Source organism: Pleurodeles waltl, chromosome 3_1 (assembly GCF_031143425.1).
Source record: "Pleurodeles waltl isolate 20211129_DDA chromosome 3_1, aPleWal1.hap1.20221129, whole genome shotgun sequence".
Classification (NCBI taxonomy): domain Eukaryota; kingdom Metazoa; phylum Chordata; class Amphibia; order Caudata; family Salamandridae; genus Pleurodeles; species Pleurodeles waltl.
In genome coordinates, this window is record NC_090440.1 from 881,233,166 (window position 1) to 881,305,254 (window position 72,089).

Genomic DNA, 72,089 nt, shown 5'->3' on the forward strand with positions numbered 1-72,089 from the left:
GTAAAAGGTATTACCCAGACCATGATATAGTGATTAGAATAGGTGTTTAATGACATATGGTAAGACAGTGGTGATGGTGACTATAGTTAAAAGAAGTTTTGGACTATGTGTTGTCTCCGACGCAATCCTGCAGCTGTGTTTGGATGGTCCCCCTCAGGTTGATGGACAACGTCCTCCTCTTCAGCCATTTGTGGGTTCATCCTTACACAAATGTTGTGCAGGATGCCACAGGTCAAAATGATCTTGCAGACCATTTCTGGGGAGTATAGGAGGCTGCCCCCGGTGATGTCGAAGCACCTGAATCTTGACTTCAGGGTGCCAAAAGTCCTCTCAACTATGGTGAGTGTCCTCCGATGTGCCTCATTATAGGCGCGCTCAGATGCTGTGCTTGGGTTTGCAAACAGTGTCATGATCCATGGCTGGATCCCATACCCCTGATCAGCTGAAAGAGAAAATGAGTGAGAAAATGTTGATGTTGCTAGCACCATGATTATCACTTTGCATGGCAGTTGTTCTCTTGTGTTGTCTGTGACTCATCTGTGTTTGTGTTATTGTGTGAAATCCTGGGCTGTACCATCAGCATTGGGTAGTTTCACTATCCAAACTGGTGTTTGGCTGATTGACCGGATGTCAGCGGTATTTTTGTAGAGTTGCAGTACATTGTGTACTCCCTTGCATTATGTCATGTGAAAGAGGTGTCCATGTGCCTTAACTGGGGGTGACATGATACTTCCAAACACAGAATCAATTCCACAGTGGTGGTAACCCGGATGCATCTATATGGCCTGGATATCCCATTGAATTTAACATATGAAATAGAATTTGTTAAACATCAGTGAGGCCTTTTGATTTGGCTAGGTGACAATGTACAACACATCTCCATAAGTTGTCAGCACTGATGTGTTGACTATTGACAAATCACAAATATCTCATGTGTGACAAGTTCTCTGCAGACCTATTTCACTGCCCTTGCTGAGTTGACTCATGTTCAAACGTGTACCTATACTACTGAACCTGTTCCAGTTCAGCTGGCTAACTTGGTTGTGAGGTTGTCGTTTTCAGTGTCAGAAGGTCTATATGCCTGTACATCTGTTGTGTGTGTGAAATTGTCTCAATCTGTATGTGTAGGAATGTGTACTTTAAATATTGTCACACCAATATATGTTCTTAGCACAGTCCACTTGCTTATTGGTAGTGGGCAATGTCAGAGCAGGAGTGATGTGAAATATTGGTACAGACTCAATGATTCCATGTCACCTTCATTGTAGTCATCATTATCATGCTATGTGTCTCATGGTGTCTGACCTGCAGCAAAACACATTGCACACACCTTACACAGTACTTATTGCTTGGAAGGGTGTTTGATTGCGTGCTATTGATGTGATATTGAAAGATTCATCTTCAAAGTTGTACTGCCAGTTAAGGCCATGTCATTGTCAATGTGTTGTTTTAAAATTGTTCCCTTGTGTCTGTGGAGTGGCATCTGTTGTTATTTGGAACTGTCATTTGTCCATAGGTGTGTATCCCATTGGGTGAGGATATCACACATGACTAGCAGTGTCACAACCTCAGTGTCTTCCTGGTCACGTGTCAATGTAGTGGTGTATGTGTTGTGTGTCCTACAGGCTTGCTGTTCAGTGTGTATATAACTGGGTTTCTGTACTTACCAACAAGTATGTCATTTCTATATCGTCCATCCTGGAAGGGTTGATTGATGGTGCAGTGACGGAAGATTAATGAGTCATGTACAATCCCAGGATACTTTGCCACGATGTTGGCGATCAATCCCCGGTGATCCACAATGTCCTGCACATTGATGCAGTGTGTGTGCTTCCTGTTGCAGTATAGATGTTCGGTTGCAGCAGGTGGCACAATGCGTACATGTGTGCAGTCAATGGCACCAAGCATGTGTGGGAAGCCGTTGATTTGGTAGAAGCCCTGTTTGGTCTCCTGCTGCTTCTGCTGTATGTTGGGGAAGCTGATGTGGCGGGTGTGAGGGAGATGATGGCATCTAATACCTTGGGTAGGAAGGCAGAGAATGAGAGCTGTGAGATTCCGGCAACCAGGGCACCAGTGGTTTGAAAGGAGACACTTGCCAGCATGTGGAGGACAGCTAGCAGCTTGGTTTCTAGTGGAATGGTGTGGGGTGTCTGCAAGCTGGGTGCCAACTGTGGCTCAATGTTGCGCAGCAGCTGCTGAATGGCTTGCCAGTTGAGTCTGTACCTCTGGATAATTTCTTGTTGCCGAAGTCCCAGACGGGTTGTACTGGTGCAGAATATCCTTTCCTGCCTTCTGCGTTGCCTTTGGGATCCCTGCTGGTGTTGTGGAAGCTGCTGTTGTTGGTCTTGTGCTCTGGATCTGTGTGCATGCTGGATGAAAAGCACCTCCATTTCTTCCTTTTGGAGCTCTGCTGTTGCTTCTGTGTGTTTTCCTTAAGTACTGGTGTGTTTGCCCCATTTTAACGCCTGCCCTGACCCAGGCGTTATTTTTTTACGCAAATTGGGTTGTGCGTCATTTTCTGACTCCGCCTCCCAGCCATGCAGGATTTTTGCGCAGTAGCATAAATATGGAGCACAGGTGTTTAAGTAATTTTTTGGATGGGAACCCCTACCTTGCATGTCATTAATGCAAGGCGGTTTGCCGGATCCAGAAAATGACACACACAGCAGACTTTTGGCGTTCGCGGGCATGACTGTATAAATATGGTGCAATGTTTGCACCGAATGTGTGTCAAAATGTTTGACGCACGTTCAGCGCAGACAGAGTATAAATATGCCCCTTGGTATTTAAAAGTTGGACATTTAGAAATTGAAGTGACTAGTACCTGAAAGCTATTTTCACTGTAGGAAGGCTGACACCCAACAAGAAGCAATATGAAGCAATATTAAATACTAATCCTGTATCTCAGGAATGGGACCAGCTAAAAAATAAATAAAATGATAAACTAGGTCATATTTTAAATAAATATTTCAGAAAAGTAACTTTTAGAATGCTATCTGTTCTCTGTCTGAGGTTCGTAGAGGTCAATTTGCATTAGCTCTCCAGCAATGCCCCACCTAGTGATTAGACTTGAATAGTGGTGAAAAAGGTTTGAAATGCTTCCCAGATTATAGACTGACCTGAATGGGCAGAGATGACTTTGTGCTTTTTTGTGCTATTTCTACATAAAACATTAAAAGCTAATATTTCCCCATTCGATGTGTGTCATTTTGGTGTATTTCCGTTTATCAAATTTTACTCTATTTTGAAATTCAGTTTGGGATTTTTATTGTTTTGCATTACCCCACGTAAAGCCTTTTTGATGTGTGTTGCAGAAATTAGGGTGGTGAGCTCATGCTAATTTAGTGACATTGCTAATTCACACTGACAAGGGTTGCAATTCTTCCTTGAGGCGAGTAGTCACCCGCCCAAAATAATTATCCCTTTTTTGGGATTTTTAATTGGCTTTTGGTTTTAATTGGGTATTGTTTTTTAATTTTTTGCCTAAATTCATTCCTGCACTCAATTTTCTGTACCCTACATTTTTGGGAACATGGATCTGGCTAATGTGGAGAGCCTTAGCATGACTGAACTGAGAATCATATGCTAGTTAAGGGAAATGAAGCTGAACAAGCAGCCCAAGAAGGAGGATTATCACATTGCCCGAAGACCCTGGGAGGAAGTACATTAACTAGAGTGCACAATCAGTGGAGCATAAGGGTTACTTTGAGGAGGAAAATGAGGATAGCATGGAGAAAATCCCAATGCCAGGGAAATATTATCCCCAAGGAGCACGTCACTTATATTGTCCAGAGCAGAGAGCAGTGTGTCTTCTTGCAGCCTCTCCTCTGTCAGAGCTGGAAGACAGGCAGGCAAGAGGGCCTTGAGGTTTCAGCTGGCTACACTTGCCTTTGAGGAGAAAAAGTTGGCTGTCGCCTCTAAGGAGAAGATAGCTGTTTCAAACCTTGCAATGGAGAATTTATTTTTACCTTGAAGTTAGAAAAAACATAGGCCCTGCTGGTGCATGTATGAGCCAATGCAAAATGGACTTTAGGTACCAGTGGCAGTGTTACTCAAGTGCCCTGGAGTGGTAAACAAAGGGACCACATCTTGAGAGACCTGTTATGTGGTAGGGGATTATATTGATAATTGCATCTTATAAAGAGGGTTTGCAGATGCACAGAGTCCATGAGGAGGTCTGGGAGGAGAGGTTGTCTGTGGAAGTATATAACCATTAACTGTATGTGCAGCTAACCGGGTTATCTATGGCTCCATGAAATGAGCCCTGATAGCAAATGTGACATAGCCTCAGCAGAGTATTGCCTGAAGTTCAGGGATAGCCAACTAAAGTCACACCAGTTTTGGGTGGATTTTGTAGAGTCATCTGGCAAGGCAACTGATGGTTGGGTGAAAGACAATAGGGCAAAGGATTATATTGGGCCGCATAGCTTGATTATGCAGTAGCTCATCTTTACAGAGTTATGCCAGCACCTTATGGATTCCAGGGTCACTGTGGCCAAAGACCTCAGGAAAGAGGCTAATCTCTAGCTCCAAAAGGCATGATTTCCAAGAAGGTAACCAGGTGTGACCAAAAGAAAGGGGATTCAGATTTGCCTCTGCAGAAGGAGGCAAATACCTGTATAATACAGAGAAGTTCTTCAAATGACCCCAAAAGAGTTTTGAGGGAAGGAATTCCCAGGTCACTTTTGAGCAGAAGAAGGGCATTGTATGTACCAAGAAGTTATCCACACCTGGGAGCTCCACAGAGGTGACTATTATAGCCCTATGGGAAGATTATTCCCAGAAAAAGAAGGTAGAGCATGCCCTAGCATTCCTTAGCTGAGAGATGGACAAAAAAGGTAAAGTAATAATCTTTGAGAGTAGTAGACATCACTTCTAGGAGGTTGGGGAGAATGGGATGCCTGTCACTGCTCTGCAGGTTACATGCACCAGCCAGACCATGGTGGTATCAAGGCTGATTTCCACAGAACAGCCTCTACCAAGATAGGTCTGTAGGATAATGCAGGCCAATGGGCAGGAGTATGTCCATTACATGGCCATGGTATCCTTAGAATGGAAAAGGGTACTTGCCTAGAGGAGAGTCATTGCAAGTCTCAGATACCCATTGATTATATCCTAGGCCATGAGTTCACTGTGACAAGAAAAATGCAAGGAAAGGCTGCCACTTGGGTGTCTCAAAAAGAGTGTCCCTCAGTGGAGGGTATGGAGGCCCAGATGAAACGGCAGGAGTGGGAGGTGAATTCCAAACACAGTGAAAGGACCAGAAGGTCAGGAGTTACCTGCTCTGAGAGGAGAGCACCCCAAGAATGACCTTGTGGAGGCCATTTCTGACCTGCAGGTGATTCCTTTACTGTTCCAGAGACTGGGAACCGGAGACCTGGGCCATGCACCCCCCCACATGACACAGCCAAATTGTGTCACTCTTGAGGGTGGTAGTGTTCATCAACCCCCCCCCACTCCGAGAAGTCATGGGCTGTCTAACACATGTTCAACTTCAGGATGCAGACTTTAAGCAGAGGAGCCAGTCTCAGGGTATTGACCCTGAGATGGTGGAAGTAAGAGTGGAAGACGGTGTGCACGACCTGAAGTTGGCCATATGTGTGTTCTATATGTGCACAACAATTTTTGGGGTGCGCCCAAGGGGGGCCGTTTGACAATAGCAATCTTTGGTTTTGCATTTCCCAAAAAAAAACGATTTCCTAACAGGAAATCGCTATTTTGGGAAATGCAAAACTGGCCTTTCGTCTCAAATGGCATGGATTTCTTATTTATGATTTTCTAATATCAATTCCTACTTTGTAGGAATCACTATTATGAAATCAATATCTTTGTACGTAGCATTTTGTGTTTCCTAAATAGCGATGTCTATGAAGTAGCTATTTTAGGAAATGCAAAATTGCATTTTAGTACATCTGGCCCTAAGTCTCTGAGTTCTGTAATGGCTGCCAGCAACATTTGTCTCATGTCTGACTCTCACAGGCGTGAGATGGCCCAAGGGAAATGAAGCTCCCTGGGCCAATCAGACACTAAGGGGGTCATTCTGACCCGGGCGGGCGGCGGAAGCCGCCCGCCTGGCGGGACCCGCCAAATGGCCGTTCCGCGGTCAGAAGACCGCGGAGGCCATTCTGACTTTCCCGCTGGGCCGGCGGACACCCGCCGGCCCAGCGGGAAAGGCCCTGCAACACAGAGGCCGGCTCCGAATGGAGCCGGCGGTGTTGCAGGGGTGCGACGGGTGCAGTTGCACCCGTCGCGATTTTCACTGTCTGCTATGCAGACAGTGAAAATCATGCTGGGGCCCTGAAAGGGGGCCCCTGCACTGCCCATGCCAGTGGCATGGGCAGTGCAGGGGCCCCCAGGGGCCCCACGACACCCATTCCCGCCATCCTGTTCCTGGCGGTCAAAACCGCCAGAAACAGGCTGGCGGGAAGGGGTCGGAATCCCCATGGCGGAGCTGCTTGCAGCGCCGCCATGCAGGTTCAGCCCAGCCAGGGGAAATCTGGCGGGAAACCGCCGGATCCCCTTTTCTGACCGCGGCTTTACCGCCGCGGTCAGAATGGGCACTGAAGCACCGCCAGCCTGTTGGCGGTGCTTCTGTTGCCCGCGGCCCTGGCGGTCTTAGACCGCCAGGGTCGGAATGAGGGCCTAAGTTTTTTAACTGGGGCTCCTGCGAGAGTCTCACAAGAGTCTCGGTTACCCAACCACCCAGATATCTATGTTTTTTTACCCTTAATTTCTCAAAAACTACTGAATAGATTTACACAAAATCACAATCTCCAAGATCTGGCCTCCTGCTGAATTTGGTGTAATTCCTTTCAGCAGTTTTTGCTGTAGGCTGTCTTAAAGAACTCTATGAAGAATGCTTGGGGATTTTGTGTTTTGGGAGCCCTCTTTTTTTCTCAAGCCCCGCTTGACGGATCACCACTAAACTTTACATGCACAACCTTGTCAAAAAGTAGCACCTTTTTGGAAAGTTTTGTGGAGATTCATCAAATGGTGCCAAAGTTATTAGCAATGTGGAAAACGCTTTTCCTGTGGATCTGCAGACCAAACTATACCTATGTTAGGGAAACAAAGATTAACGAAGGTTAAAGTCATGTTATAATTTGGTGGAAATTTAAGTGACAATGTAATGTTTTAAACAAAAAAAAACACTAAATTCATCAGTCATAGTTATCTCAAATAATTATAACTAGTGTCCTAAAGTGACAATAACTAGCGCACCCCGCCAAGCACTGTGACCCGGGATTTGGCTCTTTGGGGCACTGTAAAGAATTGAGATCAAGGGGATGGGGTCCCTTGGATGGATAGAGGGTTGGTGACCCCTTTTAAAGAATTGCAGTCATGGGGATTGGCCCCTTGGGGACTGAAGAGGTCGGGATTCCACAGTAACAGGGATCCCCAGGACCTTATGAGGCTTGGGGAGTGTGGCCTATTGCACATTCCTCTCATGAAACCATTCTTTTGATAGATCCTGGGCCCTGGCCTAGACTGAGGGGTTCATATTGTTCAAAGAAGGAAGTACTACAGGGTCACAGCAAAGAAAACATTTTTTTAAAATAATTTTGCCCTCTGGGAGCCCCCACAAGGGTCAGGTGTCCAGTGTATCCCTACCCTGACCCCTTATATCTTTTTCTTACACATTTTCAGGAGAGGGGTCTAAGTCCTGGAAGTTCTGTAATGTTTGCCACAATTCATTGTGTTTTGTTTATAGGTTTTATTTGCCACTTTTTCGTCATCAAGACAATATGATAGCACAGATCAACATGTTAAACTTTAGTATGCATAATATATACATCTAACATCCTATGTGAACCTTTCCCTTCCCTCCCCCCTGCATCTTATATCCAGACAATCTCTCAGCACCCTGCAAAATTGATCATATTGAAATGCCAGGACCACTTCTGCCAGTAGGGCCCACCCTAGTCTAAGAAGGTGTCAATGCATCCCTCACCCCCCCCCCCTGCCATCAGGGCTCTCCCCAGCTATCATCCCAGCTCAAGGTGTACCAGTGACCAGTGGGTCTAGTAAATCAGCTAGCATGGCCGCCCAAGCTGCAAGTTTAGTATCCCTGCTTGTCTGACGCATATGGCTGTCCTCTGTATTTGCCCATTCACCCAATGTCTTTCTTCCACTTGGTTAATGTGGGAGCCTTAGGGGACAGCCACCTTATAGCTAACCTTCATTTAGCCAATGTGAGCCCCAGCCTTAGGAACTTCCTGCTGAGTTTCTTTTTCTTTCTGATCAGGACCCATCCCAGTAGGCATTGCCCAATCTCTCTGGGAGTGTTCCATTCAGGGGCCCCTTTAAGGGTGGTCAGAATCCCATACCAGTAGCCTACCACATCTAGGTACTGCCACATCATTTGTATAAAGTCTGCATCCACATGGCCACACCTTGGACAAGAAGAGAGTCTCACTGGATATGTTGTGTGCAAGGTCTTAGAGAGAAGGTACACCTGATGTATGTCATTATAATTTGCCAGTTTAAAACGGTTATTAGATCATACCGTCTGAGCCTTCTCATGAATGGTGACGGAATACGTTGGTGTCAACGGGTCATCCAGCAGACCCTGCCATTTATTTAGTACTGAGAGCTCCCCCTTTGTCATATCCTCTTGCAGTGCTCTATAAGGTGTGACGCTAATTTGCATTCTCCCCCCAGGTTCAGCAGGGCCCTCAGCATCCAGTATTCTGGGGGCACCTCTGGGAAAGATGGACACATTTTTTAGGCTGTTGCTGATATCTAAGTAGAATGGAGAAACTGCCTTGAATCTAATCCAAATATGGTCAGAGCATCCCGTAGACTAACAAACCGGCCATCTGGGTATAAGTCACTAAGGGTTTCACATACTCCCTCATACCACTGGACCACAGACATTGATTTGGCTGCTCATTCCCACGACACGCAAACCTGTCTGATCACGGCTGGTACCCTAGTTGGAACTCCAGAGCCCATCATGAGGAGTTCAGGTAGAGAATAGTCACCACAAACAGCTGCCAGGAAGCGCATTTCCCTATTCACGCTACAAGCAAACCAGTATGCTAAATGCTGCAGATGTGCAGCCAGGTTGTATACTCCAAATGAAGTAGCTAAAGTCCTTCTCTACCCCAGGTCCGCCTAAGTGTAGTAAGGCCTACCTGCTTCCTCCCTGTCACCCACAACGACTCAATGATTAATGTATCCAGTTCGGTGAATACCTTCCTGGGGTTGTCAAATAGTGTCCCATGAAATGCATATAGGCAGCGGGGCAATACAGTCAATTTCACTAGCGTCACTTTGCCCGTTAGCCATAGGTGTAGAGTGTTACAAAATTTTATGGAAGACTTCATATTCTCCAAGCCTCTTTTAATATTGAGTTCCCCAAAGTGGGGTCTCCATGAGCTAGCCTTATGCTCAAGTATCTAATATTTTCAATTACCCAGGGTATATACATCCAGTGGGAGAGAAGCCAGAGGCTGGCCCACCAGCCCTCCCATTGGGAATAGCCTAGGTTTAGCATGGTTGACTTTAAGACCAGGCAGCTCACTGAACTTTGCCAGAAGCGACAACAGTATGGGGACTGAATATTCATGTTGTCTCAAGTAGATAGGTCATCATCAGCATACAGGGAAACCACATGAGTGCCGTCCCCAACCTGCATGGCCCCACACAGTCGACAAGTTAGAGGCTCCATGGTTAGAACAAACAACAGGGGAGACGAGGGGCACCCCTGTTGGGCACCATCGCATAGCAAGAATCGATTGGATACTTTACCTCCCACTGTAACCCAAGCTGTGGGCTGTGTATAGAGCAACTGAACCTAGTGTAAGAAGGTATCCCCTATGCCCGACCTGCGCAAGACATCCCACAAAAATTCCCAAGACCAGAAGTCAAAGGTCTGTTTGATATCCAGGAGGGCCAGTGCATATGGGCCCCCCCTATCAGCAAGGGCATGCCAGACCAATGCGAGTCTTTGCAGGTTACAGATAGTATTTCTGCATGGAATAAATCCACATTGATCCTCATGTATTAATCTGGGCAGGTAGGGTAGTAGTCGCTCTGCGAGTATCTTACTTAGAATTTTGATGTGGACATTTAACATAGATAGAGGGGTGTAGATGCAAGTTCCTCTGGGTCCTGTTCCAGCTTGGGAAGCATGACCACAACAACCTCTTGAATAAGAGCTGGGAGTATGCCCTTTTTGAAAGACACTGTGTAGACCCCCAGGAGCTTTTCAGCCACCACTCCCGCTCTGAGCTGATAAAATTCTACTGGCAAGCCATCACTACCCGGGGGCTTAGCCGTCTTCTATGACCGCATGGCAGACACTATCTCCTCCTTGCAAATAGGAGCCCCCAAATCACTCCCTCTTCCCTAGTTAGCTACGGAAGTTCCAGTCCCTCCAAGTACTGTGTTCTCGTCTGTGCCTCACTAGGCTGCGGACTGGCATAGAGCATTTCTAGGTGCGTGGCAAAGGCCTTAGTAATGCCTCATTGTGTACAGGCCCTGACCCCTGCCCTGTCATGAATCCCTGTAATCGGGGGAACCCGGGCATCAGTGAGAAGAAGACTGGCCAGCATTCTACCTGCTTAATCGCCCTCCATGTGGAGTCGCTGCTGGAAGCTGGTACGAACAAATTTTTCTAGGCGGTCCCATATTTCCAAAGTTTCCCGCTAACATTTCTTCCACTCCATCAATGTCTGCTGCCGCTCTATTATTGTGTGCTCTAGCATGCCTAAAATGCTGTTCCAGAGATTTTAAGGATCTGGTCAGTTATTGCTTCACCCCATACATTACCTTTAAGCATTCCCCATGCAGCACCACTTTCAAAGCATCGATGCACCGTGTTGAAGTACTGCCCCAATTTTCTGCAAAGTAATGATCAACAGTCTCCCTCCCCACCCCATTGAAAACCGGATCTGTAAGGGTGCCTTCGCAAAAGATGTATTCCAGGGGGCTCCTTAGACAGTTTAAATTACACCAACATTTGGGAATGGTCGGAAATATAACATGCCAGATAAGTCACATCTTCCACACATTGCAATAAAGAAGTGGTTGTCAAACAGAAGTCTAAGTAGCTGTAAGTCCCAGCTGTGGGCATATGGGAAGGGTATAGCCTAGTTTGAGGGTTTCTCACTCTTGATACATCCTGAAGCCCTGCCACATGCATCACTTCCCTAAGCACACCTGTCATAGTGCGATTGGTGTCCCCTCAAGGGGGAAGGAGGTCTGGGTCCACATCAAGCCCACTGTTGAGGTCTCTCATGAATAAGATCTCACTATCCATATACTCAGCTACTGAGCCCATCCGTTTACTAAAGAAGTCCCCATCATCTGCATTTGGAGCATAGACATTCACTAAGCAGACCTCCCTAGCATTCAATGTTCTCATAATAATCAAGTATCTCCACTGAGGATCGATTATAGTTTTCCGGGTGTCAAATGGGACCCCTGGGGCCACCCAGATTAAGACACCCCTGGCATAATTAGAATATGATATGGCAAAGAGCTGCCCCTCCATCTATGTCTTAGGGTAGTCACACAGATCCCCAAGTATGTGTTTTTCTTGTAAGAATGTAACTGACATTTCATAGCTTCGTATATATAAATCGACCCTTTTCCTTTTCTCAGGGTACCTCAACCCATGTACATTCCAGGTCAGCACCTTCCACTGATCTGCCATTGTTATTCAGATCGCAATTACTCCGTTTCACACCACTGGGGACAGTGCTCACACTGACATGCACTCCGGGCATTCCAGCAGTCTAACTTGGATGTTTTATATTCAACCAGCCAACAACTGTAGAAACGTAACCCTCCCCCATGTACAGTGAACAACTGGGGCCCCAAAACGTTCGCCCATCTTCCAAGACTCACCACCCCAAACCCATCTCAATAAATAAATCAAAACCACAAAGGTCACTTTCCAGTGTGAGCCTTGCATCCCTGCTGGTGGCGAGGCCTAAGACAATCCAGCCTCCAACAATGGGATTGTGGCCCACACAAAGCTCCCCCTGCAAGTTCCATATAGTCCACCCCCCCAAGAACATTGTTAAATGAATTTTCATCTTTGATATATCAAACTAACACCCCAACCTTTTGCATGTTGAACATATAGAGTACATAAACAGAGGGATCTATGCCACCACTTAGCATAGTGTAGTCGCAAGCAGATTCTGAATGCCTCCTCCCCCTATTGTTTCTACTACTCCATCACAAGCTTGAGAGATACATGAGCTCTGCCACCTTTACCAATTTGGCACCACTTATCAGTCAGTGCCATCACTACAATAGTCTGCACTGTCTCTGTGGGCCTGGATGGCTTCAACAGTGTTCAGGCCACAGTTGAAGTTCGCCAGAGTTCCATTGGGGCACACAGGCACCTGAACCGTTCGTCAACCACCCATGCTCTGGGTCAGTGTACCATGGCCGTATGCAGGGATTGGGTATGGTGCTTCAAGCAGAACCAGCAACGTCAGATAATGTGCATGAAAAGTCCACACATGTGAGGACCCTGACAGTTCACACACTGAATCACATTGCTCACAACATATTAATGGGCTGTGTGTGCTGAATAGCTGCAATATTAATCAACACAGAGGCTATGATGTTCCCAGATGCAGTGGGAACTTTACAGGCCAACCTGTGTACAAATGTTGTAATGACACCTGCCGGAACAAGACTCATGAGATATGATCTTACTCAGCACACCAAGGTTGCCCTATTGACAGTCTCATAACACGTCTTCAGTGACAGGGTGGGACCATCCCCATGTAGGTTCTCATGTTCTCATTGACATTACACACATTGATCTCCGAAGGATACTCAGTAGATACAGGAATAGCTGCCACTGACTCATGATGAGACCTGGACTTAACTGTGACAACATACACCCCTAAAAATATATAGGATCAACATTGGACCACACACATGAACAAGACACCTCTGTGCAATTGATCACTGGAAAAATGTGGACATGTGCTGCCTCGTATGCTGGTCCACCACAGCCACTTCAGAGTTGTGGCTCAGTTTTATGACCTCAACTGTGGCGTCATAATACATTTGTGGTTCACCTTTGGCTGTCTGGGCCAATCACATGGTACCCACTTCGTCAATGCATGTGCCTGACTCACTGTGGGATTCACCAACAAGTGCCTAGGAAGCAGTTACCAAACATCTAGGATATAGGTTGGTGAAATTGTCGACCATTGACATGAACAAGCGTCTGCCATCTATCTGGTGCATGCTTTGTCATTTGTGGTGTCTATGTTACCCAAAATCTTGGAAGTGCACACAACGGATGTTGCTACATGTATGACTAACACATGGCCTCTCTCATTTCCACAATGACTTGCATCTAAGGTATGGACACATTGACTTCACATTAATACAAGCATAATTTCAATAATGCATCTTGTGATGCACACACACTGGGTCAACAACTACATTAGTTGCCACTGCACACACATTGAGCCATAGGCATTGAGGTATTGTACTTATGTACGTCACCTTGCTATCCTCTCCTGATGCCAAACATGCCCAAATTGTGCAATACATATATGTAGGCCACACATATGGCCATCTAGTGCATCAGCCAACTGTCAAAATCCTGTTAAGGAAGTAGCGGGTCATGGTCTGCTGCAGTATGATGTCTCACATGTGAACATAAACCATCAACACCAAAGTGGGTGCAATCTGCCTATCTCAGTTGTGTCCCAAATGTAACATTACATTAAAAAAAAAAAAAAAAAAAAAAAACAGTTCATGCACTGAAATGTCGACGTTTTTAGCGTTGTGCGTCATTTTTTCCCCACCAATACAGATTGTGCATCATATTTTTTGATGCACAGGAGTGAAAATTAGGCCGCATCCAAATAATTGTAAAGACTATTTACTATTATTTGTATGCGGCCTAATTTTCACTCTTGTGCGTTGAAAAATATGACGCACATTCTGTATGTGTGAAAAAATATGACGCATAACGATAAAAGCGCTGGCCATTTTATGCAGGATGTGATGTAATAGGATATCCTGTTTACAGATTATGTACAGTGGGTGTACTTTCACTTTCACTTTGCAGTCTGTAAATCTTCTAGACTGTGTGGCTGTGTTCAGAGTGTTGTCCAGTGATTTTGTGCTTTGGTGTCCTGTGTGCTATCTGACTTGTTACTTTGTGAAATAAATATTGTTGTTGTATACTGTCAGAGTGTGTTTTGTTTACAATTGTCCAGTATTGTAGTGTATTTGTTGTTTGTGGGAGTCTGTTGTGGGTAGTGCTAGTTTGGGGATAGTTGGGCTCTTTTAGTTGTTAAGTTAACTTTTTTTTTTTCGTACTCTTACTTCCCCCTTTTCTCCTTTCTTCTTCTTTCTCCCCTATTACCCTTTTCAGTGCCGAGATGTTGGGTAGGCCACGTCTTGGCAGGATGGGTGAGGAGGAGTTGGGGGGTTTAAATGGCTGGTGTGCCATTTTCTCCCACTCATGATCGAGGCAGGGGGCAGGGTGATACAGAGGTATCACATTGAGGCGCGAAGAATCCGGTGGGGAAAGGTGCTGCATCACTTGCAGCACGTGCCTGGGAGCCAGAGGAATGACCACCAGCTGAAGCACCGCTGGGCTGACCTCATCACCAGGGAGCAAGATCTGCTGGACCACCTGGGAATAGTGATTGGTGGCCCTGTTGGTGAGTACAAATCATGTAAATGTGCACAATTAAATTCTCTGTAGTGACATAAGATGATTTGTACAATATCTGCCAGCTAAGTTGCTGACTGTGTGTAATGCTGCAGAAACATACAGGGTAATTGATGCACTATGTGAAGGATGACAATTGCTAGCTGTCAGGCAGCACGTGCTCTGCAAACTTACAGGATACTTTTGCTTAATGTAATTTGGTGCCGCCTTTGTGTCAGACAACAAAACAAAATAGGAGCCAATCATGTCTATATAGGTCACATTTGCCAGTGAAGTAAAGATTTACTAAAATATTGGCAAACTTTGTTGACGCAATCGCTAGACTGACTTAAGAAACACTACATAATGCAGAAAATGAGTGCTGGCTTCACTTCAATTGATGATAGCAATGTGGCCCAGACATATGTCTCATGTGAGTCTGGTGAGTATGTAAGGAAAGCGTTCACGGAAGTTCTATGAATGTTAGGGTTTATTGTGGTCCTTCATATTTTTGGATACATGTCAGATCTGGATTTGAAAACATTGGGAAAAGGTGTAAGGTGCCCTCAGCTAACATCTTAGACTGGTATTTGGAGTTTGTGGTGCCACATTCCAATTAGGGATGGCAGTCCAAAGGTATGCACATGGGTTCATATCTCTATGTTTGGTGCAAATCATCATTGCGGGACCACATCAAATGAAGAAACTGCTACAACATGAGGGCTTGCAAAAGTCCCTGTCCCTCTGTACATTGTACCTAAGTGTAATAAATGTGTCATGGCCACATAGGCTGTTTGACTGGTAATGCAGTCCTCAAGTAACCAGGCTTTGGATGTCTCTCTTGGATGCACATGATGAGACGATTACACACCATTATTATTTCTGCTCACTAATGAAGGAGCATGTTTGCCACCACATGATAGTTAGGGCCACTGCATGTGTATAGATATGTGTGTAACTGTCACAGGAGACCCATGCTATGTACATGATGGCCATGATATATCAGATGCAGTATCATCATGTCTGAATGGCTTTCATTACTTATGTCAGCTTACACATTGTTTTTGTCTTTGAAATTGTTGGTCAGTGTACAGATTCTGAGCACATTTCTTCCTTCCATGCTTTGCAGGTGGACCGGCACCCTACACTGTGGGAGAGGTGGCTACATTTGAGGACCCCGACCACTCCAGTAAGTGTTGATATGTCTGTTATGTGTTGTGTTTGCTGGTGATGTTTGATGGACTCCTGTGTGTTGAACACATAGCAAGGTGTGATGCACTGGCCAATCATTTGTCTTGTTCCATGAGTGGGATTTCAGTTTCTCAAAATGTTTGAGTTGGCCAATGCTTATCCTATTGTATTATCTAGGGATTGTAGGTCATTCATGTAGGCCCCACAATGAGAACTGGGGGGAGTCATGTGGATAACACTTGTATCAACAAGAGTCGTACTGGAACTCATCTCAGATTATGTCAGGGTACTTTTCCGTGTGAATGTGATCTGTTCCATGTCTTCTTCTTCTGATGTGTGTGTTGCCTCCTCTGTCCTTGGTGGTGGTGGTGGTTGTGAAGGGGCAACACACACCTCAGTGTTAGAAGACGTGGAGTCAGACATCCCGGTCACTGCTACCTGTGAAGGTCTTGAGGGCAGTACTGCAGCAAGGAAGATCTGCTGATTCTTAAGAATAGCAGCCACATCACAATGGTAGGCAGCCAGGTCAGCCCTGAGGGGGTCATGATTGCATTTGTGCATGCAGTGGAAGGTTTGGGGTGCGAGGTGTTGTGGCAACTCCCTTACTGCAGTGATGAATTCCTTGACAGTTTCTTGTAGTCCTTGCAGGATGGATGTTAGGGCTTGCATAGCTGCTGCCTGATCTGCAGATGACATCATGCACGAACGCACCCCCTCTAGGCTGGCTGCCATAGTTTGAATCCCCACCCACACCTCATTGGCCAGCTCCTACTGTACCCCAACTACATTTTTCTCAAAGCTGGTGCCTGTGTCGTCTGAGTCCTCAGCTGTATTGGAGCTGGCAGGTCTTACAATTGGGGTGGTGGGTGGATCCACTGCGATGGCTGCTTGTTCTGTGCTCCTCTTTGTGACTGAAGGTGGGGTCTGGAGGGTTCCAAGGAAATCTTGGATGGTCTGCTGGGGAATGTTTGTCAGCTCGTCATCCATGTCATCAGGGTATTCCGGGACAGGCATATCCGCAGGAGATCCATCGTCCTCTGCAATGAAATGGGATACAATTAGTGTGTGTGTGTTGTGGCATTTGTGATGTGACATGCCTGCCTTGTGATGAATTCACATTGTGATCTTGTTTCGTGTTCTTTGCTCCAGTCTTTCAGATGGGCATTCTCCCAGGCCTATGCCCCACCTGCATGTCACATGTATTGTGGTAAGTTATTAGACTTGTCGGCATCATCTCCTCTAGGTGTTGGTTTAGGCCAAATAATGAATTGCCACCTTCTTGTCCTACTCAACCCTCCATCTACATCCATTCTCATGGTGAGACCTTTCACTGGCTGTGTATGTCAGTGACCAGTTACATGTGTCCTCCCCCTCAATGCTGTTGTCTGAGCAGTATGCCATTTGGGATGTTACATTGTGGCCCAGGCACAGGGTGGACCCTGACATATGCAGCATGGGTGTGATCCTTAATGGTGTGTAGCTCCTAATGTTGATGACATTGGCTGATGTTTGCGACAACTATGGGCATTGACATTTGACAGGACTGGAGCCTTTGTCTTGTTTCTGGGGATTATTGGAGTTGTCATCCTCAAACCTCTAATTTAGGTGTGTATGATCCATGGGGAAGTTACTGCCATTGGCTACTTGAGCTGCACACAGAGCGGAGGTGGTAGTGGCAACTGGTGTCACTGTTACATTCCAGATGTCGGTATGACTATAGGTTGTTAATTGGGCCCTAGTTAATGTAGGGGGTATAGTGGCTGACCTGTCCCAGGATGTCAGTTTGACGTTGTGCCCTTCCCTTCTGGCGTGTCTTTACCTTTGCTCCATCATTGGCATGGCAAGATGCCCCCATGGGACTGTTGTTGGTGTAGTGTTATGGTGTGCCCAAGCTTCTCTCTGTGGAGGCCATGCCCCCATGCCATACCCCTTTACCCATGCCACTCCATGTATATAATGACTTCCATGCATTTTGTGGTCCGTATCCACCCCCTGCTTACATTTTACATTAGTGCATTATAATTCCCCATGCGACTTACCCTGCATGTGTGTTGTCTCTTGGTAGTCTGCGCTGTCCTGGCATTGAATCCCTGTGACGATCTCCTCAGGGATGGCGGCTGCGACCATCTCCTCCATGTGGTCCAGGGCCTCCTGGTGTGCTGGAGTCCCACCTCCAGTCTGCAGTGCTGCCTTCCTGTTCCTGGCCATCTTTTCCTTGGTCCTGCGCTTGCAGTCATGCCAGCGTTTCTTGCACTCGATGACTGTTCTGCGTACTTCTGCCACACTGTTGATCTTGTCAACAATTTGTTGCCATATTGCCTCTCTCCTACTCATTGGCAACTTTGAGGTGACAAACAGTTGGTGCTGGTGTTCCGTCACCTCTTTAACCAGAATTTCCTGTTCCTCTGCACTGAAGCAACACTTTCTTTTCTTCTTAAAAGTGTCCTGGTTCTTGTGTGGGTCCTCCTGGCTGGTTCCTGGTCCGTTGTCATCTTCCTGGGGTCTGTACAGGCATCTGGGATCCATTTTGGCTCTCCTCTGCTGAAATGGCTGTGTTTGCGGGGAATTTTGATGCTATTGCATCAAAAAACGTGCATATCCGGTTTGTGATGTTGTAAATCGTCTCACAGTCATTTCTGCCGCATTAACGTCGTTTTCCTTTACGACGTGATGCTGCGGTGTGCGTAAAAAAAAATTACTTACACCTGTGGTTTGTGCCGCCATGCGTCAAAGTATAAATTTGATGCCCACATGGCGCACAGAAATGGCGTTAGCCGGCGGTAATATTTTTAACACAAAACTGCGCTGCCGCAGTTTTGCGTCAAAAAGTATAAATATGGCCCTATATATGTGTCAGTGTAAATGATGAAACATAAGTATTTCTTCGGACACACTACGTAATGTGTTGACAAACTGGATCATGTCCAATGGTACTAATGAAAATTATTCTCGAAGTGGAATCTTTATATACTAATATTTCACAATAAGCCACCCTAATAAACCTGTCTTACACCTATTAATTTTGTCATTGATTGTACAAGACTGGACCTGACAAAGAATTCCTTTAAATTGGAGAATTATTGCTTCTTCCAGGTCGAAGCTAATTGATGAATGCAATTGTTTGTCTTTTCAAGAATACCATTGTTTACCCTGACACTAGCCCCTGTAATAGTAATGTTTGTCTTTGGAAGCAGTATATTGACTATATTCTTATACTATGATGGGGTAGCCAATCTAGAACTACCACTTTCCAGATTAATTCCAGAGATTTCCACTTAATATGCAATATGACCTCGAGCAAAATGAGTAGTCATAGCGTATGGTGGACGAATTGGAGAGTAGAAAGATAAACATATTCCTGTACGAGGGGCAAAGCCCACCATGAGTACCAAATGAACAAACGAGTAAACTCAATCCTGTCCTTTGGAGATTCAGTAAGGATGTATTGTGAAAGGGAGAGGTACATGGAAGGAAAGATTGTGTTGGAAATGTTGCGATATCCAAATGTAAAGGGAAAATAGTTTAATGCTGAGATTTGGGGAGCTGAAGCTGCAGACAGGGAAAACAAGGGCGCCAGGGAAAGGCGAAAGGGTTAAAAATTATATGGTGGGTGAACATGGACACCATTGTGACATGTCTATGCTAACTCCAATAACGTATATTGAGTTCCAGGTAGCTTTGAGGAATTTTGGAGCTAATGATGAAGCAGAATTCTTATTACAAGATTTTAGGGAAAGGTTTTAGAAATCGCACTAGACAGCAGCAGACTATTTTGTGGCTCGCATTGTGAAATGAGAATGGGATCAACCTGTGGTAATAAATGGGAAATCAGAGTCTGAAACACATTTGCCGTGGGTAGCTTGAATATTTCTAGGTAAATCTTTTCAGCATTTAAACGTATCCCCACTGAATGTAGTGCACAGGAAAGAGCAGGTTGGGTTTCTATTTAAACATCACCTATGGTCAGAGCCACTAGAATTATGAGGCAGGGTAGCACCAACAAATTATGTGGCATAAAACACATTTTTTATAGTATTTATTATTTTGAAATTTTTACACATGGTAATCTTGTCTGGGCAAATATTTGTTCTCATTAGTACCAGTTGAAAAACAAAATTACATACTACATACACACGCAACTGAAAAATGGACAGTTAACCTTTGCTGAGGGCCTTCCACTGCAGGTTAAAACATTGCAACGTTTTTAGCAATTGTTGATCCGTTTCAGCTATATATATATATTTTTTTAAATAAGCAGAGCATACAGCAGATGACAGATTATGGGGCAAATGCAGCAAATCCATAACCATACGAACACATCAGCAGCCACAGAATCACATAATTCCAGTGGCCCTGCCTATGGGCATTTAAAATAGAACACTTAGGCCCATATTTATACTTTTTGACGCAAACCAGCGCCGGCGCTGGTTTGCGTAAAAAAATGTACTGCCGTCTAACGCCATTCCAACATGCCAGGCGGGCGTCTTATTTATGGATTGACATTAGCTGGCGCTGCAGGCTGGTCAGAGTAAAAAAAAATGACTCTAACCAGGCAACACCGGCGTAGGGAAAAATGGGGGCTGTGCGTAAAAAAAATGGTGCAAGTCAGGTTAGAGTCAAAAATCATGGCTCTAACCGGACTTGCGCCATTTGTTGACGCACAACCCCCCATTGAAATTACTCCTGTCTTAGCAAAGACAGGAGTCATGCCTCCTTGCCCAATGGCCATGTCCAGGGGACTTCTGTCCCCTGAGCATGGCCATTAGGCACAGTAGCATGTAGGGGGGGCCCAAGTTTGGCCACCCTATGCCACTTTCAAAATATAAAAATTATACTTAACTGTACTTACCTGGGATGAGTCCCCCCATCCATAAGTGTCCTCCAGGGGTGGGCGAGGGGGGCAGGGAAGGGCACCTGTGGACTGCTTCCATGGTCAGAGACCATGGAAGTGAGCCCACAGGCCACTTAATGCCTGCCCTCACCCAGGTGTTAAAAAACGGCGCACATCAGGCTGTGTGCCATTTTTTAAGGCACGCCCCCTCCTGTGCGTCAAAATGACGCAAGAGTATAAATAAGGCGCACAGGCCTTAAAGTCATTTTTTGGGCCGGAACGCCTACCTTGCATGTCATTAACGCAAGGCGGTTTACCGGATCCAGAAAATGACGCACACAGAGGAATTTTGACATTCGCGGGGTCGGGCGTCATAGTATAAATATGGTGTTAGGTTTGCGCCGAATTTGCGTCAAAATTTTTGATGCAAATTCGGCCAAACAGAGTATAAATATGCCCCTCTGAGCCTCACTTGGTTATGGAGTACTATACATTGATGTTTGCATCTTTTAAGGAGGCAGATTGTTTAGGGAGGGAGGGATGGCAGAACTGCTGTGTAAAGGGGTGGAAAAATTATTATTTAAGCCGCTACCTGTCTACTAGGAGAGCTACCATTTATTTGACTTTGTGGTGGAAGGCTAATGCTAGTTTGACACACTGACATATGGGATCAAATGTGCCTTGTGCATTTTTAAGCACCTTTGCAAGTTTCTAGAATACGGGAAAAAAGCCTCTGCCAAAAGCTCAAGAAGAAGTGGATCTTAGAGCGCACACCCGACAACCTCGCCTCCCTCAAAGACGCCAACCGTGAACACCACCAACGGATCCGAGTCGCCAAGCGCGCCCACTTCACTGAACGCATCAACAACAACGCCCACGACTGCAAAGAACTCTTCGGCATCGTGAAGGAACTCTCAAACCCCAACGCCAACTCCAACGACATCCCGCCCTCCCAGAAACTCTGCGACGACCTCTCCACCTTCTTCCACCAGAAAATCACAACCATCCACGACAGCTTCAACGCCACTCCGCCGCCAGACCCCACACCTGACATCTCCACAGACGCCTGCCGCCTCACCGCCTGGACCCACGTGGACGACACCGAAACAATAACAACCATGAACACCATCCACTCAGGCTCTGCCACGGACCCATGCCCACATCACGTGTTCAACAAAGCCAACGCCATCATCGCCCCCAAACTCCGCAAGATCATCAACCTCTCCTTCGACTCCGCCACCTTCCCAGACAGCTGGAAACACGCAGAAATCCAACCCCTCCTCAAGAAACCCAAGGCTGACCCCAACGACCTCAAAAACTTCCGACCGATCTCTCTCCTCCCTTTTCCAGCAAAAGTCATCGAGAAGATCGTCAACACACAGCTCGCCCACTTCCTCGAAGACAACTCCATCCTAGACCCCTCCTAGATCAATCCGGTTTCAGACGAAACCACAGCACCGAGACTGCACTCCTCGCCGCCACAGATGACATCAGAACTCAAATGGACAACGGCGAAACCTCGGCCCTCATCCTCCTCGACCTATCAGCCGCTTTTGACACAGTCTGCCACCGCACCCTACTGACCCGCCTCCATGAAGCCGGCATCCAAGATAAAGCCCTCAACTGGATCTCATCCTTCCTCTCCGACAGAACCCAGAGAGTCCGACTCTCCCCTTTCCGCTCCAAAGCCACCAACCTCATCTGCGGCGTCCCCCAAGGCTCCTCCCTCAGCCCTACGTTGATCAACGTCTACATGGCCCCCCTCGCTAAACTGGCCCGCCAACATCACCTCAGCATCATCTCCTACGCCAACGACACCCAGCTCGTCCTCTCCCTGACCAAAGACCCACTCACCGCCAAAACCAACCTCCACGAGGGACTAAAAGCCATAGCCGAGTGGATGAACGACAGCCGCCTGAAGCTCAACTCCGACAAGACGGAAGTCCTCATCCTCGGGCGCACCCCTTCGGCCTGGAACGACTCCTGGTGGCCCACCGACTTCGGACCCCCACCTACCCCAACCAGCCACGCAAGAAACCTCGGCTTCATCCTGGACTCCGCCCTCACCATGTCCAAACAGGTCAGCGCTGTCTCCTCTTCCTGCTTCAACACCCTTCGAATGCTACGCAGAATTTTCAAGTGGATCCCAACAGGAACCAGAAAGACGGTGACCCAAGCCCTCGTTAGTAGCAGACTTGACTACGGCAACGCACTCTACACAGGCATCCCAACAAAAGACATCAAACGACTCCAGCGTATCCAAAATGCATCCGCCCGCCTGATCCTCGACATACCCCGCCGATGTCACATCTCCCCTCACCTGAAGGACCTCCACTGGCTCCCCGTGGACAAGAGGATCACCTTTAAACTCCTCACCCACGCTCACAAGGCTCTACACAACACCGGACCTACCTACCTCAACTCCAGACTCAACTTTTACGCCCCCACTCGTCAACTCCGCTCTGCCAATCTCGCCCTCGCCATCGTCCCCAGGATCCAGCGCAAGACCTCCGGCGGCAGATCCTTCTCCTTCCTCGCCGCCAAGACCTGGAACTCTCTCCCCACCTCTCTACGCCAGACCCAGGACCTCCTCACCTTCAGGAGACTCCTCAAGACCTAGCTCTTCGACCGCTAACAGCTCACCCCCCCACCCCGCCACCCCCCCCCCCAGCGCCTCGAAACCCTGACGGGTACATAGTGCGCTTTACAAATGTATTGATTGATTGATTGATTGATTGAAAAATTATTATTTAAGCCGCTACCTGTATACTAGGAGAGCTACCATTTATTTGACTTTGTGGTGGAAGGCTAATGCTAGTTTGACACACTGACATATGGGATCAAATGTGCCTTGTGCATTTTTAAGCACCTTTGCAAGTTTCTAGAATACGGGAAAAATGCTTTACAGTGAATACATTTGAACAATGTTTGTGGGTAGGAAAGGCACATTATGATGTGGGACATGAAAAGGCACATTCCACAAAATGTTTTAGTGACTTGGGTGCCTTTTGCTCCTGCAAAATTGAGGAGTCTATCACCCAGTTGTCATCTCATTGGGATCAGGATTGGTAAAGTGAAATAGGACTTCAAGTTGTCACCTCTGGAGATGTTTGCTTTTAATCAATTGGTGAAATGTTACATATTTTCCAAAAGGTTATTTTTAATCAAGCTTGCAAGCAAGGTTATTCTTTCAGCATGCAGATGTGGGTCACTTTGAGATTGCAGAATTGTTCCCATTTCAGTTCTCCAAAAGCACCAACCAAGACACAGGACTATGGGATGAGGTTTTGAAAAATATCACCAAAGAGGCCCACCGAGTAGTAAGAAGATGACCAGTGGAGATTTAGGCACAGATGTATTGGGCAGTGTACATTTTGGAACAGTGTTGCAGAAAAAATGGCACACAATGTAGTTGCCTAAGTAGTAGAAAGACAGTTCATTAGCCACAAACATTCATTCCATGGAGGTCTTCTAATTGTAGTGTCAATGCACATTTAAGTACACGTGTGCTACTCAGAATGTTGCAATGGAGTGATAGAGTTGGTCCATAGGTCAGTTGCCTCACAAATAGCAGGCATATGCCTGACACCATGTGTGGATCTCCTGCTTGCCGTGCCACAAAACCCATGCTATTCCTCACTGACGTGGCCTCACTATACCAAATCAGGCCTGGAGTTGCTAGTGTTCCTGTTCTGAGAGGACCTAATCTGAGAGTTCAGGCTGCACTGTTGCTACTGGAGCAGGACCAAGGCTGACTTGTATACGTCTAGTTTCTGTCTGAGGTGCATAGTGGGTGAAAATCCGTGGGATGGGATATGTCCCTGACTAATTAGTAGCGGTTGAGATTAACTCAAGCAATATACCCATCACTTTATTTGTTTTCCTCAGTGAACATTATGAGGCTGTTGGGAGCCATGATACCAAATGTCTGCAAACGAATTCAAGGTTTACAGAAAACTTTGTTCAAAATTGTAAAAACAGTGGGGCTAATGCACTTTCCTGGTTTAGGTTGGCTCTCTTCAAAGTATTGAAGCTAGAAACAGAAAACAAACTGACGTCCTGCATGATCTTTTGGAGTCCCGGACTGAGTTAAATAGGATGACTTTTCCTTATAGCTCAAATGCCAGGTAAGTAGGAGAGGAGTACTGAGAATTACAGGGACTACTAGTGTCATTTGTCAGGAGGCCAACCATGAGTGGCACTCGCAGTGCATCCTGCTCAGGGCAAAGCAGTCATGGTTGACAATTAAGCTAGTGACTGACATTCGTGGAAAAGTACAGGAAGGTTGTTTTTTGAGTTTTTGGAGAGAAGTATGTTGAGTGGATAGAGGAGGGTAGAGAGAGTTCCTCCTGCACAGTGAGAGCATATCACAGTGCCCTCAAGGGAAGCTGTGGTGGAATCATCTCCACAGGTATGCACTGTCCTCACTGTCCTCTTCAAATACGTGCCTTTTTGTTACAGATACGTACTGGCTTTCCTAGAGTTTCTGAAGGTGAGTGCATCAATGGTCATGGCCATGAGAAACAGTGATGATAGTTAGGTGAAACATTTTGAAGGATGCTGGGTGGAAATGAACAGGATGGCCTTTCATTACTTCAAGCCCAAGGCTGATCAAGTCAAAAAGGCTGAAGATGTGACGCTGGAAGTCAATGCACGTGGCATACTGTGCGCTGTGGTGATAATCCAAGCATACCAAGAGGGAGATTGCACAGCCATTCAACAGTACTGGTTCACAAGAAACAGTCTCCATTGGCACCATTGAAATTCCAAACTGTAATGGGAAAATGCACAGAGTACATATTATTTGGGTGCATGGGCTGTATGGTACCTATTCTTTTAGAGTCGAAGCGGCAGAAGACGTTGCAGCAGCATACGTGCTGAACTAGAATGTGATGATGATTGTGAGGTAAATTTAAATTGCCTGAACTGGTACTTTAATTTAACAAGTGAAACATAAGGGCATATTTATACTCTGTTTGCACCAAATGTTTTTGACGCAGATTTGGCGCAAACCTTGCCCCATATTTAAACTCTGACGCCTGACCCTGTGGTCGTCGAAATTCCTCCGTGTGCATCATTTTTTTGAGGTGAGAAACTGCCTTGCATTAATGATATGCAAGGAAGGCGTTCCCGTCCACAAAATGACTTTAAGGCCTGTGCGCCTTATTTATAACCCAGCGTCATTTTGACGCAGAGGAGGGGGTGGGCCTTAAAAAATGGCACACAGCCTGATGTGCGCCGTTTTTTAACGGCTGGGTCAGGGCAGGCGTTAAGGGACCTGTGGGCTCGGAGGAGTCCAGATGTGTCCTTCCCTGCCCCCTGGGACACCCCCTGCAACCCTCGCCCACCCCTGCAGGACACCCATGGATGGGGGTCCCATCCCAGGTGAGTACAGATAAGTTGAGGTAAGCACAAGTGGGACTAATTGGGGACCCAACAGTAGGTGAGCCCCTCATAGGGCCTGATCCTCATGTTACAGGGGCAGGGAATATAGTGGAGTCTTTGCCCCGTAGGAAAGACTCGACAGCATATTTGAGCCCTACTTCTAATGTTACAACCCCAAACGGGAGGGGTCCTATCACTATGATCTCCTGGAATGTAGCAGGCTTAAAAAATAAGCTTACAGACCCGGAATGGCAGGACTATATTGATAAATACCATGTCTGTCTCTTCCAAGAGACTTGGCTTAAAGACCCGCCGTATAAGCTAGGATATAAAACCTACTTTATTAGTGCAATTTCAGCTGCTAGAGGGAGACCGTCGGGGGGACTGGTTGTTTGGGTGAAAATCTCACTAAATGTTGAGATACGTATGCAAGCCACAGAGTCAGATGACATTTTATGGTTGATAATGGGGGGAAAAAATAAGATAATATCCCACTTGTTCAATGTATATATAAGACCTAGAAGGACAAACTTGGAGTCGCCTGAAATAACTCTATTAGACGACCTGCTTAAAAAGATCCCAGGAGGAGAGACAATTATGATAGGGGGTGACCTTAATTGCAATTATGAACCCATAACTGGATTTGAACATTTAGCAGAAGAAGAAGATCGAGCCAGAGCAATTCCTTATCTAACAATAGAAAAAACTGTCCCAGGCACAGTGGCTGCATTGCAACTTATGGGCCTTACATTAAAACATGGACTGAGGGCATGTAATGGTAGAGTGGGTGAAGGAGGCCTTAACTTGGATACCTTCCAGAGAGGCAACTCTACCTCGAAAATAGATTATATTTTACATAGTATAAGTACATGGGGAAGATTAATGACTTTTAAAATAGATAAAAGAAGGGAAAGCGATCACTTCCCGTTAATAATTGAACTTAGCGCCCATCTCCTAGATTTGGATTTGGAATATGTAGAACATAATAAGGTGGAGTTACAACCCTTCCTCAGTAACAACAGACGGGATATAAAATGGCCTGCAATAATAGGCAATCTGGAGACTATGACAAATATTTACCATACATATTCTAATCTCCTAGAGCCTTATGTTGAAAATGAACTTACTGATATCCCCATCACGGCCATCCACCAATCAATGAGTATTGCACTAAGACCCTTCCTGACCAAACAGCCACGGTACAAGCCCAAAAAGGAGATTGTGCAGATCACCCCAAGCAGCCCATGGTACACTACCAAATGTAGGGAGAGGAAAAGGGAGCTGATAGAGGCTCTAAGCAAAAGAACCAATTGGCCATACAGCAGGCAAGGGCCAGTTATAAGAAAACACTGGCAACTGCCCAAAGTAACTGGGAGGATCAAAAATGGCAAGATCTCCTGGAAGCAGCAAAAACCAGTGATGCTAGGATCTTCTGGAAAATAGTTACCCATGGTAGCAAAGAGGGGAAAATTTCTACTGATCATCATATAGATCCCAATACATGGGTTAACTATTTTACACACCTTTATTCTGATCCCCCCAGCCTTGATTTCTATCCCTCAAGACATAAAACATTAGCCACTCAGGGCATCTTACCCGAGTTACAATTTAGCCTGGAGGAGACGGTGAACGCCATTGAAGCAATCAAGCTGGGGAAAGTCCCTGGTTTGGACAAGATCCCGGGGGACCTGTTCAAACATAGTTTAGAAATTTGGGCACCTTATCTAAATCTTTTAAGTAACGCTATATTAAGGGGAGGTCTTGTGCCCGAGACATGGAAAGGGGCAGAAATAATCCCAGTCTTCAAAAAAGGTTCCAGGGATGAACCAGGGAACTATAGACCTATTAGCCTCTTAGATGTCACGCAAAAAGTATATGCTAGACAGCTGCTGAATAGGATTAACAGCTGGATAGATGGAAACAGCATACTGACTATATACCAAGCTGGCTTTAGACAGCAGACGAGCACAGTCGATCAGGCCTTTAGGCTATTGACGATAATGTGGAAATATACTAGGCTAACGAAAGGCCATCTCTATATCGCATTTGTGGATCTGCGCGCATCCTTTGATCTAGTGCCAAGAGCCTCCTTATGGGCTGCACTAGGGAAACAGGGTATGCCAGGGAACCTCTTGAGCCAGCTAGAGAGACTACATGAAAATACATTTGCAAAGGTTCGGTGGGGGCCAAAGGGTGAGTTGACAGACCCAATACCTATTAAGAGGGGGGTGAGACAGGGTTGTGTGCTTGCCCCAACCCTCTTCTCACTATACATTAATGATCTGGTTCACTATCTGAAGCAAAGCAACCATGACTCACCAAGATTGAACGGTGATTCTGTCCCCGCCCTCCTCTTTGCAGATGATACCATCCTATTATCTCAAACTCCCATGGGCTTGCAAACTTTATTAGATAAATTTAGCGAGTACTGCAGCCGGAAGGGATTAGAAATCAATACGAACAAGACCAAATACCTGACTGTTAACCCTCATAACGCACTCAAGAGAAACATTCGGATTAGAGGGCAGGCATTGGAACGAGTAACAAATTTCAACTATCTAGGGATACTCCTTGATGCTAAATTGTCATGGGCACCGCATGTTAACAAAGCTGCTATTTCCTTAGCGCATAGCTCCATGGCAATTAGCAAAAATTATAAATGTTCAAGGTCTAGTATTGTTTCACCAGTATTTGAGATCTATAGGTGCAAAGCACAGGTTGCTGCCCTATATGGTGCTGAACTCTGGGGATTCATAAATCTAACCCCATTGGTTACCCAGGAAAATAATTTTATAAGGGGGGTACTGGGTCTCCCTCCATCTACTCCACTGATTCCTTTAACCTATGATATTAACATGAAACAAATAGGTAAATTGGCAGCCTTGAGGCCCTTGCTTTACTGGTGCAGACTCTGGTCTACCCCTGAATTAATCCATTATAGGCAAGCGCTAATTGAGATTATAGACTTGGACAAGGCAATTTCCCTCCCGTGGCTCCATTATATAAGACAATGTTTTACACTCTTGGCCTAAAATTTTACTGGGAAGAACCACATACACTAACAAAACAATCTAAGATTCAACTAAAACAAGTATTTTGGGACTTTACCCTTAACAGCCCTCTCTACAGCAAGGATCTAGGCAGACTTACTTTAAGTTTCCTGGATATCAAACCATTACCGTATGCTGAGGAATGGATAGATACTATCCAACCTAGACGAGCAAAAGTTTTATTTATGAAGCTTCGATATGGGACTCTCCAGGTTAAGGCTTTTACTTCTAAATGGGGTCCCTCCAATGGGAGAAGACAAGAGGTGATTTGTGGGCTGTGTAATATGGAGACTCCTGAAACGGCGGACCATGTCCTTTTAAACTGCAATGCCTATGATAAACCAAGGAGGAAATGGCTTCGACCTATTTGCAGGAACGTTGGAATCAGGAACTATAATGAAGCAGCAAGATTCTTGAGATCTAGTACGATACCATACGTTGTTTTTGGTTTAAGCCGGTTTTTACTAGCAATTTCATTTATTAGAGACAAGGCGGGCCTAAGGCTCTAGGATTCAGTTATTTATTCATTTTATTTTAAATAGTCCTCCCCTACCAAAACAAAATAAGTGCCTGATGGCACTGGAGGCAAAATCTAAGGGCTTTATAAAAATGTAATACTGTAATTGATTCTTATTTATAGCTTTTAAGATTAATATTTGCTTCTATCCAGACAGTCGGTTTTAGTAGCTAAATGAATATTAATTGTTGTTGGAATAATGTGTCTTTTGTAATACTTGATTGTCTGCCTTTTTTGGCCTTCAGCCGAATATAGGCATGTATGGGAAAAAGAAATCGTTGGGCATTAGAGATTTTCACTCAGCTCTTAAAAACTAGCAAATCAAGACCACATGTGATGGTGGTAGGCACATTGCCAAGATTCTTAGAGGCACTTTGGTATGCTAGGGACAAATGTCTTACAAAACAAGCACGAAAATTCTATCTTTACAATGGTCATTTTTTGTGCTTACTTATAGTTCTAGAGACCAAGTGAACTTTCTTGCCAGTACACAGCCATTGCTATTAACAGTCAGATATCAATCCCATTTGTTTTGTGCACATATTTATGGTTATTCTATAATATTCTTGGTGTTTTGTAAAGTGATGTGTACTGTGTATTTCTACAGTGTTTTAATCGATCATTTGCTTATTCTTTTCTTTTATCTAACTGTACTGTATGACCTTGGGGGAGTCCTGGATTTTATTTTTTTTAATCTTATGATGGGTCTGGTTTTACTGTTTTAACCAAATCGCTTTTGTTTTCTTTTAGAAATGTATGAATTGTGTTGGTATGCTTTTATGGTATTGTTTTACCGAAATAAAGCTGAAATTGAAATTGATAAGTTGAGGTAAGTATTTTTTTGAATTTTTTTAAGGTGGCATAGGGGGGCCTAATTTGGACCCCCCTACATGCCACTGTCCTCAATGACCATGCCCAGGGGATAGAAGTCCCCTGGGCATGGCCATTGTGCAAGGTGGCATGACTCCTGTCTTTGCCAAGACAGGAGTCATTTCAATGGGGGTTGTGTGTCATAAAATGGCGCAAGTCCGGTTTGAGGCCTGATTTTTGTCTCAGACCTGACTTGCACCATTTTTTGACGCTCAACCCCCAAATTCCCCTACGTCGGCGCTGCCTGCTGTGCGTCATTTTTTTTTACTCAGACCAGTCCGCCGCGCCAGCTAACGTCATTCCTTAAATAAGGCGCCCGCATGGCGCGTAGGAATGGCGTTAGCCGGCTGTAAAAAGTTTGATGCACAACTGCGTCGGCGCAGTTGTGCATCAAAAAGTATAAATATGGCCCCTAGTTCTTTAAGCAGGCATTTGAGAAACAGCTATAGCTTCCCTTCTTTGCTTGCCACTCTCGGAACTGACAGTGTCAAAATACTTTTGGTTGAACAATGCGCTTTAGAAATAGTATTCAACACAACACACCATAACAAAACAAAGGCTGGACCAAATTCGAAGGAAGGAAGTATGATGGTGAAGAAGGCCTAGTGTACTAGAACCTAGGGGAGTCAAGAGTCAGCATATATTGCATGGGGGGCCTCACGTTTGATTAGAACATTGGAATGCTGGGTGCTCCATTGAAGACAATGGAGTTTTTCAGGCTTATAATGGTTGGTAAAAGCCTGGAGCGCCAACATTTGTCTCACAGTAACAGCTGTGAGCAAAGGCCTCATGGAGCCGAAGGGATTTAAATCCCATTGGTCTCTGTAAGGACTTTGTTTTATTTATTATGACATTCTGCCTTCTAGTGGCAGAATTTTCTAATAGCCTTGTAGCCCACCATAGCTGGGCTATATTGGCCTTTAAAGGCCACCTCTCTTGTTAAACGCCCACTACTTTGGCTAGTTTTTTTAACGCTGGAGCGGGCCTTTAATGGTCGGTATAGCCCACTATAGCGGGCTTTTAGGCTATATTATACCACTGGGCACAGGGAGTGTTTTGGAACAGTAAACAGCTAAATAATGGTCCTACATGTACATTACGTGCTTGGACAGGCTTAGCAAAAGAGGCTCAGAAGGTGATGTGACACAACAGTTAGATGGACAGTGAGGATTTTGATGCACAGAACAGAATGCACTGGGTAAGTGTAAAAACAGGGTTGTGGATTACACAGACAAAGACATTGTGCACTGGTACACTGTACAGGCTACACAGAACAATGGTAGATATAATATCTATTGCACAGGATGAGACAACGGGTCCTACGGTTTATTGTCTCCTCCGATCTATCTGGCCAGGGTTAAGGGGCAGAAAATAATTTTCTCCCTTGTTTTTTCTCCCATAATGGTTTATGGGTTGTGAGGAGAGTTAACATATACAGCACTGGCAAAGTGGCAGAGCCAAAAGAAAAGACAAAAACAGGATTCTCACTTGCAAAAGTTCTTCTTCATAAAAGTGAAAAATATGATCAAGACTAGACTTTTTTAAGCTGGATGTTATATTGTGTTATGGCTCTGTATGTAGTAGAGGAAGAGCCAGTGGTTTACGAGCGTGTGTGTGGATGATGAGAGTCTTTTTTCAGGGGGTAAGCTGCTTATGATTAGTTTTGTATTTGCTCAGCTAACCAGAACAATGAATGTTCAATATGGCTGGGGAGTTACCAATGTATCACCTGGTAGCACCAACTGTTATTTCGAGGGCTGAGGCACAAAGATCACGTTTAGATAGAGATCAGGAACCTTATGATGAGAAACTTGTAAATTCCAATGGGTTATGTAGCAAGAGTTACCAGGCTGGTCTGGGTTAAGAGTAGTGCGGGAAAACCAGACTGGACTTACCAGACCTACTAACTGTAGGCTTGCAAAATGTTCTTTACTGTGGCATAATGTAGCATAATTTTGGTAATATTGGGTTACTCTTGTTACCCAAAATCTCCAAAATTACGCTAATATGCCCCATTATGTGATTATGAGCCATTTGAGGTAAATATTTAAAGGAAATGTGCCAATCAAACAGCTGGAACGGGAGGCTGCAGATGTATATTTGATTATGAAGAAATAGTTCATCAATCTTGGCACAAGAAGGTAGCTATCAAATGCCCTCATAGCCAAACCTCATTACACAGCTCCTCACCAAAAGGGGAGCATGCCCTCCCCTCAACATGAGCCACTTGAAAATTGTTCGACTTGCTTTCCTTGGCATGGTATTTCCACAGACATTTTGCATTCATTTCCCTATTTTTGCTGAACCTGTTCTTGTTTGTTTTAGGTCTCTGTGCACTTTACCCCTGCAAACCAGTGCTAAAGTGCTTTCTCACATTAACATGGTAAAATTGATATACACCTAAATTACTCATTTAATTTACTTATAAGCCCTTAGTATATGGTACTACATGCCCCAAGGACCTGTAACTTAAATGCTAGAAGTGGGCTACAGCATTCATTGTGCTTCCCACTAAAGTAGCTTGTCATAGGGCAACCATTGGAATCTGTAGCACAGTTTTAAACTCTCATTCGCTGCCTTCTAATTGGACAGCTCGAGTTCACTTTGTTTCCTCATCTTTCGGCAGGACCACGGATCAAGTACTGACTGCTTCATCTTGATTATAGACCTTCTGCTGCGGACCTATTGTAGAGGTACTCTTTTCATTTCTTGGTTGCACAGACATCCGTGTTACTGTTAGTGAGTCAGACCTAAATGTGTAAACTTACAAGGAGACGTGAATGGTCGATGAACTTTTTGACTCCTAATTAAGAAGTTCTTACCATAGCTCCAGTACATAATCAATAATCAATAAATGATAGTTAACAATCATTAGTAATCAATAAAGTCAATAATCAATGGTGTCAGTAAATGTCATGCACCATGACCTTTCAGCCATGAATAACCACACCTTTAATGAAAGTTTAGTAAGTTTATGTCCCTTATATTAACAATGCTTAAGTTATGTAGATTAATCTCAAAATCAAATGGAACACATTTAAAAACAACACTGGTTGTCCAAAGTGGCGGAAGAAGCACAATCTAATCAAAGCTTGAACCACAACACATTCTAGAGCTACAATGCAAATCAATAGCAGTCAGCTGAGACAAAGATATAGCATACATGAAATTCAGCAATGTAGTTCATCAATCATTAGTCCCTGTAATTTGTCAGTCATTTGTGAGTGCCCTTAACTAACGTCAGATTAGCATCAGCATGTTGGGATTCATGCAAAACAATTTAGAAACACAAATTTAGAAATACATCTAACTATGGATCTGTCAAAACAGCGCAGTTGGTACCTAGAAAGAAAAGGCATAAAATGCATAAAAGTCACGTTTCATCATATCTACGTAGCCTAGGTATGGGTCAGCAAAGCAGAATCAGTCTTCGTCCTCAGGTCATCAATCGATCAGCAAAGCATCAGGCTCTTGGTCAGAGAATATGAGCCCATTGACAGAATGACTCTCGAACTTCTCCAACGTCTCTTCTCTTAAGTCTCTCTAATTCTCAAATGTGAATAATGTTCCTCTGTCGCGTTGTTATATCAAAGTCATCTAAACTATCCCCTGATTCCCTATTGGTCAGTTAATCAAACGTTCATACTTTACCCAATAATATTTCTATACCAAATCTAAGAATTCAAATTTTCATTCTTCTCATGCAGTTGATTGGTATGCCTTACGATGTTCTCATCATCCGGCTCGTCTGGTAACAATATTGGTGCATCTTCAGCGCCAGTCAGTGTCTTCATTGTTCTCGTCCTGGGAAAGTCAGTCTCACACATATTACATATAAGTTGTTACACTAGTGGGAACATCATCTCCTGGCAGTCGGTTCTCACGAAAAGCTTCTGTTTGGCATTGTTAACAATACATCTAACTATGGATCTGTCAAAACAGCGCAGTTGGTACCTAGAAGGAAAAGGCATAAAATGCATAAAAGTCACGTTTCATCATATCTACCTAGCCTAGGTATGGGTCAGCAAAGCAGAATCAGTCTTCGTCCTCAGGTCATCAATCGATCAGCAAAGCATCAGGCTCTTGGTCAGAGAATATGAGCCCAATGACAGAATGACTCTCGAACTTCTCCAACGTCTCTTCTCTTAAGTCTCTCTAATTCTCAAATCTGAATAATGTTCCTCTGTCGCGTTGTTATATCAAAGTCACCTAAACTATCCCCTGATTCCCTATTGGTCAGTTAATCAAACGTTCATACTTTACCCAATAATTTTTCTATACCAAATCTAAGAATTCTAATATTTCATTCTTCTCATGCAGTTGATTGGTATGCCTTACGATGTTCTCATCATCCGGCTCGTCAGGTAACAATATTGGTGCATCTTCAGTGCCAGTCAGTGTCTTCATTGTTCTCGTCCTGGGAAAGTCAGTCTCTCACATATTACATATAAGTTGTTACACTAGTGGGAACATCATCTCCTGGCAGTCGGTTCTCACGAAAAGCTTCTGTTTGGCATTGTTAACAAGACAATGGACATTTCACAGTTTAATTCATTCGGTCAGCATTTTTATTAACCACTAAGAAATACAGCTTCTGCATTAGGCCTGGCAAGACTAGGCCAAGACACCCGCTAAGTTAAGGCCTACAATTAAGAAAGCTAGTGCATATTTCATAGCCCTTAATATGACATATTACTGCATTAATCTAGTACATATTTTATATTTCATAAGTATTAATCATTAATTAGTACCTTTCATGAACACTGGTGGCCATTTTTCGAGGTCACATTTTCAAACGCGTGCATTATTTTTCTAAGTTATTCATTTTCTACATAAATTCATTATTCAAAATACATGAACACTCATTAATAATTTCCCATTAAAATCCCTCCTCTGATGACTAAATATGTCATCATACTAATCTCCACCCCCAAACCTTTACAATTGAATTTCTTAATGATTTTGTCTACCTCTTGAATTTTCCCTGTAAAGTTTTTCCCTTTTCTTTTCTTCCCTCCTCTGATTATTCTTAGACCTTTTCAAATTAATTATTTTGCATAATTATCATAATCCCCATATCCCAATTAGACAAACCACAACAATTAATATTCCCTGTAATATTTTCAATAGAACCCCATTCCAAATGTTGCTGAGCCAATTTCCCACTGAAGCAAACCCTTTGCCAACCTTTTCTGAAAGACCTAGTTCTTTCAATTCCTTTAAATCAGCATTTGCATTAGTCAGATTAGTAAGTGAGGGCCAGATGTAGCAAAGTTTTGCGAGTCGCAAATGGCCCGATTCGCAATTTGCGACACCGCAAAATCGGAAATGGGATGCAAAAATCCCATTTCCGAAGTGCAAATTGCGATGCGAGCCATTACCGACTCGCAAAAATAGCGACCTGATTTTGCGACCCGCAAAGAGGAAGTCGCAATTTGCGAGTCGCAAACCATATGAAAAAGCCACTCGCAAACTGCGACTAGTCACAAAAAGCCCATTTTGCACACCCAAATTACCACTAAGTCAGAGCAGGTGGTAACCAGAACCAAAGTATAAAAGGAGACCCAGAAGACATCTAGGTTACTCAAAATGGCTGAACTGTATGTGATAGCAAGGAGGAAGAGAGTCCACGCCGCCCAGCAGAGGAGGAGGAGGAGCCAGAGACAGGAGAGAATATACAGAACCAGGCAGACACTTTTCCAACAAACTGAGGAGGAGATTTATGACAAATACAGACTCAGCAGTGCAGCAATATTAGACTTATTTGAACTACTCAATCCGCAGCTTCAATGCCAGACAATGTGCGGCAGTGCCATCCCCACACATGTGCAAGTGCTACACTCACTGCACCTTTTGGCCTCGGGTAGCTATCAGGAGGTTATTGCAGTGGCAGGTGGGGTATCCCAAAGTGCACTCTCACGATTCCTCAGATGTGTCCTAGATGCCATACTCACACACATGTCCAGATATATATATCTACCCAGGAATGAGGCAGAAATTAACAGCACCAAGTTGGACTTCTACAGAATTGCCAACTTCCCTCATGTAATAGGGTGTGTGAACGGGACACATTTACAAATCTGCCCTCCTGCAAATCTGGAATATGTGTTCCGCAATAGGAAATGTACCCACTCACTGAACATCCAGGTGTTATGCAACACCCATAATGTCATCACTGACATTGTAGCCAAATTTCCAGGGAGTACACACGACTCATACATTTTCAGGCACAGTGGGATACACCAATGCCTAGAACGTGGGGAGTTTGGAGACGGATATGTATTAGGTATTGCTGACTACACCCTGAAGCCATACACACAGGTCACTGTAGAAACCATCCATGCCCTGCTAACATTGCCTATTTTTGCCAAACAGGTGACAGTGCATATGCGCTAAGACCATGGATACTTACCCCACACCTAACACCTGGCAATGAGAATGAGAGGCGATATAACAGTGCACATCCGCCAACTAGTGACAGAAGTGGTGACTGATAGACGCAGTGCAAGGCGCAGGGAGCCCCTCCTAGTCACTCCTTGTTCGCCCAGCATGGCTCATCCCAGGTGGGTCTGCTGACCCCTGCTGTGCACTTCCACTCCTCAGCACACGTGAGTCACTTGCAGACACACTGCTGATTGTGGACCCCTCCTCACTGTCCTGAGGGGTCGCACCTGTGCCCCTTGCCACCTGCCTGGCTTTCAACATATCCACTGCATGGCTGATGCGGCCTAGTCCCTGTGCCATATCCCCAGCAAAGTGGCCAAGTTCGACCTGCAGACTCACGGTCCGTCTTGACAGGCCAGTAGTGTTCGTAGCAAGACGCCCAATGGACGCTGCAATGCGGTCAAAGCGTGTGACTAGGAGGGGCTCCCTGCGCCTTGCGCTGCGTCTATCAGTCACCACTTCCGTCACTAGTTGGCGGATGGACTGGGTGTGTTCGCTCACATTGTCATTGAGTCTTGTGAACTGCGAGTTCACATCAGCCAGGCCATGGGTCATGTTGTTTTCAAGTCTGTGCAAAGCACTTGATATTGACCGCAATTGTCTTGTTTTCAGGTGCTGACCGGTAAGGAGAGATGCCTCTACTACAGACATTGCTGCCTCCCCTATCTCCTCCTGGGGCACCGCCTGAACTTGGCATCTGCGTCTGCAACGTGGTTGTGCTGCTGGCTCTGGACGTCTTACTGTGGGGCTGGGGCCAGGGGTCGTGTGTGCTTCCACCATGTCCTGCACTTGTTCCGGAGGGGACTGTGGTGGTGTCGTGCTGGGCCCTGGAATATCTGCTGCAGCCTCCTGCACTGCCTCTGACCTGTTGTCTCCTCCCTGGATGGTGTGGCTGCTGGGGGTGTCATGTGGGAGACCTGTGGGACATAGGGAACACATTGTCAGTCTCTCACATCTGTTGTATGCCTCATAATAAACATTTTCCTATATGCTGACTACTATACTACATTGCCCATAATGCACCATTCTAGTGGTTGCTAGTCTGGAATGGAGCTAGTCTGGTTGTGCCTGCTGCTGTGTACTGGGAGAGTGTGGATACTGCATTTGTAGGTGTGAATGCATATTTCATGGTACTCACTTTTGGATGTCCCTTGCGCAGAACTGTCCAACCCTCCCATTCCTGACACAGCCTCAGGCTCCAGGGTCTGCTCCACCAATTCTTCCATGGCTGTGGGTGGTGGGAGGGTGGATGGGCCTCCTCCTGTGCCCCTCATTTCCCAGAGCCGCTCTACCACCCTCTCCTTTTTTCTGGAGCGCAAGTCATACTACCTTTTTTTAATCTCATACAGGGTGCGGTGGCTCACCCCAATGGCATTGATCTGGTCCTGGATTTGCAGCCAGATCTTCTTTTTCTCAGTGTCTGGGACACTCAGGGCTGCCTTGCCAAAAAGTTGGCCATGGTGCTGGCAGCATTCCTCAGTTAGCACCTCAAGTTATTTATCAGAAAACTTGAGTTTTCTTTTTCTCCCTGCACTGCCTGTGTCCTCCATGGTAGCAGCAGCTCCTCTCTCCAGGGTGTTGCACATCAGTTTGAAAAGGGTGTGGTCCTCCCTCCTCCCAGGTGTATTTGATGACATCCTGGTTCTGATGTCATCAGCAAGAGCCAGGATGTGTATTTCCCAACAGTTATGCTGCACCTGCATGCAATTTGCGGGCCAGTCGCAATTTGCGACACCCGACTCGCAAATTGCGAGTTTGCTTTTAGCAAGGTCGCAAAAAGCGACCTCGCTAAAAGTGAACTCGCAAACTGCGATGCAACATCATTTGCGAGTCACAAATTGGTGTCGCTTTTTTTTCTTGGATCCCATTTTGCGAGTCGGAAATTGCGATTCGCATTGAATCGCATTTTCCGACTCGCAAATTTTTTCCTACCTACATCTGGCCCTAAGTCTCTTATCTCTTTACTGTTGTCAAGTATAAAGGAGCAACAATGCCTAGAGTTAATCATTCTACAGACTCCGCCATCCTTTGCTGAAAGAATGTCTAAAGCAAGATGATTGTAAAGAGTCAAAGCTCTATCCGCAGATAATTCAGTATCTATCAGGAGTATAGCCCCTGAAAAATTTGTCAGCATGTTATCCACAATAGTAGACAACTTTTGAATCTTAATTGAATTCAGGATGACTCCCACTGAAGGAATCACCGCACCAAATATATCTCCCACTATAGCAGAAGAGGACTCCCTCCTCTGTCTCTTATGATGTAATTCAGTCACTTTTGAAAACTTTTTCAAATCCTCCATCTGATATATCTTTGGGAAAACTATCCCCAAATAATATGTTCCATACCATCCCCTTGGAAGACGGTAATAAGCATTAAGTCCACAAATATAGCATATCCCTGGAATTGCAGGGTCCTGCTCATTCAACATAAATGTTCTTTACTATGAAACAAAAACACATGCCTGTATTCACTCGTACCCACAAATAAAGTGTCAGTGCGTGATATAGGCCTTTATATACAAAGCTTCCCTATGTGTTGTGCATCTAAAGCTAATTTCCCTTGCTTTCTAATTGCACTATAAACATAATCATTCTTGTATGTCCTTTTCTCTAAGCCTTTTTCTAATTTCTCCTTTAACGCCTTTCTTCTGTCATCAGTGTGATCTAAGAAGCTGTTCTCTAAAGGAGTAAGCAAGCATGTCAGGTTATTTTTATGCGCATATGCTGTGCCAAACATCAATGAAGGTTTAAAGAATCCACTAACTAATACTATGTCATTATCCTTAGCTGCTTTACTCAAAACCTAATTACAGGAACAAATGAAAACTCGACATCCTGATAAGAATAGAAATACTGTATATACTCCTGGTTATAAAACTTTGTTAGTAACAGACTACAACTTATCCCGTAGGTTAGAGGCAAACTCTGATAGGTGACTCCTTCCTCGACTGATGAAGGAATCTGCGTCCACACAAAACAATTCTTTGCATCCATTGTTTCAACATACTCACTCAATAAGCGTTTGAAAACGTTAGAAGAAAGTTCTCCCTGCTCATTAGTATAATCATGCAAATATTTCTCATCTAACTTAAACTTCTCAATTGCCGTTAGTGCAGAAGTCATCTCAAAACCATAAGTATGGTTGGCTCCTTTTGCATCAAGAACCGACATACCCACAATCAACACCATGAACAATATACCACACACAATGGCCAAACCAATGCTCATATCATTACAGCGCTCAGCATCTCTACCCTATTTATTAAAGTCAGCCATGATCTGTAAAGAATCAGAAAGCAGAAGGAATTTAGAAGACTTGCAACAAAAATCTAAAATAGACAACTCTTCTTTCAGCAGTTCAGTTTCACTTCCAGGAACCCTTCTTCTTTGTCAAAATCGGTTAGCAGCTTTGCCAAATTCAGGCTTTCGAAAAGTGAAATCAGGTTATCAATGTCTTTTCCGGTTACTTTCAATAGTCTCTTTCTCAAAACGTTTCTCTCCGTTTTTTTCAACAGTTCAGTTCATTACCTTCTTCACGTCACCTAAAAATATTGACTTGGAACTTCTCTATCAAAACAAAAAGACATAAACTCTTGCTGCCATTCGTTTGTAGTTGCATACGCCTATTCAGGACCTGCGTATCTTCGACTTGCTATTCTCTTTCTCTTCAACTTTCGATCACCATTCAGCTCTCCTTCACTTCGATCTTTCCTCTTAGTATCTACTTCTTCCTCGATTGTTGGTTTGACAACCACCTCTTTCCTTTTCTCCACTCGCGTTTTCGGCCACTTATCTCCTTTCAGTGGACCTTCTGTCAATATTCTTTTCAAGATTGAACTTGAACCCTTTTCTTGCTCTCTGGTGTTTTCTCTTGACGGACCTGCAACCAGTTCATGAGGAGCTAGATCACGTTGACCTTGATCCACCTCAACTCCCTCCCCTTCTGGGTCTGGCAATTGCTCTGTTTGTCTCTCACGACCGTCCACTTCTGGGAAAGCCCTTCTCTGACTAGGCTCTTCTGCTTCTTCAGTTGAGATAGGTTCTCTGATATTCTCCTGGAGGGCTCAACCCTCGTCTCTCACAGGAGTAACTGAACCGTCCTCAACGAGCTCAGATCCGGTCTCAGTTCCTCTTTGTTCTCCTTCCGGCTCTGAGACTTATCTCACTGTTGTTGGTACTCTCAACAACGTCTCTTCATGATCCAGTGGACATGCCGCTTTCTTCGTGTGACTTGTGTGAATCCAGTTCGGGATCCCAGCACACTTTACAGCTGTAGTAGTCGTTAGGACCACTTGGTATGGTCCCTTCCGACGAGGCTCCAAACACGTTTTTCTCACGTGCTTCCGGACAACAACCCAGTCTCCAGCTCTCAGGTTGTGCCCTGGGTCATGAATCGGTGGCAGTGTGGTGGCCTCCACCTGCTGAGAGAAAGAGCGGACTACATCAGCCAGACCCTTCCAACACCATATCATCTGTAATGTTGACAAGTGCATTTGCTGGCACTGCTGGTAACTTCACTGCTCTGTCCATGAGTATCTCATGAGGCGACTGTCCTGTCTTCCCATCAGATGTATTTCTCATTGACATCAACACTAAAGGCAAGGCATCGGGCCATTTAAAATTCATAGCTGCACACATCTTTGCAATTCTTGACTTCAAGGTACCATCATCTGCTCCACTAGTCCTGATGCTTCAGGGCAGTAACTACAAAGCAACTTCTGCTCAATGTTCAATGCTGCACACAATAACTTAATTACTTTGTTATTGGAGTGACTTCCCCTATCTGAATCTAAAGAGATTGGAAACCCAAAACGCTGTATCAGTTCCCTAAGCAGCAGTTTCGCTACTGTGAGACTATCATTTCTTCGTGTAGGGTACACTTCAATCCAGTGACTAACGATGCAAACAATCACCAACACATATCTCAAGCCTCCACACACAGGTAGCTCTTCCAACGTGGCTCAAATTTACCACTGTCCGTTTCCCCGCATTCAACTGTTGGCAAATGACACAACAAATGCAAACTGCTTCAGCGACTTGTCTAAACTTGGGGTTGAACCCATCAATCTTTAACAGACGAACCATGGCATCCTTTCCAATATGTGCCTGACCATGATAGTACCTTGCCATTTGAGACAACAGGCTATTTGGCAAAACCAATTGACCCTCCTCAGAAACACACAATTCATCTTGTCTTTGAACACATTTCAATTTACTCCATGAACGCTTTTCCTACATGTCAACATTATTCTGCAAAGATTTTAATTCTTCCAAGGTGTCAATTACTTTCAATGCATAGCTTGTACATGTTGCGTCTTCTTCAGGTAACAGTTCCCACTTGCCCTTTAACGATATATAGTTCAATGCGCAAAACCTTGCAACTTGATCCGCATATCCATTTCCAAATGACACATAGGGGGTCATTCCGACCCTGGCGGTCCAAGACCGCCAGGGCCGGGGACCACCGAAGCACCGCCAACAGGCTGGCGGTGCTTCCCAGCCCATTCTGACCGCGGCGGTAAAGCCGCAGTCAGAAAAGGGGATCCGGAGGTTTCCCGACGGATTTCCCCTGGCTGGGCTGAATCTCCATGGCGGCGCTGCTTGCAGCGCCGCCATGGAGATTCCGACCCCCTTCCCGCCATCCTGTTTCTGGCGGTTTTTACCGCCAGGAACAGGATGGCGGGAACGGGTGTCGTGGGGCCCCTGGGGGCCCCTGCACTGCCCATGCTACTGGCATGGGCAGTGCAGGGGCCCCCTAACAGGGCCCCATGAATATTTTTTACTGTCTGCTTAGCAGACAGTGAAAATCGCGACGGGTGCCACTGCACAGCTTCCTTGTTGCAGGGCCTTTCCCGCTGGGCCGGCGGGCACTCTTTTGGCGGTCGCCCGCCGGCCCAGCGGGAAAGCCAGAATAGCATCTGCGGTCTTCTGACCGCGGAGCGGCCATTTGGCGGTTCCCGTTTGGCTGGCGGCTCCCGCCGCCAGCCAGGGTCAGAATGACCCCCATAGTCCTGCGACTTCAGATGTCAGGCAATTGTATTGCATGCAACAGCTCTTTTATTCTCTCACCATTTCTCACTGGTGAACCAGAAGAGGTCAGGAAACCTCTCTGCAACCCCAATTGACCAAAATCATGAACTATTCCGAATCCATATTGGCTATTGTATAATAGATAGTAACTCTTAATTGAGCAGAAACAAGGCACGCTCTAGTAAGGGCGACCAATTCCGCTACCTGGGCAGAATACACGCCTCGAAGCCAAGAAGCTTCCAACGTACCTGTAATTGTGCACACAGCATATCCTGCTCTCAGTGTCCCTGTATTGTCTCTCAGACAAGAACCATCAACTAAGAAAATTTGGTCATTTTCCTCCAATCTGCTATCTCTAATGTCAGGTCTCGGTTTTGTGCACAACTCAATTACTTCGAGGGAGTCATGTTCAACATCTTCCTCTTTTTCTATTTCAACATTTTCACTCGGAAGTAAGGTTGTCGGGTTCAGCACTGTACATCTTTTCAGTGTCATGTTTGGTGACCTCAAAATACTCGTTTCATATCTGGTCACCAGTCAAGTATTGGGTTTTCGTCCTTGTCAGTAAAATCTCAATAGAATGAGGGAACATTACAGTCAGGGAATAGCCCATCACCACGCCTTCACACTGTGAAAGACTTTGACCATCTGCGGCAACTGCACAAACGCAACCCGGTAAGGCTGCTGCATCTGGGTCTAAGGTAGCTGAGAAATATGCTACTTGGCGATGAGCACCTCCATGGACCTGTGCCAAGACAGACAATGAACATGCATTGCGCTCATGACAAAACAATATGAAAGGCTTCGTGTAGTCAGGCATACCCAAAGCTGTAGCTCTGCACAAACTCTCTCTCAACTCAGTGAACGCTCTCATTTCATCCTGGTCTAGTACTATGGGATCGGTGACTTCCTTATGAGTCAGTTTCTGCAATGGTCTTGAGATGCCTGAAAAATTCAGGATCCATTGGCGACAATAGTCCACCATCCCCAGGAACATCCTGACATCTCTCTGTGTGGTCTGGGCACTTATCTGCAGTATCTTTGTAATCCTTTCTCTGGAGATTTTCCTCAACCCTTTCTCAATTTGGTGACCCAAGTACTTTACTACTTTCTGGCAGTACTGCAGTTTCAGTGGTGACACCTCATGGCCATTCTTTCCCAAATGGTTCAACAGGGAAATCGTATCATACTTGCACTCATCCCCTGTCTTGGACGCAATCAATAAGTCATCAATGTACTGCACCAAAGTCAATTGAAAAGGCCATTCCAATGACTCCAAGTTCTTTTTCAAGATCTGGTTGAGCAAGGAAGGTGACTCTGTATACCCTTGAGGAATTCTACAACATCAATAGACTCGATCTAGGAATTTGAAACAAAAGAGAAATTGGCTATCCTCATGAAGTGGCACAGAAAAGAACGCTTGTGACAAATCAATGACCGTAAACCACTCTGCATCACATGGAATCTGGAATAGTATCACAGCTGGATTGGACACTACGAGACAACATTTGACCACAATCTCATTTATTTTTCTCAAATCCTGAACAATCCAAACCTTCCCACAGGGCTTCTTCAAACCCGTTATCGGTGTGTTACATGGACTGCTCAACACTTCTTTCAGAACTCCCTGCCTCACAAAATCTGCAATTATCCGAGCCACTTTTATCAGGACATCTTGTGTCATGTTGTACTGTGGGAGTTCAGGGAAAACTGCATTCAGCTTTATGGTAACTTTGACTGGCTCGACCTTTTTAATCAGACCTACTTCCTTTCCTGTCAAATCCCACACGTTCTCTTGTACTGTTCCCTGCAAATCAGGATGGAGCTCCTTCTCTGTGAACATCGGGAAAAACTCAATCAAAGGGTACTCCTCACTTGTATTTTCACACCCTATTTCTGGGGCTTGGTCTTCCTCATCATTGCTATTTGTCTGTATCTCAATTCCGTAATTTGAGCAAGTAGTCGAACATTTTGGGCCATATTTATACTTTTTTGACGCAAAAACGGTACAAACTTACAAAATACAATTGTATTTTGCAAGTTTGTGCTGCTTTTGCTTCAAAAAATTTTGCAAATGCAGCGCTAAAAAAGTATAAATATGGGCCTTTGTCTCACACAGCAAGTCTTCCCAATAGGAATACTGGACTTGAATCTCAGACTACAAACTTATGCAGTCCCTGAAAATTGCCAATCTCAACTTGCACTGGATCTGTAATCGGGTTTGTCAGATATAGGTTTGTTACCCCCACAACATGAACTGTTCTACCTGAAACGGGAAAATTCGGAACCTCTGCACTTCTCACTGCAGAGCGTGTAGTTCCTGTGTCCACCAAGAATGTGACTCTGTGACCCATAACCTTTCCTCTCATATAGGGTCCTCTCTGATCTACTTCTAAAGAAGTTGCAAGCGCACATGGCTCCTCATCTGAACTATCACTCGTCCATTCACCATTTATTCCATCCTCACTGTGTAACGGGAATTGGTGCACTGTGTTACTACTTCTGTTTTGCCTCTGTCCTGTGACCTGTTGAGAAAGCATCATCTGTTGCTGCTTAATCGGGGCTTGAGGTATCTGCAATTGATGTCTAGGTACCATGGGAACCTGCTGCTGCATCATCTGCAACTGTGACATTTGTGCACGGGGCATTTGCACCTGCAGCATGGGCTGAAAATTTTGCACTCGATTCAGCCACCTCTATTTTGGGAGCCTCTGAGCATCGCCCCTGTGTCCTGATACAGGTTGTTGGGAGATGGCCTTTCATTGGTTGCTGGCTCCAGGGCTGGGGTTATGATTCGTGGATAGGGCTGGGAATCTGATTGGCTGTTGGTTCTAGGGCTGAGAATCTGATTGGCTGTTGGTTCTAGGGCTGTGATTGGTGGATAGTACTGAGATTCTGATTGGCTGTTGGTTCTAGGGCTGTGTTCGGTGGATAGGGCTAAGAATCTGATTGGCTGTTGGTTCTAGGGCTGTGATTGGTGGATAGGGCTGAGATTCTGATGGCTGTTGGTTATAGGGCTGTGATTGGTGGATAGGGCTGAGATTCTGATTGGCTGTTGGTTCTAGGGCTGTGATTGGTGGATAGGGCTGAGAATCTGATTGGTTGCTGGTTCTAGGGCTGTGATTGGTGGATAGGGCTGGGATTCTGATTGGTTGCTGGTTTTAGGGCTGGGGCTGTGATTGGTGGTCATGAATAGGGCTATGATTGGTGATTAGGGTTGGGTCTCCCATTAGTTGTTTGAATCAGGGCTTGGAATTGGATTGGCTAGGGTTAGGACCAGCTTCTTATTGACCAGTAGGGCTATTAAAGGCTAGGACTCAGGGCATCTCAGCTCGGGCATCGAGGCAAAGGGTGGAGAAGACAAGGGCAGCTGCCTGTTTGGGCCTGTTCGGGAGAGCTAGGGACTAGGGACTAGGGCCAGAAATGCTGCCCAATTCTCAGTGGACCAAGAATGGTTCCAGCCTCTACACATCCCTCAACATGCACACACATATTCTACAAAGGCATCCAACTCATGCATCACAAACTGACCACAGACCGATTTCATTGCCCCTTCACCCAACACAATACCCTTTATATAACACATATACACATATCCCCCACAACTACTACAGTCAAACACCTGCCTTCTCACAGCAAACATTACTCTGTCCACTCCCACTAACACAACCTGCCATCACCCACACAACACAAAACTACAGTATACATTTCTCTCAGCCTTCCAGATACATACTCTATGCTCATACTAACCAACAACACTATCCGCTGTTTGCTCCACACAGACCACCTGTCATCATAAAAATGCCCAAACCCTGCCTTCAAACACACAATCTACAAACACTCTTCCCCTCTCTTCACCAATTACACACAACCATACAATCCCCACATTTCACTCCACCACACATATTACCTCTTCCAGTCATCGCAACTAACAATAACTCCCCTGACACACATCTATCATCTCTTACACACCTCGTACATTAATCTCCAAAACACATCAACACCCCATCTAACACTCAAATTCCACTCACCAGCACTAACTCACATACAAATCCCTCACCAAAAACAACTACACCAATATCCCCTCTCACTATTCCACAAAAACAATACCGACCACAAACATCAGCACATCAAAGCAACACAAACTTACATTACACTTACCGTCATACCCACTCCCACCCTCAGGACTACACAAAGAATAAGAAATTCCATCCCATCTCCACCCCTACTTTCTCACTCTTCACAAACACCTACCACAAGCACCCCAACCCAGCAACTTTCATTCACTCGCCTCTCCTCCATTGCACAATTTAGAGCCTTACATCATGATCCACATGCTCCTACACCACCCCTAACCCATACTCCATCCACACTAAACAAACGCAAACAAAATAAAAGACATGCCACTCATAGCAACCTCGCATCCCCTTGTGTTTTACATAATAAAACTACCCTACAAAAAACAGTACACTCCTCATGGCTCTCTCAGCCACCAAGTCTATCACCCACACACACCCAACAAAATGCCTCCTTAACCTGCTGGAAGAGGAACACTATATTGAAAAGGCAAGACTATTATGAGCCTCAAACAGTTATCACAACTAGCAACACTCCTGCTTCAAGCTCACATTATACTACTTACCCTTCTCCTAAACAAAACAACACTACCACTAACACACCTTTTCTAAACTGCCAGCTCATAAATGCTTGATCACTCTCAAAAAACAAGCACCACATCTACGACCTGCTCACAGACACACAACCTGACTTACTATTCATAACTGAATCCTGGTTGGGAGATGACATGGCCCCAGTGTTGCACAAAGCCGTTCCTCCAGGCTATCAAACCATCACACAAAACCGTATAGGCAAGAGAAAAGGTGGACTAGCTATTATATTCGAACTGGCATTGACCCTCAGTAAAGCAGACAACATCTCCATACAAGGTTGTGAAGCCCTCCTTACCAGATGCCACCCTACTCCAACTTACTCCTGTAACTTTCTCCTCCTTTACAGACCTCCACCTAGCAACTCCACATTCCCAGATGCATTTCTAGACACAGTCTCAAACCTTATTACACTATACTCCAACCTATGCATTCTTGGGGATCTAAACATTTGGTTTGACAAACCCAATATGCCCCTTCCAAAAGCTATCACCACTGGCCTAGTCGCATTGAACCTACATCAGGTTGTACACAATCCCACGCACATCGCTGGTCACATCCTAGATGTCATTTTTGCTAAGCCTGAACTAGTTACTATTCATAGCATAACGCCAATCACTTGGTCAGACCACCATTTGATGACTTTCCGACATACAACTCCACAAATCAACACACCCCACAACTACTTACATACATACACATATCGACCATGGAGCAAACTCAATTTGGATGACTTAGAAACACAACTAACAGCCAACACAGATCTAGATACAATTAATTCTGTGCCAAAACTTTATGAGTGGCTACAGGAAGCTTTTGATATCCTAATACCACTCAGAAAAACTAAACACAACAAAAGAAAACCAACACCTTGGAGAAACACAGAACTTAAAAAGATAAAGCAACAAATCAGAAAGTTGCAGCGGACCTGGCTCAAAACAAACAACAGTCAAGACAAACTGCAGCTACAAAAACTTAACAGGATATACAAATCATCAATCAAAAAAGCTAAAAAAAAGGTACTATTCAGACAGAATTCAAAATGCTCAATCTACAACCAAGAAATGTTATAAAATTCTCAATAAATTTCGAAAACCTACATGCATGGAAGGAAGTCATCCCACTACTCAAGATTTCACAAACAAATTGGCAACTCACTACACAACCAAGGCAGACACATTGGACTCCTATTTAAAACAGAAGAAAAACATCAGCACCAACCCCTTTCCTAAAATACCCTCTAAGAATAAACCAACCCAACCTCTACAGTCCTTCAAACAAATATCCCAGGATGAATTTATGGATTTGGTCAAAGCAAGCAGACCTTCTGGTTGCCCTTCTGACCCTTGCCCACCACAAATCTTCAAGAACATTCTTCTATCTACTTCTGCTGCCACACCTGTAAGAAGAATCATCAACAACTCTTTAACTTCAGGAACTTTTCCTGCAGACCTGAAAAAGGCATACATACGACCTTTATTAAAGAAAACAAACCTAGACCCGCAAGACCCCAACAACTTCAGACCAATCACAAATGGACCTTTCCTGGGCAAATTGATAGAAAGAGCAGCATTCACCCAGATGTCACAATTCATTGAAGACAATTCTATACTTTCAGACTTCCAAACTGGATTCCGCCCAGGAAGAAGCACTGAATCGGCACTCATAGCAATCTTGGATGATCTTAAAAACACAGTCGACCGAAATGGAGTACTGCACTACTTCTCTTGGACCTCTCAGCTGCCTTTGATACGGTTGACCATGATACCCTAATTCAAAGACTCCATGCAGCCGGCATACAAGGGATTGCTCTCGACTGGATTACTTCCTATCTTCAAAAAAGATCGGATATCATCCACTCGCCCCCCTTCTCGTCCGAACCCTACCTCGCAAAAGCAGGGGTTCTCCAAGGGTCAATCATCTCACCTTTGCTTTTCAATATCTACATGATATCTTTACCAGAACTGATCAATGATTTCCATCTCACATGCTACAACTATGCAGATGACACACAAATACTACTTAAATTAGAATGCCCCAAAAACATTGAAAACTCTCAAATCTTCAGTTGCCTCAGAGCCGTTGATCAGTGGATGACCTGGAGCCATCTCAAACTAAATACCTCCAAAACAGAAATACTCATATGTGGTGACTGGAAAATGTATGACCCTCTGTGCGTCTGGCCTGACGATCTCGGACCACCTCCTCAGTTATCCAAGGAAGTTAAAAACCTAGGAATCACCATGGATTCCAAGTTAACTATGAATGCCCAAGTGGACAAATTAGCACGAACAAGCTTCACACAAGGTGCAAGCTACTATCTCGCTTGTACTATCCAAACTGGATTATGCCAATGGCCTCTACCATGGATCATCTCTATCTGTTATGAAAAAAACTACAACGTATCCAGAATTCCACAGCCAGGCTACTATTACATGTAAAGCCGCAAGCCCACATCCCCCCTGCCTTGAGAGCACTACACTGGTTACACATTGCCAGAAGATGCACTTTCAAGCTGCTTTGTATCACCCACAAAGCTATACATGGAACAGGACCGCTTTTTATCAGAAACAAAACAACCAAATACATCCAACAAAGAAACCTACGCTCAAGATTGGCACCCCGCCTTAGAACACCAGAACACCACCATACAAGAAAAAGACTATAGGTGGTACATCCTTCTCTGTTCAAGCAGCCAAACTATGGAATTCATTACCCCCAACTATAAGAGCCACAGATAACTTTCTTGTCTTCAGAAAACTACTCAAGAGTTGGCTCTTTCCTTCACAACCACCATATTCAAACAACTATGAACTGCATATGCCTATGTTGATAAATATTTTTTTCAGATTATGTGTATATTTCTAATTATGTATAGTTTCTTTAGAAAATATGTATCGCTACTATGTCATAACAATAAAATACACACACACTCTTTAAACCTGTTTGACTAAGTATATTTTACCCATGGTTCTAATTATGTATTGTATGTGCATATGCGTGTGTATTCATGTGTGTGTGTGTGTATATATATATATATATATGAATGTATGTGTGTATATATGTTGTTTCTGTGCTTGGCATGTTCGTGGGTCATTGCATGGCTCCTGGGTGGTTTGTTATACTAGATATCTATGAATTCCTGCTCTCATCTTATCACACTTATCTACCCATCATCATATGTCATGTCTCTATCAAACTATCCTCCATTCTCACTCTGACTCATCCCAAATCCTTTCTACTACTTTCATCTCCTAAATAACTCTGCCTAAGCTCTTCCCTCCGCTTCTTCATCTAACTCATCAAACCTCACTATACTACCGTGACCTCCCACACAACCCTACTAAATTTTCCTGCATTTATCTCACCCTGCTACTATGCTCTCCCTAACCCTTCCACATACTCTTCCCTCCTCCATCCCCCTTTACTCATCCCAAGCCTTTGGGTTGAGTAAATTAAGGATATACTCCCAATTAACACTTCTGGATTTCTTTCCTCCTCCACCCCTCCATTACTCCAGTCAATCTAACTAACAAACTCTCATATCCACGGCTCAAATTAACTCATAATAATACTAAAACTGTACTCATTACAGTATTTCCCAATACTAATCCATCACTAATTCTTGTTGGGTTCCAGAGTAGTGTGCTACTCACCGAAAAGCGCTTTGACGCCTTGTCAGGGGTAGTAAGCACTATATAAATATGATTACAATACAATACATTATTCTGGAAATTTGGATTAGGACCCCTTGGTCTCGGTCCTCTAACATTCTGAAAGGAATTGATGTAATTACTCTGCTGCTCAACACCTTCCTGCTCCATCATCAGACACTCCTGCTTCCAATGTCCCACGGCTCCACAAATGTGACACGGCAATCACTTCTTCATCATTGCACATCATTCTGAACAAATGCAGTATTCAAATCGGGACCACGATTCATATTACCTCCACGACCTCTACCTCTCATTTGGGCTGAAACATGACATTTACCTGCTGCTGCCGCTTATGCTGCACAAAATTTTCTTGCACTCCTGACTGAGCTGCTTTAAACTGCATCACCATCGCTTTCTCTTTCAACTTTTTCTGCTCCAATTCAGTCTCATCACTGCCGTATTTTACATACTGCAACACCTCATCAGTCGGCTTTTCTTGCCAGCAAATCAAATGACTCTTAATCATCTGAACAATTTCAGGCTTCAATCCTTCCACAAATCTGAACACAAAATGTAACATGTCTTTCGGCTCAATTGTTTCCGTACCACTATATTGCTTGAATGCCTGCAACAATCTCTCATAGTACGCATGTATCGACTCCTTTGCTTCCTGCACTGTCCTGTCAATCCTCTGCCAATCAATATTTTTGGGTGAAATCCTCAATTTCAGGAACTCAATCAACTTATAGTAATATTTCATTACCTCAGGAGATGGTGCACCTGTATTCTTATCTCTCTCTGGTTCACTTGTTGGCCAATCTACGCTCTTCTTACACTCAACCCAAAAGTCAACTGGCACGCCTATCTCCCGTAAGGAGTTCAAGTCCTCCCACAAACACTTCGCAAGTTTCACAAACCTGTCTGTCTGCCTGCTGGTACCACTCTACTGGCTTTTCTCTCAATTGTGGATCATCATTCATAATTGATAGAATGTCACTACTGCTCCAAGGGACATGAACAAAATTTCCCCCTGGAATTTCCCTCATTGGTAAAATCTTTACTGGATCCTTGTCCTGCTATACAGTTTCAGTCAATTCCAAAGAATCTCTTTTCTTCTTGTCTCTTTTCTTTACTAATCTGCCTTCCCATTTATCTACTGCTCCCAAGATCGGAGCACCCTGCAGTAATTCTTTAAGGTGTCCCTTCATTCCGGCTGACCTCATGTGTTCAAAATCCTTTGCCTCGAAATCTCATCTTTAACTCCTCTTCAAATGTTTCGTTTTCTCAATTTCTACGCTATATTTATCTGCCAAATCTGCTAATCTCTGATGCACTCTGCTCACCTCTTTCGTAATCTTTGGGCACAAGTATCTCAACTCTGCCTCTGTGTAGGATTCTAACCTATTCACCCCCATTGTTCCCTCAATGAGTTCACCCGCTTCCATGCCTAGTCTGACACAATTCAAGTTCTCCTCTACTTTAGGGGCAATCTGTGGGGAATTCAGCTTGTCTAACCATTCAGTTAACTGCTGAGCTGTCAGTCCCTGTAACAAAATGTTACTCGCTTGGACTGGGGGCACCTGCTGTGCCACTGCATTCGGAGTCTGGGGTGTCAATAATTTCAGGCTCTGACTTACATTTGGTCCTATCACAGCATCTGGAAGCGCAACAAGTGGACTAAGATCTAACAATGGTTTTGATCCGTCAAAAGTCTAACCCACGGAAGAGACTACCTGTACTTGTTCATTATGTCCTCCCCTCACTAGACTCTGGGCCATTGTTCCCTGTTCACTCACAGTCGGTTTCTTTTGCTCAAATAATGGTACCACTGGACCAACAGTAATCGCCGCGATATTGCATCCGGGGCTGCTCTGGCACCTACACTCTGTGGGAGAGTAACTCCCATACTCTGATTCATCACCGGAGTCAAGTCTGACTGTGTCCCTGTCATTGGCGTAAATATTGGCATTACCTGCGGCCAAAATTGGAGTCGGTTCAGTCTTGACCAGTATTGGTCTTGGAATCACCCGCTCCGTGGGCACCACTAAGTTCGAAGTCATTTCTAAAATAGGCACACCAGGATAAATTCTCTGTATCTGTGGCGGCTGCAATTGTGTCTGCACTACAGAAGTAGTCAGCACATTAGAACTACTTTGCACCACATTCGGTGTCAGGTTAGTATTAACCTGCACTGGACTCGCTGTCCCCGTTACCTGTGTCGGGGCTGTCGGATCAGCACTAGTACTCGGACCACTCTTGTGTACTGTATATGGTGGTGGTCGGTCTCCGAATAACTGTGTAAGGAACTCTTCATTATCTGATTCCTCCTCTACTGTTGAAGACTTTCTAGCTAACTTACTTTCGGATGGACTTCTATTAGTCTTCCTAGATGCTTTCTTTCCTTCCTTCTCCTCCTCCTGTGTAATTGCTGGGAACAACTTAACTCCCTGGAAAGTCTCTGATCTCTATCTCTTCTGCTCCCAATCCCATTTAGCCTCCACTAAAGTCTTTTCTGCCTTTCTCATTCTTCTCTCAAATTTTAATTGCTGTTGCTGTCTAACTACCAGCTCCCAAACTGCTAATGTCTCAAACTGTGCTGGTCTCGGAAGGGGCTTCGATTCATATAGCGCCATCTGCAATTGCTCCAGAATCCTGAAATTGAACGGCCCATTTTCAGGGAACGCTAAGTTCCCATTTTTCTCTGTCAACGTGCACCATTGCTTTAGCTAAAAACATGGCGCGACTCCTCTCCCATTACAATGTAAGCCGGTGTATTCTCCGGCGGTGTAGGCTCCCCTACACTTGCTGTAATGTACGTATCTCCCCTTCGGGCACTTCTCAACGCCTTGAAAAATGTCATCTTTTCTATTTTTTGTTTATAAAAAATCAAATCAGGAAATTACTTTTAATCCCAACATTCCTTTCACCCACGTTCTCAACCAATTGCCTCTCACGGACTGCTGACAATCCGTGCGCGACCCTTCTCGCTAACCGACCTATCCCAGCGTGGCTCTAATGACATCACACTCACATGTACTGTGGCTGACAAAGTCTTATGGCTCGTCCTCCTAAACTCCAATCCTCACAAAACTAATGCAAAATATTGTGAGCACTGATCAAAAACCAAAAAACAAAAACTAATCTGCTGGTTTACTACAGGCAAGGTAACACAGTCGCTTCAGAAACCTTACGGATTTTTACTGATGTCTCTTTTTGCACATTTCAGCTATTCCTCTTTCTCAGTCCCCCAGATTCGCAAGCAAAATTCGACCCGCAAATTTTACTCTCAACTGATCAATAGGTCTGTCCTGGTGCACATAGAACTAGCCAAATCTCTGTCAAAATCTCCTCTCGCCCACTTTAACTCACACACTGACTTGTTGACCACACCCGATCAACCTACTAAACCAGACAGATTACAACATATAACCAAGTGTCTCATACACTTTTCAATATACTCCGAAGTCTTAGACCATGCAGGGTCCGTACATCAACAACCACGTGGAAAATGTTTGAGCACAAAGCGCCACACACATGTGAAGTTCAATGACTTCCCTACTCTCACACTGCGGAGTACGCACACTCCTACTACAACTTCATTTGGAGTACGCAAGTCCCTAAAACCCTCGCAAACCTCACAATTCACCTGCGATTTGCATAAGCTGTGCAAGCACAACCTATTTCTCTCATCTATCACTATACCGCCAGGAACATCCTCAAACACCCTTTGGCAGGATCCAGGATCTGGGAAAGTCATTTCTGGGATTAAGGGGACATCATTTTCTCTCTAATTATAATCATTGAAAAACAAAATCCAAATCTCGATAATAGTGAATTTTCGAAAGAACCAACTTCAAACTGCTACCATCACTGGGGGCACCTGTCCATCAGTCTCTTAGCATAACTGTTAACACCTGTCACTCTGTACCGGATGTCTATGGCAAGCTCTTAAAGAGACAAACCATCAGTCAGCTATCACAACTGTTGGCGCGTCAGACCTAAATAAGTAAACTTACTAGGGGACGCAAATAGGTTGATTAACCTTTTGACTCGTAATTAAGAAGTTCTTACCATAGCTCCAGTACATAATCAATGTACGATAATTAACAATCATTAGTAATCAATAAAATCAATAATCAATGGCGTCATTAAATGTCATGCACCATGACCTTTCATCCATGAATGACCACACCTTTAATGAAAGTTTAGTAAGTGTATTTCCCTTATATTATCAATGCTAAAGTCATGTAGTTTAATCTCAAAATCAGGTGAAATACATATAAAACCAACACTGGTTGTCCAAAGCAGCGGAAGAAGCACAATCTCATCAAAGCTTGAACTACAACACATTCTAGAGCTACAGTGCACATCAATAGCAGAGTCAGCTGTGACAAAGATATAGTATACATGAAATTAAGGTAATTCATCAATCATTAGTCCCTGTAATTTGTCAGTCATTTGTGAGGGCCCTTAACTAATTTCAGATTAACATCAGCATGTTGGGCTTCATGCAAAACAATGTAGAAACACAAATTTAGAAATACATCTAATTGTGGATCTGTCAAAACATCGCAGTTGGGCCCATATTTATACGTTTTGACGTAAACCAGCGCGGGAGCTGGTTTGCGTAAAAATTTTTACCACCGGCTAACGCCATTCCTACATGCCATGCGGGCGCCTTATGTAAGGAATGACGTTAGCTGGTGCTGCGGACTGGTCAGAGTAAAAAAAAATTACTCAAACCAGGCAGCGCGGGCGTAGGGGAAAATGGGGGTTGTGTGTCAAAAAATGGTGCAAGTCAGGTTTGAGGCAAAAATCATGCCTCAAACCGGACTTGCGCCATTTTTTACGCACAACCCCCATTGAAATGACTCCTGTATTAGCAAAGACAGGAGTCATGCCCCCTTGTCCAATGGCCATGCCCAGGGGACAGTCATTGGGCACAGTGGCATGTAGGGGGGCCCAAATTAGGCCCCCCTATGCCACTTAAAAAAATAAATACTTACCTCAACTTACCTGTACTTACCTGGGATGGGTACCCCCATCCATGGGTGTCATCCGGGGGTGGGCGAGGGTGGCAGGGGGTGTCTCTGGGGGCAGGGAAGGGCACCTGTGGACTCCTTCCATGGTCAGAGACCATGGAAGTGAGCCCACAGGTCCATTAACGCCTGCCCTCACCCAGGCGTTAAAAAACAGAGCACATCAGGCTGTGCGCCATTTTTTAAGGCCTGCCCCCTCCAGTGCGTCAAAATGAAGCAGGAGTATAAATAAGGCGCACAGGTCTTAAAGTCATTTTTTGGGCGGGAACGCCTACCTTGCATGTCATTAACGCAAGGCATTTTCGCGTATCCCAAAAATGACACACATAGAGGAATTTTGACGTCCGCGGGCTCGGGCGTCAAAGTTTAAATATGGTTCACGGTTTGCGCTGAATGTGCGTCAAAATTTTTTACGCACATTCGGTGCAACAGAGTATAAATATGCCCCTAGAGAATATGAGCCCAATGACAGAATTAATCTCGAACCTCTCCAAAGTCTCTTCTCTTTAGTCTCTCTAGTTCTCAAATCTGAATAATTTTCCTCTGTCGCGTTGTTATATCAAAGTCACCTAAACTATCCCCTAATTCCCTATTCTTCAGTTAATCATACATTCATACTCATCCTGGGAAGGTCAGTCTCACACATACTACACATAAGTTGTTACACTGGCGGCAACATCATCTCCTGGCAGCATTTTTATTAACCACTAAGAAATACAGCTTCTGCATTAGGCCTGGCAAGATTAGGCTAAGACCCTCGCTACGTTAAGGCCTGCAATTAATAAAGCTAGAACATACTTCATAACCCTTAATATGACATATTACTGCATTAATCTAGTACATATTTGATATTTCATACGTATTAATCATCAATTAGTACCTTTTGAGAACACTAGTGGGCATTCTTCGAGGTCACATTTTCAAACTTGTGCATTATTTTTCTAAGTTATTCATTTTCTACATAAATTTATTATTCAAAATACATAAACACTCAATAATTTCTAATTATAACACCTGCGCTAGCATTACTCCTTCTCTCTCACCCCTCACCCTCCCGCTGTCTGTGTTGGGCCCTACCTGCCATATGGAAAATTCCAGGCAGAACTGACATGTCTGTGGCAGTCACTCCCAGCTTCCTTTCACTTCCAGCAAGGAAATGTACATTTCTTATCAGATAATGTGCAAGGAACCAGTTCTTCCTCTTTTCCATGAGCCTTCTGTTTGGCACCCCTTTGTTAGCACATATGCTCACCCCACGAGCATTGCTAAGTAAGTTAATGTACAATTCGTGCAACAAAAGGAACAGTCATTTAACGTTTAAAAATTGTCTTTAACAAATGGAAATGTAATTTGATACTTAATCACTGTTGCTTTTAACAACTTAAAGATCTTCCTTCATCCACATCGGAAGGATGAAATGACCCCATTGGTTCTGAGGAGAGACGCATCCCTGCAGCAGGTGCTCATCTTACTTAGGTATTTTAGGGCTGCATAACAAGTTGGGCTGACATCAACATCGTCTCCCTGATACCAGGGGCATTGTAAGTCAGGGGTGAGGGACCGAACTACTGAGGATTATGAGTTTTGGGGTAATACAAATAAAATGCAGAAATTCGTGTTTTTGCATTGATCCCTGTATGTTTTGCCTTGAATTTCACCCATAGATCTCAGGTGCTTTCAGCAGAAGTTCTTGGTGACATACCCGATTCACGAATTCACGATTCACGATTTACTACTTATCTTGTAATTGTGATGCAGCCTGTAACCCCATTGTAGTCCTTAACATTACTGGCACTATTTCTTTTATTTTCAGTCAGTTTATGTTACATAAAGAAAAATTCTAGCCCTTAATTTAACTTGAGTTGACTCATTTTTCTGGTCTCACCAAGACCTTTTCTTTCCAAGAGGTAATTTGCTGTTTCATAATTAAGCATTGTAATGCTCTGACCAGGAAAGTTGGGGCCCGGTTGGGTCCAGGAGCCCAGAGTATCTCGGTGCAATCCTGCACATAACTTTTATGAGACTTTCCTCACAACAAGTCCTTAGTTGGAACTTAGAAGAAGCTTGTCATCTGTTGCTATGTCCCAACTATAAGTAGATTGCTAAGAGCACACTTCAGCAGGCCAGGTATAACCTGTGCAGCCCACTAGGAGTGTATTTGTGGGCGTTGCCTTATTATGGGTCCAATTAACAGTGACAACTTCAAGACAAACAAAATTTGATCAGTGGGCCAACAGTTAAAAGTATCAAGATTTTGTATTTTACATTTTTGAATGATTGATGCTGGAAGTGGACTTTTTTAGCCATCAAAAAGGCCAGCATATGTTTAAATGCAGTGCTACATTTTACCTGAATCAGTGGGAGACCACTTGCTTTTCTAATTTTCTAGTCAATATAGATTTGTTTGTCATCCCATATAGCTGAGACCTATTGGCTTTTCCAACACATGTTAATATTTAAAAGTGACCCTACTGGTAAGCACCACTGGTTCATTGGCTAGGGTGCATAGTATTTATGAAGCAGGACATGTTCATTTGCGTTTTACATGTTCTAACAGTGAAAATCTCCTAAAATCATTTTTCGCTGTAAAATGTGTAAAGTCAGATTTTAAGTTACTATTCTGAAAATGCCACTTTTTGAAAGTTGGCATTTTTCAGCCTAAACCAAATGTACCTTTCTGCCATTGTCCAGAGTCACATGAGTTTGAATGGCTCCCACGTGGTGTGTTGTGCATTCCTTCCACACATGAGGATCAAAAATCCTTGGGTGTGGGGCAGTGTGTTCCTCTCCTGAGCAGGATGTCTCTGAGACTCATTGTACTCAGCCCCTCCAGAGATTCAAAGCGACAAATTGAGGGCTGTGCCCACCCCCTTTCTGACTTCTACGGATGCCTTACCTACCACTGACAAATGCAGTTCACACCTAGATAAGCCTGCCTGCCTTTGTTCCCCTAGGCAGATTGGAGCCAACCCCAGAAAAAGGGGAAGGTTAGACAAAAGGGACTTCCCCCACCCACAGGTTTGCAGGGGGTATAAGAATAGCACCCTCAGAGCCTCTTATCAGAACACTCCAGGACATATGGAAGATTTAGAAGAAGGACTGTCTTGTTGTCTGAAGAAGGAAGGCAGGACCTGCTTGCCTTGAACCAAGGATGCCTAGAACTGACTCCAAGGGTCAGTTGACTGACCTCCTGTTTGAGCTATAGGGACACAACAAGCTTCCAGAGGCCTTCCCTGCAACTTCACAGCTGACCAGCACCAGCAGGACCTGCCTGAGCCCTGATGCTTGCTTCTGCTGGAGTGAGTCCTCATCCCCAAAAGGGGCTCCTCATGTCCAGGACACTTGGCTGGCATCAGAGCATACTGCCCCTGCTTCAAACCTGAACTCTAGGTGAAAATCCAGAAGTTCTTAACTGTGAGTGAGCTCCTTTTGTCAGCAATGATCTCCACATCTCCTGCCAAAGCAAAGTTCTATTGACAAACTGCTCTTCATGCCAAGCAGCAACCGCCTACAGCACCCACCAATGAGAGGCTCCAACTAAGGCTCCTCCTGTGGACTTGGACTCAGAGATGGCAACCTCTTCACTGGGACAAACAGGGTCCTTTTATCCAACCTGCCTTCTATCACAGTCAGCCTGAACTTATGACTTCAACCCGATCCTACGCAACCAGATCCCTGCGAGTGGCACTTTATGCTCTTTGGCTTGATTTTCACAAAAACATTTGCAAACTCATAACTCTGGTTGTACTGATTGGAGTTTTGTTGTTTTGGTGTTATTTTATTTATTAATTATAGAGGCTGCAGTAAGCACTTAGGGCCATATTTATACTATTTGACGCAAAACGGCGCTGATGCTGTTTTGCATCAAAAAGTTTAACGCTGGCTAACACCATTTGTGTGCGCCACCCGGGCGTCAAATTTATACTTTGACGCTCGGCGGAGCAAACCACGGGTTAGAGTAATTTTTTTTTACTTAAACCAATGAGGCATGTCTTAAAGAAAAACGATGTTAACGCGGCAAAAATTACTTTAATCTGGTTTACAATGTCGCAAACCGGATACGCGCCTTTTTTTGCCGCAAAAGCTGCTCAAACACATCAAAATATTCAAAGAAGCCCCAAAATGGATTCCAGAAGCCATGAGAGACCCCAGGAAGATGACAACCGACCAGGAACCAGCCAGGAGGACCCACACAAGACCCAGGAGAGGGAGAAGAAGAAAAGGAAGTGTCGGTTCAGTGCAGAGGAGCATGAAATACTGATGAAAGAGGTGACGGAACACCAGCATCAACTTTTTGTCACCTCTAAATTGCCAATTGGGAGGAGAGAGGCAATTTGGCAACAAATTGTCGATAAGATCAACAGTGTGGCAGAAGTACGGAGAACAGTCACCGAGTGCAAGAAACGCTGGCATGACTACAAGCGCAGGACCAAGGAAATGATGCCAAGGAACAGGAAGGCAGCACTGCAAACTGGAGGTGGGAGTCCAGCACCCCAGGAGGCCCTGGACCACATGGAGGAGATGGTGGCAGCCGTCATCCCAGAGGAGATCGTCACAGGGATTGAAGGACAGGACAGCACAGACTACCAGGATACAACACAGATGCAGGGTAAGTGGCATGGGGAACAAAAATGCCTAATTGTTAACTGCAACCGGGGGGGACATACCTACTACACAATGCGTGTCAGCCATGATAATCAGGTAGTGGAAAGGGCAAAGGGGCACGGCACGGGTGCATGGGCTGTGCAGGGGAAACCAGGGGCACAGCATAACACTATACCAACAACCTTTGCATGGGGGTACTCTGCCATGCCAAGGATGTTGTAAAGGCAAAGCCAGTCCAGGAGAGTAGGGTACAACGTAAAACTGGCCTGCTGTCACACGACAGCTGGTGTTGTCGCTACATGAACTAGGTCTCAATTTAGAGTCTCAGGCCAAATTCGCAGGTAGTATTTACCATTGACAACAGTTGCCACTACCACCTCTGCTGTGTTTGCAGGTCAAGTAGCCAATGGCAGTTACGTGCCCAAGGATCAAACACACCCAAAATAGAGGGTTCAGGATGACAACGTTATCAATCCCCTGTAATTAATAAAAATGTGCAAGTCCTGTCAAATTCTCATGTTTATAGGCGCTACAAACATCAGGTATTGTAATTAACATTATGAGGTACACAACAGCAATGTCATACCCATGCTGCACATGTGTTACAATAGCTGCAATGCCACCATGCAACATCTCAAGTGTCATAGTGCTAAGACAACAGCATTGAGGGGGAGGACATATGTTTCTAGCTAGTGAAACACACCCGCACAGTCATAAGAGGAAATGGAACACTGCTAGGACCATCAGTGTAATCCAGTGCAGCACACATTCCCCAACACCCGCAGTACACACTACCAATGCTGACACCTGTATCGTGCCATGCCAATGCTATACATAGTATATGCTAGGTCTCAGCAACATATAGGTGGATGTGACATATCAAAGACTGGGTCAGTTCCAGATTGTTAAGTGTGGTTCAAGTGCCATCTGAACACCCGCAGCCAGTGCAAGGCCACACCATGATAATGGAAGTAGACGGAGGGTTGAGTAGTACAATAAGGTGGCAACATACAATTTGGACAGAACCTACACCTAGAGGATGTGACACAGACATTTCCCCAAACTGCCCACACTACATGTGACATGCAGGTGGGGCATAGGCCTGGGAGAATGCTAATATTAATGACAATAACAAAGAACAGGAACCAAGAACACAATGTGCAACTAATCAGAAGTCAGGAATGTCACATTACAAATGCCACAACACAGACACACTAGTTGTACAATATCTTATTGCAGAGGACGAAGGCTCTCCTGGGAAAATGCCTGTCCTGGACTTCCCTGATGACATGGATGACGAGCTGACAAACATCAGCCAGCAGATCCTCCAAGATGTCCTTGAAACTCTCCAGACCCCACCTTCAGTCGCAAGGAGGAGCACATAAGTACCACCCATCACAGAGGACCCACCCATCACCCTAATTGTACGACCTGCCAGGTCCAACCCAGCTTAGGACTCTGACGACACTGGCACCAGCTTTGAGAGCACTGTAGTTGGAGTACAGCGGGAGCTGGCCAAGGAGGTGTGGGTGGGGATGCAAAATATGGCAGCCAGCCTTGAGGGTATGCGTTCGTGCATGATGTCATGTGCAGAACAGGCAGCAGCCATGCAAGGGCGAAGTGTGAAGGAAATCAGCACCGCAGTAAGGGAATTGCCACAACACCTCGCACACCAAACATTTCACTGTGTGTACGAATGCAATATTGACCCCCTCAGGGCCGACCTGGCTGCCTACCACAGTGATGTAGCTTCTATACTTAAGAACCAGAAGCTCCTCCTTTCTGTAGTACTGCCCTTAATAGCCCCACAGTTGGCAGCTACCAGGATTTCTGACTCCACGTCTTCAAACACTGAAGTGTGTGTTGCCCCTTCAAACCCACCACCACCAAGGGCAGAGGAGACAACACACACATCAGAAGATGAAGACGTGGAACAGATCACCTACACCCGTAAGAGTACCCGGTAGCACAAGTCCATGCCACCTGGAACTGATATCCTAGGTCCTGTGCTTGTTAAAATTCCAGTCTTGCAACAGCTGCTCACATGCACTGTTCTCCAGCACACTGTTTACATTGACACTATGCTCTGTGATTGTCTCTCACTACCTCATTGGCAATTCATGTTCCTCTGCACTGTATGACACTTCATCCCAGCATGTCCAATGACATGTCCCATTGCACTTGTGTAGCATCACAATAGAAGGCGTCACACTAATGGACTCACAGTCCTGGGCTATGTAATTATTGCACTGCAGCAATTTAAAATAAATAGCACTTACACAGCCACTTTCTCTCTGTATAATGTGACAGATCAGCTGTGTAGGAGATTAGTGATGTATGTCACATGTCAATGGCCATAGATTGTCAATACAACTGCATTGAAAGATTGTGAGCTGATAACTATGCACTGGGGTCTGGATTGTATCATCATCTACGCTTCTTCAGCCTTGTTTCTGAAGTAAATTGAAAACTAACAGTATAATGCTGTGTTGGACTGAAAAAGTCTGCTTTAAGGTATGTAGAAGCTGAAAATCAATGTGTCCAACATTCCCTTCAAGACAACCTTTATGTATGTGACATCTGACTATAAACTTTCATCACACAGACACACCAGACAGCAGGAATGGATGTTTATGAGTGTATGGACAAATCTGTAACCTGGGAGTACAATGTAAGAAATGATAGGTGTGAGTTATGTATACAATACTACATAAGATTATAACATCATTCAGCTTTTCAGGTTTAACATGAACATCAGGCTGCAGGCAGACGTACCACAGTGCTCAAGGTTCCAAATCAAGTCTCAAACGATGACAGATTTAAAACACACATCCAAACTTCACAACACATTGGAAACCATAGTAACCTTGAGTGGTGGGTGCAATGGATGGCAGATGCATTGCGGAGTAGCTGTGGTGTAGCTGCCAATGTGACTGCACATTAGGAATTGCGAATAACCATGTCAATAATGGGATTCGGTTGCAGGATGGTACACAAATGCAAATACTAAATTGACACTGTTCACCCATGACAAGGCCCTGATCCCCAAGCATATGACACATACTGTAAAGGAGTACCTAAAAATTTATTTAACAGTAAAAAAGGATAACAAAACTAGGAGAAACACCTTAACTAACCTAACCTATCGTAACTGCACATTACCTACAACTGGCCCTACCTACCCTAATCTAAACTTACTTATTACATTTAACTAAAAACTCTAAACATCAACCCCTCACCCCCTTATATGACGGGACAAATGTAGGACAACATATACTAACCTAAACACATACCATCTTAACCTCAACAAATATATATATATATATATATATATATATATATATTTCATAATGTTTTTCTTTTTTTATACACATAAACCCCAACATTATCCCACACCCACCCACCCACAAAAAAACCACATGTAATAATATAACCCCCTCCACCCCCCAACCCACTTATACTACCTTGACTAACAGCCTACTCTAACCTACCACTAAGCCCCCTAAACCCACTAAATATAAGAACCAGGAAAGAGGAGAGAGGGGAAGGAATCATGGCTGAGGGTCTCAAAGTCACAAATTTGCCCTCCGCAGGATCTTCTTTATGCCCTGCAGTCTCCTGCTATTGCGGGACACCTCCTGCTGCAGCCTGTCCATCCTGCGCAACGTCCATTGCATGTCAGGTCTCATTGCTTGGAATTCGGCATTGTCTATCACTGCAGCTGGAGTTGTCTGTGTGCCACTAGTGGATGATACTGCTGGTGCCGGTGTGGTGTTTGGGGGGGGGGGAGGTGCAGGAGCTGCTGTCTGTGGGCCTGGAGTTGATGAGGTAGATGGACCTGCAACAGTGGCTGTCATCCTTTGTGCCACTGCGGTGTGACCGGTTGTGCTGGTGGTGTTGGCTTTTGTGGGCAAGGATGGCCCCTCTTGGGCAAATGCCCTACAGACCCCTGTGGCTCTCTCATGGCGATAAGGTCCTGCCATATTACGGAACCCAGACTCCACATCTAGTATGTGGCGGTAACGCAGCGCCGCCTCTGGTATTCCCTGATCTCATGGGCATTCATATTGGCAGCTGTAAAAATAGAGAAAGCCAAACATTAGTGACATTATTGTGTGATACATCTACTGATGATATTCTAACACTTCCTCGAAATTAGCTTAAACAGTCCAAACAACAGTACAGATCATAGAATGTCCCTGAGGAATGACAGGCCAACGCAGCCTACACATCTACTATCTAACAGCACAGCAATGCTCAAAAAGGTGTGTACCAACTTAAATGATCTGTGCATCATTGTACTGCCATTAGTCACATAACAAATGCTGCATGTACTCCACTTGTGACAGGCCAACCAATGACTATCTTCTGGATGACAATCAAGGCCCACAGGATCTGTGATTTGGAAATGGAATTACCTGGACGGTATGCAGTTGCTAATCATGAGGGGGTATCCTAGGTTGGAACAAATGAATGTTGGAATTACGTCTGTCTTCTACACTGGGATCCTCACACCTAGGTACACATATTTCCTAACCCTAACCCTGTGCCTCAGGGGGTGATGGACATGCAACTCATACTTTCAAACATCAAGGAGAGCCAGGAAGCTTTGGAAAGCTTTCCATGGGTTTAGTCAGTCTACCACAGGTAAGGAGGGCTGCCAACTAGGATTGGACAATCACATCCACATTTATGTTCCTAATTGTGGACAATTGACAACATCATTTGATCTCACTGATACCTTTCCAAAAAACAATCTCATAGATTCAAGCACCCATCTGGGCTTGCGCTGCATGCACACCTATGACATTCTATTCAAGTGCCACATAAACGTAGCACGACATGTGGAGCTAGATGCTGCTAGGAAGTCAGACATACAGTCCTACATGTATATTAGTTAACAGGGAGGCTCAAGTCTGTGGGTGATACTTCGGCATCACTGGTCTGTGTGAATTAGGGTATGACTTGCTGACTCAATCATGAAAATGACCACCTCCAAATTTATCATTGGCATAAATGTAGCAACAAATATCACCCTGTTCATCTGCCCATGCCTATAGCGCAGCACTAGAATCACAAAATATGACTCTCCGCCACTGATTGTCCAACTCAAACATGGAACAAAATGTCAAACTCCAGCCAAATCACATATCAGATCATATGCCAGCACATCATACCTTGCAATGTATCCAACACACAGGAGTCAATCACACAATAGCTGCAAACACAACACAGAACTAACATATCAACACTTACTGGATATGTCAAGGTCCGCAAATCGAGCCACTTCTCCAATTGTGTAGGGGGCTGGTCCACCTGTAAAACATGGAAGGGTGAAATGTGCTCAATGTCTGCTCACTGTACAAAACTTTGAACAACAGATCACTGTGTGTGACATTTTAAATGATAGAGCAGCACCTCTTGCATGTAGACACCCCAACAGACATACCACTGCAAACATGCATTGACCCCGTCACTCCAGTGAGCGATAGACACACATACGCACACATGCATTGGCCCGAAAAATCATGTGGTGCTAAACATGATTACTCCATTTTGTGCAGAATTCTTTAGAGGGTACTCCGTTTCTTCATTTGTTGTTATGAGAGACATGCAAACCACATTGCAGGTGCACTGCAATGCCACTCACTCAGGTATTGTGGCTGGTGCATCAAGGGACAATGAGTTACTGTGTGATGCTCATGTGGGTTGAGTTTAGTTCAGGAATTATTGTGCTTTCTATGGCCCATTAATATGTGGGCCTGTGTTGTCTGTAGGTTACATATGCCACATTGCCAGTGTACCCAGAGACGTATATGACCCCTATGACACCTTTATGGCAGGGATCATGTGTGTTACTTGATGACAAACTTACGCTAAACATGGATTGGCCATTTATCTAAATCAAAACAAAACACAAATATATGCTGACAGTGTATAATTTGATCATCCGTGACAGAATGCATGGGCACAGGTGAAGTCATTGCACCTGAAATGTGTTACTCAGGGCCCTGTGTACCTATATCAGGCATTGTAGATCACAGTTAGCCACATTCATCATCTTACATTTGCCAAGTTGGATGATCTGTGGTTATACAATGACCTGACACTGTCCCCCAATTGAAACATGGTTTAGCAAATGTCCCACTGTGGCAATCTTGATGAGGTAGGTCTCAGTTTGTATGCACCTTGGGAATGGCAACAGCCACAGGTATGCTGGTCTCCTGATCTTAGCATACACCCATGTCTGTGATAGCCTTCATACTGAGAAATTAACAATTGTACATATGCTACACTTGATCAGCAGGGGTGTACCAAACGTAAACTAACAAACTAGTTTGTCACTTTATATGTATGATGGAAGCAGTCAGGGGTCCCTTGCACAACATCATGTAAATCAATAATATGTGACCAGGCATTCACAAAGTTCTGGGATCCCATGATGACCCATTAACTTATGAAAATTGCTTGGCTATAAAGTGACACAGATGGCAATTGCATCAGCTCTGTACCAGCAATTGAGCCCAAGGCAAAATAAAACACACAGGAACAATGAACATAGGGCCAAATCACTTGATTTTTTTTATGTGTAGCATTTGCTTCATGTTTTTACGCTACAGCTATGGAAAGTAGCACCAAACATTTAGATATTATCAAGTGTGCATTACTTTGGCATCCATAATTAATTTAAATGCTGCACAAACCAAGTCAAAATATCAGCCTAAGATATAACCAGAGGTTAGGAAGATCTTTGTATGTATGGCCATGAATACAGTTCAGACATGTATTCAAAATAATTGTGGACTGCACTTATTCCTTGCATTAGCATGTGACACTCACAGGCCATGAATAAAGTGCCACATTACCATCATTTATTGATGTCAAAGCAGCACTAATTTACAAGATCAAGTTATGTTTTGTAAGTTTGTGCAGCTTTTGCGCCAACAAATGACGGTAATGCGTAGTAAATATTGTATAAATCAGGGCCCCTGTATGTTCAACTTGCATTCCACATGTCGACAAACATTGCATGCAGCATGTCACCAAATCTGCTGCTGTCACTAAAGAGCATTTTACTGTACAAATTAGTCTGATTTGTACTCACCAACAGGGCCACCAATCACCACACCAGGTCTTGCTCTCTGGCCACAAGGTCAGCCCAGCGATGTTTAAGTTGGTGGTCGTTGAACACTCTCTTTAGGTGGAACAGCACCTTGGACCACCTGAGCCTCCTTGCCTCGGTGTGATACCCCTGTATCACCCTGCCACCAGCCTCTAACATCAGGGGAAGGAAGTGGCACACCAGCCAAATGAAATCCCCCAGCTCCTCCTCACCCATTCTCCCCAGATGTGGCATGCTCAACATTACAAAAAATAATAGGGATAGGAAAGGGAAATACAGGGAAAGAAGGTATGAAAATGAAACCTAAAGAATTCAAAAACAGACCAACAATACCCCAACTAACAATACCCCCTACACACTCCCAACAGTACAAAGACAAAATTAGAGAAAAAAAATGACAAAAACACACTTACACTGACTTACTGAGACAATTACAAAAACAGCAGATGATAATTGAAATGGCACACAGGAGACAAAAGCACAATTTAGAAAGACACAACTCTCAGCACAGCCACACAGTCTAGAAGAATCACAGACTGCAAAGTGAAAGTACACCCACTGTACCATTTCTGTAAACAGGATATACTATTACATGACTACCTGTCTCAAATGCGATGTGTTTTTATTATGATGCGTGAAATTTTATGATGCTTATGGGCTTTGCATCAATATTTTTTGACGCATATGCTTACAAATTATCCCGCATTCAAAGATCAATATATTTTTCATGGATAACCTATTTCATGGGGTGGAGTGTTGGAATTAACGTTAGGGTCCAATCGATGTATGATGACTCTGAGTGTCATTTGTTAACGCTTATGTGGCATATTTTGACGCATATGCGTCTTTTTTGATGCGTTTGCGTCAAAATATCTGTCTTTAACTGTGTTTGTGTAATTTTTCTCATTTTTAACATACATGAAAGCTATAACTAAACAAAGATACGCTGTTAGGGCCTCCTGTGTGTGTTCTAGTGTTTGGGCACATGTGGCAGACCACACTACTGCGGGCCATAATACTCATGTTGTTGTGCGGGTTTAGCACTCTTAACTGACGCAACAGCAACCCAAACATTTGTAATTCAAATTGGTATTCCCTAGTTTGAGCAGGTGGTGCGTCAATAGAGGATAGCAAGGCTACACAAATTAAAAAATGTACTCATGGCCTGTGTGTTTATGTCTGTGAATTGGCTATTTCAATTGTTGTTGTGCCTCTGTGTGAACGTCACAAGAAACAGTTTGCATAATGTGCATGTATGAATGTGTTATAATTGTGTATAACCATCAGATGCCATTCATTGAGGTACATCAGTCATGATATGTGATAGTTATATCTTTTGCATCTTATGCTGTGTGTACTTTCTTGACTTTGGGGACAAAACATTTCCCATGACGAACTATACACAGGATAGTTAGAGGACGGTTGATAATGGCTATGTCGGAAATGTAACCCATCACATTTAATGAAATGTTGAATACCTCCTCATGGTCACTTGTGTGTATACTACCCATGAGTCAGGCATTTGAACATGCTAGGTAGGTACAGTGTTTGTGACACCGAGTCTCAAATCCAATCCAAAAAAGTTATGGTACACCACAGTTTGAGTCATGGAAATGACCTATGTTTCTCCTGTGGCTGTGGAGGACCAGCAGACCATGCTGCATGTGTACACATATTTCCAGTGGTTCAGTGCACAAAAGTGTCCAGTTCATGTGTGTGGCCATGTGTACCCTGTGTCAGTATTGGCCTCCATGTTGTCACAGTTACGTGCAGGTCTAGTCATGAGTCTGTGGAGCCATTCCCTAAATTAACAGAGTATCCTTCAAAGCAGATTTGACCTAAAGCCAAAGAACAACTAACGACACACATGGGGATAGTCCTGCTATGGCACTGCAGAACTTTAATAAGGCAGACGACAGGGCAACCTTGGTGTGCTTAAAACTTTTTTGGATCAAATAGGAAACAGGCAGGTTTCATCACAACATTTGTACACTGGGTGGCCCCTAAAATTCCCACTGCAACAGGGACCATCATTGCCTCTGTGCTGAATAAGGTTACAGCTAGTCATCACACAAGCCAGATCAAAAGGTGGCAGCAGAAGTGAATCTGTGTGTGGACCGTCAGGGCACAAATATGTTTTGTCCTTACATACACATTGGCAACCCTTGTTTGTTGTGCTGGAGGCACCGTACCGAATCTCTGCATACAGCCATAGCACACTGTCACTGTTTGGCACTAATGAATACATGCAAAACCAGACAAGGGATGGATTAGGCAATTTGTAAACTTGTCCCAGAACAGAATACGATAAGGAAACTGATTAAACTATACTATATATTTGAGGACTCATCGTAGACCTACCAGACACAATACCCCATGAGGAAAGAGAGGGCATGGAAAGCAACTATGAGACAAATGTAGCCACAGGGAACCTCTATGGTTAACACAAAGACTGGAACCAGTCAGGCTAACTGGATGCAAGCTCTGTCAAGGACAAACATGAACAAGGCAAATACACAGTGAGCAGACTCTGACTGGGTAAAGCTGGAACAACACTGTTGGAACTAAAAACTGTATTTGTGCTGTGGCCTGCAACGTTATACAATTCCCCAAGGGCTCTGTTACACAAGAGATTTGTACACCAATGCACAACAAGGAGATTCAGGAAATGTCATCTTCTAAGCAGTTCCAGGCAGCAGCAATGGCAGGGCTGGTTCAAATGGCTGGTCTGCATGGAAGTGCTCACAGGTGTGTGCAGCTTCAGTCTCTCACAAGTCCTGGAGTTGAGAATCAAGTTCAAAGAGCCAACTGGACCATTCACATGGGAAGCAATGGACAGCTGATAACAGGTCCTACCGACTACCAGGCAGTGCATTATCGGACCTGAAGTCCATGCAGACTAATGAACTGTGACTATGGCATGCCATACCGTAGAGGGAAGCACACAGGAGTCAGAATGGGAGTCTGGGTGTGTGTAGATTAAGGTTATCAGGGTACAGATAGTCCATTTACAGGGCCCCCTAGAAAAGGGTGTGCAGAGACTATCAACATGGCAGTGGCAGGACTTATTACCTGGGATGGACTGCGCAGGGCATGTCTTGTGATCAATGCTTGTCATACCTGGGGCACTTGTGCTATCCATTTTCAGGTTTGATGCACTTCTTGTCACACATGCTCCTTGCAAATATAGCTGATGTCACACTTACTGCTGTCAAGGGTCTGGTCATACATTCCTGTTACCAATGCAATAGCACATCCACTGCCTCATGTATGAAACACTTTTTTACCTTATGATTGATGGTGTCTTAGTTGTGTGTAATATGCTGCAATGAACCATGTTGGCAACATGGATGTGTGTCATAGCTGTGGTCCTCTGATATTGCCCTTCAAATGTGAAATAGACAGGACATATGTCATTTGTACTGTGTGTGATGTTGGCTGTACATTCATACCCATGCAAAAACAACAGATGATGGACGGAATGCAGAGCAAATCAAGCATTCACCCCCAGTCACAGATCTGGGTTTAATCCATCAGTTGTTTTGCTTGCCATGCCTTTCCAGTTTGGACCCAGCCATTGCAAATCAGTCTTGACCCTGTTCCGCACTCCGTCCATCATTCTTTTGTGTTGCTAAAGTTGCCCTAAGTTGGAAGGGTATGCCCAGACGTGGGTCCCTTGCTCACTGTGCCACTGGATTCAAGCTAGCCTGGCTGATGAAGGGTGAAACCCTGAAACCGGTCCCAGGATGCTTGTTTCCGGTCCAGTGAGGACCTGGCTTGGCAGTTCGGGCTGGACTGTTCCCATGAGGAACAGGGTCAAGGCTGATTTGCATATGGCTGGGTTCAAACTGGGGTGGCATAGTGAACAAAAGAACGATGGATTCAACCCAGATCTGTGACTGGGGATGAGTGTTTGCATTGTTCAGCACTCCGTCCATCATCCTTTTGTGTTGCTGTACATTCATACCCATCAAATGTGATGTGGCTTTTTCAGTATCCTAATCTGTATTTCTGCAATGATCCATGAGG